The following is a 72,089-nucleotide window of genomic DNA, read 5'->3' as shown; positions in this document are numbered from 1 at the left end:
CAAGTCATGCTGGCTATATGACTGCTGCAGGCTTCAACTCTAAATCTTGCACTTTGATCAACACCAAGACATAAGGGTGCCAGGGAAGACCAAGGACCTGTAAAGGAACCCTTGGGGGCTTGACAAGACCTTCACTGGAAAGAAGTGTCCTCTGTGAATGCTCCGGCAAGTCTGAAATCATCATCCAGCAGCACGCAGTACATCCTCTGGGGCGTCGGCCTGGAGTATGGGGCTGGGCGTGGCACCGTGCTGCGGAGGATGAACTCTCTACCGGCGGGACGAGGGAAGTCTGGGACGGATGATGATGATCCGCCACTCATCTTGTCCTTGTCTGAGATGGACGGTGATGAGTAACTTTCACTATTGTCTTCCTGATGTAATGAGTCATCCGTTAGCATATGAGCAGACTGCAAAAAGAAATGTCAGTGAATTTATTACATTTTAAATGGATTAGGTAATCTTGCAAACCAAAGAGCTGAGTGGTTCTAATTACTATCAGTGATTGTAATACAGTCAAGTAATGACAAATCTACTGAAAAAAATTAGTATGCTGATTATGAAAGAGTATATAATGCATATCCAAGTACATCTTCATTAATGGCAGTAGTCATTCATAAATATCTTGATAGCATTTATTACAAAACCTGTATCAATCTACCCATCTGGGGCACGTAATACAAAGCTTAACAATCATCGTAGAGCATTTTTTTAAAGATTGATTGTACTGACTATAATGTAGAATTAATCGTGAAAATCAAAAGATGGATGATGTACTCATATTATAATCTATTGTTCAACATACATGATACTTGCCAAGACCAAATTACTTAAAGATCCAAGATACATGTATACTCAATATTCCATCATTTAATTGCCCCTACCACCACCCCCCCCCCAAAAAAAAAATTGTGTTACTTAAGAAAAGAGTACACAAATCTACAAAAGATTAATACCCATTAAAATATGGTTTTACAATAACATGTGACTAAATACAGTTGTAGAAAATGAAGAAAATTGTCTTACTATTATCATCAGGTATGTACAAACAAACACTTAGTATTTTATTATGTTAAGACATAGTAATTACTAATTGGTTTGATTGGCACTGCCCTACTAAAAAAATGATGTGTAACATGAATGGATCATTCATAATTCATCTTAACTATGAAAATATGATTGAACTAACCCGTTGGGCAGCACTGTAGAGTTTATGAATAATGCCTCCTACCACGCCCCTCCCAGCCTTGTGAACAAACACCTCCGGCTGCTCCTGTAGTTTGGTCACAAACTCCTCCAATTCATGCACACCTGCATGGCTTAGATGGTCTGTTCCACTATCAGGGGAGGGGAGAAACTTGGCTCGGAGGGACTGGTCTCTTGCAATGATGACTTCTACAAGCCCGACCTGCTTAACTATTTCCTGTATGACAAAAAGATGAAATAGGGGGACTATTCCATAAAGCAGTTTGTAATGTTACAATAAATTCTAGCAATGGTTGGAATGTATTAAGCCAAGAGGGTTACTCAATCATTTGTTATCATATTAACTAACAAGATATTCCATAAGATAATCAGCCTTTGTATGACCACCCTTTTTTTAATCAATTTTTACATTTTCTCAATTTTTACTTCAATGAATGTACTCAAGCTATATTTTGAGAATATTGCTTAGTAAATTTCACCATGACGAAAATACCATCACATGTTAGAAACACTTAGGCCCATATTATGAAGTCGGGTTTAACTTAAACTCAGGTTTAAAGTTGTGGTTTAAGTATGGACAGCCAATTGTTACATAAATCAGTAGAGATATCATATTTCAGCTCATTTGCTCTCAAATCATTCATAATTGTCTAGGAAGTATAAAAAAATGATTGTCTTCACCATCGATGAATCAGGAAAGAGCAGAGTAAACATAAGAAACATACAACTTAATACAAATTTTGACACCTTTGGCTTCCCATAATTTTAGCACAGAGTTAGACCATGGTCTAACTTAAGTTCAATTTGGCACTTCATATTTGGACTGTTTAGAAGGTTGTGCATAACTTAATAACTGTTCTTGTACAGCTTTATAGGCTTCCAAAATAGTAGGAAGAACAGAATGCTATGTGCTGCTAACTGAGATGAAATATATTTCTTTAATTCACAAGTAATTCAGTGCAATCTCCAAACTCAAAAAGTGTAACTTGGCACCTGCAACATACAGTAACAGATGCAATAAAACATATTTTTGTATTTATCTGATAATCTTTGGTTGAAAGAGTTGTAGAATGAGGCAAGGAAGGATAACAAGAGAAACAAGCATCAAACTCCACAGGAAGGAAAAAGACATTAAATAGAGAAAGAAAAAAATATTACGAAGATATAAATTCACAAAGAGGAGGTGGTAGATGAGGAAGTCTATTCAATGAATTGTTATTATAGCCAGAGGAGTACAGAGGTTGCAATCCCTCACCAATGACTTCCAATTCTTGAAAGGCAGATATACTTTGGTTTAATACTGACCTCGTATTTCTTGATATCTTGGACAGGTGCTCTGGTCATCCTGGATGCAGTGTTCAGAAGCTGAGGAAAATGAGGCTTCAGAGATGGTACTTTCTCTGCACCTAAACATGATAAAAAGAAGGTGAATGCAAAATAATCGGCCAAATATCCCGGGGAATTTGAGATGATCAGTTTCCCAATCACATTTATCTTCATAATCATAATCATCATACGTACCGCAACAGTACTTAATTTATAGCGCAGTAATTATGGCCCTATGCTCCCATGTTATAAGTGTGAGTGATCACTGTAATAAAAGCATTACCACTGTCCTAACAGACATCATTGTGATCAACGTAATAAGAAATTTGAGATATCCAGTATCATCAGCACCAGCATCACTTTAATCATTATTCACCATTATAATCATAATCATCATCATTATCACCATCATCAATATCATAATCACCATCATCGTCGTCGTTGTTGTCATCATCATCTAAACTTCACCACCACCATTATCGCAATTGCCATCACAAATAAAAAAAACTCAAATAACCATCACCATCCTACCTGCTTTTTCCAGTCTTTGCAGAGCGGCATGGACCAGGGCAGGTAAGAGGTGTAAGACTAGCTCGGAAGGTTTCAGAGATGCTAAGAAATGGAGGACCTTTTCTGCTTCCTTGGTATCATCAAACAATCTCTTCTGCCGATGACTAGGAACAGCTCTCGACTGACTCCAAACCTCCTGCCATGTGTTACCTGGCAACTGTTAACACAAACAAAATTAGACAAGACCATCATTTTTCAGATCTACTCATACCAAACTAAAAGATAGCAAGCTGAAAACCAAAGAAACAGATTGGGCATTTGCACCTCAACAATTGAACCAATAATGTATTTGCAGTCTTGTTTTCAAAAGAATTTCTTCCAAGAGTACTTTTACTCCTCTGGTTGCTTGCATACAAGCATTCATGCTTTCTTAGCGATCAGGTATCACACCAGCACCATCACCATTGGAAACTACTTCACTGCAGGTTAAAGAAGGAATTCCTCTTGACATCTTTTAAAGCTAAATGAACGTGGTTGCAGTAAAACACTGATTTCGCGAGAAAGTCTGTAAAACCAAGGTAAAGTATTGAAATATCATCATGGATCTAGATCTGGTACAGTAACAAAAACTGAACTTTGTGAAATCATAATATCTAGCTAAAAAACGATCACACTGAAGATCACCAACACAGAAAGGCACATGTGGGACAGTGTATTATTATTGCTGGAATAAAGACCCGACGGAAGTCACCAAATCCGCAATTATTTTGCTTATTTCTCTGCAATTACACAATTTCTTCCACAATCCTTTGGCACATAGTGACATATTTTTTATTCATACAAACAGACACTTTGGTGATCATTATATTAAATTCTGTAAAAATTAATTTGGAGATCGTTCCCACAACTGGAATTTATCTTTAATCCTCCAGTTTTTATATTTATGAATGATGAGGGAGCATGAATATTACTGTGACAAACTGCATGCAGTGAATCTGACAGACAAGATTCTTAAGAAATCTTAAGAATTTAAAATAAATTTTCATTTCATTTACCTGCATTCTCTGGCTGAGTTGACCTCTGACCCTGCCCTCTGACCCCTGTTCATCGGCCGGCATAAGAGGGTCATCCAGATCCACCCAATCCCGAGGGGAGTACCATCTTACGAAGTCTTCCAGAGTGCATCCTGGGTTGGCAGCCTAAGGGTCAAAGGTTTGACATGTAAGCTCATTAAAGTTTCGTTCTGATTATCAGATTTAATTGTCTTGAAATGATTGGAAAATACTGATTATAATGCACTGAAGAATTGCTGCATGATATTAAGAATTTGGAATAAAGGAACTTCAGGTACTGCACAAATGTGCATGAATGGGATGGGTCACGTATGTTTGGCAAGAATATCTTTGCTGTTTTGGTCCTATTTTGAACAACATTTAAAAACAATCCTTTCAGTTGGACTATTTTACCATAATTTTCTTTCTGAACTTAAGAACCTTGAATTCAATTTCAAAACTTCGCAATAATCATAAACTTTTCCCACATCTTCCCTTTATGATTTACAGATATATACAGTTGAGGTCAAAAGTTTACATACACCCATGGAATTCAGTGAAATTTGTTCGCTTGCCAAACATCATAAAATTTATTTTATCTTCAGAAATATAAATACTACCATGACGAATTTGGTATCAAATGAAAGAGCATATTAAGCTCTTTCACATGATTGGGATGCCGTTGGGATTAAAGTATATTTCAGGTGAAATTTTCTTTGAAGGAAAAAATTAATATTCATGCCAAACGTATTCTATTGTTTGTTATTATATTTTCAAACATCGTTTCACACAAATATATAAATTCATATCTATGATTTATATGACACTTTCTATCATGATATATCACCACTGAACAAAAAATTGTAATCTGAAATTTTTGTGTTAAGAAGTGACTAGCACAAATATGAAAAGTTTTGTCAAGTTTTTATTTTTAATTTGTCTAAAATATGAAGATTCTTGGGGGAAAATGGCACCTAAATATTTTTCAGCTCCTGATGACAAAGCAATGTGATGAAGGGGCATCACATACTCATTTCTTTGATATCAAATTCGTCATGATAGCACAAATATTTCAAAAACATACAGTAAATTTTATGATGTTTCGCAAGTGTCAACTTTTGTTCGAATTTCTTGGGTGTATGTAAACTTCTGGCCTCAACTGTATATATACATTGCAGAAACAAAAATGTGCTTTGCTAAGTGCCTATTAATCCACCAGAAATGGAGGTACTTGATCAAAAACAATGACTGCATTTCAATTAAAACTTTACCTTGAAAGACTCCATATCTGACAAAAGGCAAGCACTCTGCATCCTGGCTCTAAGTTCCATCCCTTCTGAGGAGGTTCCAAGTTGGGCTAAGACCTCAGCATGTTCCTCTAACATATCTTCTGTCATAGGTGCTGGATCCTATCAATAAGGATATCAAGATCAGGGTCAAAGCCAAATGTTTGGTCAAACACGCACTTCAAAAATCATCTGACATGCATCAATCAATCGATTGCAAAATTGCAAATGATGTTTGCTTTCAATTACAAATAAATATTTTGAAACACTCCATCAGTCAAAAAACTATATTTGATTCTAAGAGATTTGACTTGGCCTGACTGAAAATTCCAGTAATGCAACTCACCTGGGTAACTGGAATGTACAGAACTTCATTGGTGTGTAGTAATCTGAGTTCTCCGCATGGTTTTAATCTTCCTTCCGGTTTCATCCCTTCCTTTCCTTCGTCTTCTTTTCTTGAACCTTGATCCTTCTCATTTCCTACATCTTTACTTTCTGCATCTTCTAATGAGATGTCCATGTCTTCATGTTCTACACGCCATCAGAGGAAAGTAGGAGGTACACAAAAATTAAGCTACGATATATATATATATATATATATGCCACAACAGATGTACATTACATTCTGAGGTGAGGTAACATGACAGAATGGAATTGACAAGCAACTGAGTTATTCCTGTACTTAAGAATTCAGTAACTGGCATTCCTTCATAGTAGAGTACTCATAGAATATGCAACAGCAAAATTTGATATGTGTTAGCATGATTTCTAAATTCTGACATAACCATGAGCTTGGTGAAAACATGACCATGTTTTCACGAATGCGGCTTTCCTGTGGCATCAAAATTAAAAGTAAACGAAACATTCTTTATTATTCCTAAGACTGGAAATGAACATTAGCAAAACTTAGAACTACAGAATGAAATAATCTTCATTGATAAGACATTTCTACTGCATGATGACTATATTAAACTCAAAGGTATTTCTAGTAAATTGCTATTTTATGGATGGAAAATATTTTAATTTCTTTGTTTATGCAAGAATTGTATGTTTTACAACAAATCTGATTATCAGAATGACAACATCAAATTCTATGCCACCAATATTCTTCAGCTGAACTGCCATGATGCTTGCCCCAAACCATACTTAAGAATAGGCTAGACTTTGTTGGTGCACTTTGTATATTAATATGCCCTGCAGAAAGAATGTTAGAATGCAAAAAAAAGTGAAATAAAATGACAAGATACTACTCACCATCATTTTCTCTGCACACATTTCTTGAGTTGAGAGACTGTTCCTCCAATCCTCCTTCATCAGGCGGTGTCGCATCATCGCACTCAAAGAATTCCTCCTCGCTATCATCACTTTCCTTACTACGTGACGATGCAGCCCTCACGATCCGGGTGATTTGCTCGTTTGATGGAGCTCCTCCCTCTGCTGAGGATTCTCTTGAAGGGCTCCCTCTATCATCTGTTTGATCTGATGAGACACTACTGTTTGGTGGGTTTGAGTCTTTAGAGTATAGTCGTTTCCGCCTCTCTTCCCTATCCTTCTTACGGTCAATGCAACAATTAAGCATCTATATAAAAAGAATGAGAGAGATAAAAAGGGAATTTCAGGAACAATGAAAATGTATTTAAGAGGGTGTTGCAAGATATTTGTAATCAATAAAAAATCAATTTTAGGAGGTTAAATCAATTATAAGTCTCCAAATTAATTGTTGATAATTGCAACTTTGCAATTGATTCCTGGTTTGTTTCTTACAAACATAAAGTACTTATTAATTCAGCATAGTTTGCATTGATCTATCAGTTGCAGATTAGTACATGTAACTTACATTTGCAATTGATTGAAATGAGTTTCTTGCAACAATTTGCAAAGCCCCATTATATGAGGACATTTGAGTTGAGGTATCTCGACATGTATGAGAATCTATATTTGCATTTTGTATTGCTGTTCCTGCACGAGAGCTTTCAAGCATTCATTTATTTGCCATGATAGGATTTCTTAGGACACTGTACAAGGGAAAAGTTATCCTTAGATGAAATTAAAAGCATACATTCAAATTGTACCTGCCTCAACAGAGTAGTGTAATGTCATTAACAAAACAAAATCTCTTGCATTCCAGCGATACCAGAAATCAAGATTCTGGCAGAAATGTGTTTGAAAACACATCCCATCAAGGGTGTGTTTATGCTTCCACTGCGAGGACAGAATCAGCGTTTTCAAACGTCGATCCAAAACGCCGATCGTAAACGTGGTTCTGGGAGTGCTGTTTATGCTTAACTTTTCAGAGGCGAAATCACGATCTCCAGCTGGCTTCGCATTGTAATTTTCGTTGAGCAGGAAAGCGAGGTCAAATTGGGCGCGCCCTTTTTCGAAAGTTTTTTTGTTTGAGTGTTGTTATGGGGAAGGTACGTCGACTGTAATATAAACATCGAACAATTTCCGATATTTTAGTCATTGCATGGAGCTTCTTGATAAAGCCATATAATTTCCACCATGGTGAGGATATAGTAAAATAAAAGAAGAATATTAAGTATACACAATAATAAAATATCTATTTGTTTATGCTACAGGGGCATCTTGCGATGTCTCCTCATTATAACTCATGTTCCAGGTTATTTTTTGGTGTAAATCCCTCAACGTTCATCGTGATGACAAAATAGTACTAAAGCAAAACAAGGGAGATGAGAGGTAATTCCGTGGAGGTAACATGCGACCATGGAGCAATGCGACTGTATTTGCCCGCGGATTTTCATCTCACCGGAAGCATGTACCAAATGACGTCATTTAAACACGTTTACGATCATGGTTCTGTTTATACTTCCCCAGAAAGCCTGATTCTGGTCAAATGACGTTTACAAACGCACCTTTTTGTGAGTTCACGATCGGTGTTTTGAAACAGCGTTTAAATGAAAGTAAGCATGGACGCAACCGTGTTTTGGACTAATCACGTTTGGAAACGCTGATTCTGGCCTGAAAAGTGGAAGCATAAACACGGCCTAATATCAATATAATAATATGACAATTGCTTAAATCTAATATTTCCAATGAAATGTGTTTCAAAATCATGATTCTGGGGAAATTGACTCTTGAATGCAACCTAAAGACAAGACCAAATAGAAATCTGAACTGAAAGCTAAATAGATGTTACCTTGTTAAGTGGTGGTGATTGATACAAAATCACACAGTTATGCTTCATATATCATGGTATCATTTAGATATAAAACAACTTCATTTAAAATTAATCTTGCAATTTATCTTTTAATTCATTCTTTCATACACCAATCACCTCACTTACCTGTAACTTTTGATGAAGAAGACAGCATCCCATGTTAGGAGTTGTTGATCCAAGACTATATTAAACAAATTAAAAGCAATTTTTGTTTTAAAATGATACTTTATTTTGCTCACAATGGTGATAGTGTGCTACATCACACATGTCTACAAAAGCTAGTCCAAAGGCTAGGAAACTATCCCTAATGTGCATTGTACAAAACTGTTATTCTGGCATTCCAATTAATACACAAAAGCGCAGTGATTGTCAGATCACTTTTTTGTGACTGATTCTTTATGATGTTCAGATTCACGGCAGCACCCTGTTGGTAATGTTTTTATTTTTATGAATAAAAACCCTTTCGAAAAAAACATTTATCTTACAAAGTTAGCAATTGTATATTAGAATGCTCTATAGGTGTATATACATTTATACTGTATACTGAGATTTTGGACAGCTCTATGCTTGAGATTTGGTTTATAACAATAATTCTATAATAAATATTTTTATTGGTGAGCCAACTGTTTTTTAAGTTTTAACTTCAATATTTTAATAGTAATTTTATACATAAATATGAGATTCCATGCTGTACCACATGTTCTGCCACACAATATTATTTTTGTTAAATAAACTCCTTAATTTAATCTAATAATGAATTTCATACCAAGAAAATAGATTATGTTTATATAATATTGACAATAATAAGAATATAATAATATAGGTATATTTACCCAGGGAAGCCACTTCAGTTCTGAAAACTGTTCTCCCTGTGGGCCCTGCTATTATTATTACCCCTGCTTTAGCTGGGCTGCCTAGGCGCTCAAAGCATTCAAGGAATTTCTTCCTACCGGGTACCCATTCACCTCACCTGGGTTGAGTGCAGCACATATTGCATATTTACCATAACTTTAACATACAGGTATTTCAAAATGAATTGACTCTGTTCTTACCCTGGTATATTGTAATTATTTTCAAGTCGATACCTCATCTCTAAAACAAATTCATGCCAAAGGTGCGCAACGCCTTTGAGTCCTCCGTGACACTGGTTGACAACACACATACTTATAGCTAGCTTATAGGTCAAGCTGGATTCAGGAGCTGTCTTGAAGTGCCGATATCTCTCCTACAAAGAATGAGATTCAAGATATTTACTTATCCATCATCTCAGGCTGAGATATTTACTACCCTAAATAATCATAATATTTATGTTGAAATCAAATATATGAGTATGATAGTGTATATAACGTCTTGAAGTTTGGCAAAAGAATTATTTCTCCTTCTATTAAGATTTCAATTTTTGTCACTAACATTCCAATGGTTCATTTTTCTCATATACATGTATTGTCAAATTGCTGAATGATATTATAAGATTATACGTAACAAAGAGATTCAGTAACACATTATATAAGGACCATGGTATGGAGATCTTACTTTGGGCAATCTCTTGGCCTGACTTCAACTGTTGATTTCAACAGATAGTTAACTAAAAAAACTTTTATCTTGAGAACATGTGGCATACATCCTTATTTTATTTTTGGTCAAAAGGTATATAAAGATGCTTAATGAAAGTAATATGAATATGAACATTTTCTCATTCCACCTGGAAAAGCAACTAAAAAAACAAACTCTCAAAAACATGCTATTGACAGGTTGAAAATCATGTTGCAAATTATGGCAAATCTTTCTGCAAACATCCCCTGTACATCTGCAAGCATATTTCTAACATACTCTTCATATTATCTCATATAAAGTAGAAAACCAGTGTTTAACCATTTTGATTATCATTACAATAGTTTATTTCATCATCATACTTGTGATTTCAGATCGCAAGGTGAGTCTAAACCAAAATATCTTGAGACCACAGAAATCTACTTCACTTTGGAAAAAAATGACTTAAAACTGGTAAATATAACATACATAATCTGGATTAAAGAAAAAGCTTCATCAAGCATTAATCGACTTATTGACAGTCAACTAATGCAAATTTAAGTGTATTATGAGTAGGTATTGATGCAATATTTTTCAACCTATGCAGACTTATGTATTATTAATAGGTATTGATCTAGCATTTGTTACCTTTTTATCAAAATCTTTTTCAGTATCTTCATTAGGCGTAGATGCACTCTCACCAGCTGGGGTAGATACTGTACTCGCATCGGGAAACAAGAACTAAAGAAGGAAAAAGAGAATTATGGCATCTGAACTTTGTTGATGCAGTCAATTTTCACAGTTCTATATTTTGCTAAAGATGAAGACTATCGTTAATTACAGTTTGTGTACAAATGTAGCAAAATTGCACATCGGAACAATTTAATACAACAACTGTAATAAGAATTTTGCTCTTTCATCTTTGTCTTAAAAACCTTACAAACAAATAGTCCTCAATATCTTCAAAATAATCATTAGTTTTAATGGGTGTAACAAGGAAAGCTAAGGAACATTTAATGAAAAGACTTGTCAGATTTTCCCCCCTATTAATTATTTCATCCTGCAATTACAAAAGCAACAACCAGATACATGTGATTCTCAGCAAATCAAAAAGGAAAATTATCAAATCTGACAACTTGTCTTGTCATTAAAACACATTCAAGTCATACAGTCTAATAACTTTAACAATGAAGCAGTACAATGTTTCATTCACATGTATACAAGAGCAAAGAGCTATAGATGACCTGCAATATTTTTTTGTGATTAAAAAAACGAACAAGACCAAAAAAAAGAAACATAAGGGTCCATGAAAGAGTTCAAGAAAGATATTCTTACCACTAAGATGTCATTGAGGATGTTGACTGGTATAGGTGACTCTAATCTAGATGCCTGATTGCCCTGGGTTCGTCTCCTACGCTGTGCTGCTTGTGCTCTGCTCATCACCGAAGACAGCGTGGGAAATGGGACACGGGCTGGGTCTGTTAACCTATGAAGGGCTAAACTAACCTGCTCAGAGGTTTCTGAAAATAAAAAGATTAAGTGTATTTCATCACTATACAGAGATAATTATGAATGACTGAAGGTCAAAGATTGTAACTACTTTAAAGTTCTAAATGTTTGATTAAAGGAAGATTAATTTCATTATAATTGTAAATGAAAAGTGTTACTATAAAAGCAAGAAGAACTATAAACTATTCATTTAAAAAGCAAAGGTTATTCATTCTTTAATCAAATATATGATGAAGAAGTAATCTCCACTTTACGAATGTGACCTGAGGGCCATTTCATAAAGCTTAACTGCATGCAGGACTTCATAGAAGCATTCTCAATCCCCATTTTTTTGTCTTTGGATAAAGTGTAGGATTAAGTAGAATTTAAAGTGAAAAAAGTTGAGCATGATTCCTGCACAAAGTTGTTCACATTTTTTAAAAGGAATCTTAGAAAAGCATATAATATCAATACTCCACTATTAACATTACATCTATCGGTATTACTGTCATTCTTGTTCATACTGTTACCTACCATCATCATCATCTTCAAAAGCACCTCCACCTAGGAGTTGATCAATGGATTCTTTACTATGGGCAAGCTTGGCAAAACCTTTTAAGTAGTCAGCTGCAGGGCAAAACAAAGAAAATAAATCATTTTTTAATGACATCTTCCAGCTAATTGCCTGTGCAACTTCCTGCCTTGCTCATAAGAATTGAATTTTTTTGTCAAACTTCAGAAGTTTCATAAGTCCCATATATAGCTGCAACGTTATCATAATACCAGGTACAAGAAAGTGTGTGCTGAGGAATTGGTTTGGAAGGGCATACATTTTCAAACAGTTTTCTTAACATAAGCGTGAAGTCAAATAGAACAAGTTAAAAATTATGTTAGAAACAACCGATTTATCAAAATTGTACTATGACAAGATCATACTGACTGATTTCTCTCCTTGACTAAAGCTAGTGTGTTTAAGTCATATGAACTTAAACATTTTACATTAATATTTGTTCCAACTGGTCTAAGGAAATCACAGATGAAAGGAATACCAAACAAATTGTTACCACTTTCCTCTAAAAAATCATGCAAAAAGCAGTCTTTGATAAAATCCTGATATCAAAGGCTACATTGCTAATCTTAATGGTAACTTACCAAGTAGGCTACTAGGATTCTCTGTCATGTGCACTCTGGCTGACCACTGAGGGGCCTGAAGAGGATCAAGATCACTGGAAATAATAACAGAAAAAAGTTCATAAGGAGCTTTTATACCAACTTGATCACAGAATATACCTAATACTTTCTATTGAGGAATTCTAACCAGACCAAATAAAACCAAGATATGCTAGTGGAAAAGGACACCCCCCAAAAAAAAATGTTAGTAGGTAATTGTCAGAATCATAAGAACATTTTCATAGTAATTTCTCCATCTTATGACTCAATTCAACACTGTAAAATTACACTACCATATGTTCAGTCAACCAAATTCATTCATCTTAGTTTTTAGAATGATACAAGTCAACAAATTCCATATTCATTTTTGGGCACACAAACTATAAAATCTGTCTTAGTACAAAACTTATTGACAAAAGCAAACATCAGGGGTACAGCAGTGCAGACAAGGTTTGTCTATGTTATGACCACAGATTCACAGTGACATGGTGAAGGATCTCAAGACTACATGGACTGAACAAAATTAGCATGAACATACGAACTATTACAGAAGTACTTGGATATGCTCATCAGATTGAAATTAAATGTAGCACTACTTTGTATAATACATCCACAAATAACACATCTAAATATGAAGTGTACTCAGTCATGTTCATTTGGGAATCAAGTACAAGTATTGTTTCCTTACGAGAAAGCGTCGTTATCAACAATCATGTCCTCGGCAAAAGAGGGCCACGTGGCTGCTAGATGAAGCTCGCTAACGGGATCTTCTACAGCCCCGTACGGCAGATTGGTGAAACCAGGGTATCCTACATCATTATCATCTTCTAACATATCAAGATCTGTAAAGGAGAGATAGAGAAAGTGAGAGAAAGAGAAAGAACATGTGTCAAATATTGATCTCATAATGACTGGGGGGGGGGGGGTCAAGATAGAACGAGAGATAGAAACCATACACATGAAAATGAGAAGAAAGCTGAAAGGGAGGGGGAGAGACAGGGGAGAATGATAGAGAGTCACACATACAGAGGCAGACAGAAAGACAAAGTTGTGTCAAACAGATACAGTACGAGCTACATCATATGAAAAATTCATATGGAAAATAACAGACAAAAGTGGACTTTGTGAAATGAAAAGGTAGCCAAATGAACAGGAGAGAAAAAGCAAGGAAAAGAGAAATACAGGTGGTAAGGGAGGGAATGAGAGGGAGAGGAAGGGGGGTAACATTGACAGAGAAGGTAACAGATTACATATCACACCACTGGAAAGGGACACAGAATGATAAAAGAAAATTGCAAATTTTAAAGAAAGCAAAATTATCAATCTTCCCTCCATCCAATAGAAAATGGTGGTTTAAATCAAGTAGGATGCTATAATGGATCTGATTTTTTAAACTAATCTTTAACATGAAAGACACAACTCATTTCTTCTTAGTATATGATCACATACCTGGAGGGAGAAGGGGCCAGGAGAACTGAGTCCAGTCATGAAGTACATAGGTGAATCTTACTGCTACGTTGACTTCAGGGATTGGTGAAACAGGGGATGCCTGAATTGGAAGCATGTACATGTATATTTATAAGCATAATGACTATCACAAGTAATGCAAATTTCTATGAAGATACATGAAAGTTTAGTTAGCAGATAAATCTAATTAAAAAAGAATAATTAGGCAAGGAACTCAATACAAATAAATTCATAGTTGAATACATTAAAATTAAATGATGAAGTGACTCAATGAATAAATGGAAAGTGTGGTAAAAATAAGTTCCATAAATTATGGACAAATTTTTGTACCATCTAAAATGATTTTGCATACAGGACTAATAATTAAAAGCAATGTTTAGTTCAATAAAATAAAAAATTAGCAATTTCTTTCAGACAAAAAGGAAATTAAGCACAATATTATCAATAAGTTACTGAACTGCTTCAATTTCAAAAGGAGCCATGACAAAGACACATTTCCCAATTGGATATTTAAAAAAGTTCTGAAACAGACACGTGCAATTTTACCAGTTTTGATTTGAAGACATTGACAAGCCCTTCTAGGTGATTGTACTGATGAGGTATTCTTTTGAGATGGACAATGTCAAAGGTTGTTCGAACCCCAGGGGCTTCACATACACCTGTGTACATCCGCCTCCATTTCTGCTGTATCTGGGCAAACATCGGCACAGCACTAAAAACAAGAACACAAAAAAAGAGAAACAATGGACATTCCCAATCAAAGTAATTGATATGATGCCATAAGACAAAGACTTTATCAAGATTCTAATGACAAATAAAATCAACTGAAATTTAAAATTCATCTTAGTTTGCTTTAATTTGCAATTTCATGGAGAGGCACAACTCTCAAGAAAAAAAAGAAATTTTTCTATTTACATACAGTAGGATTATTTCATTTTGTCAAAGTTTTATAATTTTGACAATATATCCCATGATGCTGTATTTCTGTAAAACAATTTTTTTTCTCTTATTGTCGAACTGAAGCTTATAAGCTTATAGTAACTGCATAACTCATGTAGGTAATGGAATCTATTCACAATAGGACAGCTACAATAATTTAGACTCACCAGTTTGTATTGTTGACTGCTATTGTAAGAGAACTTAAAAGGAGATTGCACTTGCTCTCACTCAGAATAGCCTCAGAGTTTGCTGCGGGTGAGAGGACTACAAAATGCCTCAAACCATACCTAAAGAAACAGAGAAACAGGTAAAAAAAAAGTTGTGAAATGTCTTCTTGCTTTGGCTGCTTCCACAATAAATACTCATTTGAGTTACAGACTATCCTTTTCTATGATCTTTTCACAAACCAATGTAGCCAGGGAGATAATACCAGCTGTTTGACTCAGATATACTCAGTGCACATGAGAAATTACAACGCTTGTCACACTGCACCTTGATAGTGCACCTTGATCCCATTCATTAGATCAAATTCTTCCTTTCTTGAAAGAAAGTACTTCATGTTGGAATAGTTATCATCTAGATGATCCCCTGCTTTTGGGAATCTTTAGGCATTGGACAACTGTTATCATTCTAAGGGCATTATGAAGTTCAAGAGTTAATACAGGTTTTTTACAGATGTGTACTGTACTATAAAGCTTCTTCGGGCAGTCCTGCATAAACCTGAATGTCAGATGCTCATAACATTGACAACAGCACCATGAATCAAGCCTGACCAGGTATTCAAGCTCCCTTTGACTCGACCTTAAATTTTAAAAAACAGGTCAACCACAGAGGAACACTGTCTATTTCCTGAACAACTTTGGTATCAATGGGATATTTGCGCTATTACCCGAAGACAACTAGATATCAGAACGACCTGTTTAAGAACGATTTAAGAAACTATGCAACCGTGCAGTGATTTTGCAGATGTCATTCATGCTATACAAAATAAGTCATAATTGCCGACATGGATTAGCTTGAAAAGTAGTGCTTGTAACACCTCCATCTTGTGGAAGTGTGTGGGGTGGACTGATCCCCAATCAAAGCGTTGGGGCTAAAAGGTCTCTGATGTAATAGACACTCAAAGCATTGCATGAGAGTCCATTCTTCCTCACAATATCTTAAGGAATATTTAGGACTTGACTTTGTACCAAATGATAAAGGAGTGTAGTCTTCTGCAAAATGTCACCTGAACTACCATTGAATTTATAAGCAAACATTTTGTTTCCATATTTTGGCAATGTGCACTAGTGGTGATGGTTATCCCATCTCGGGTCAGGCAGCATTAACTTTCTCCTTCTCGCTTGACTTGCAACTCTAAGCTCAAGTAAATCAAATACTTCTCTCAAGAATGATGGTTCAAATGACATATTTGTAGCAGGATCTATAATAGAAGGTAGGGATACCTTTCTGCAAGGATTTGTACTCTGTAGCCCCACAATGGAATCTCAACCTGAGACTATGTCAGATGTTCCTGATACTCCAGATCATGACTTATCTACTTCTCTCCCTAAAGACTCTTATCTGATCAGGAGCAAACATCCTGGATGGCCACTTAAATTCTTGAAATCTCATTTTTCTTTTTGATGGTTTTACCAAGTTCTGATACTCTGCTTCACTCTTTTGTGCATGAATGGAAGGTTCATTTTTGTCTCGGCACATATTTTTTACAATAGCAAAGTATTAAAAGAAATAACTGCAATCGATCATAAAGCAACTTTACCTTTAGTCAAATTGACTGGACTCTCAAAAGGATTAAAAAGGATAAGGGTTTAAGAACAATCAAGAAGCATCATCAATAACAGAGATGCCAACTTTTGGAAATCAGAATTAGGGAGGATTTGCAACCGACACCAAATTATGTGCGCGTAGCTCACATCTCGAGCGCGGAGCGCTCGACCCTTGCGGCCGGGGTCGAGGGCCCGCCTTAGGGCCCTGGAAGCTCTGGGTTTCTAGATGCTCTCTGGTGCAATCTGACCCTTATTTTGGAGCATTTCACATGTTTTTAAAAAAAACATTGTTCCCACTTTTTTGACATAAAAATAAAAATATCAAATAGCCTATGCATTTTACATGTAAAAAAAGATGAGGGGACAATAGAAGAAAAGTACCTGTTCAACTATAATAATGAGGAATTATCCTCTTTATTATTATTAAAGCGCGGGTAACGTCTTCCTCCTCGCTTGGTGAAATAAGTCAACAGGGTACTACTACTAGTGGAGCTCGAAGATCTCGTCTTCGCAATGTCCGTATGCCGTTTGCTCCCTACGTGCTTCCGAATATCATCACGACCTCCGTGCTCAACTTTAATGTCCACGCTGCAAATTGTGCAAAATGCATGGTAGATTCCTCTTTCCGACTTCCGAATACACGGGTACTGGAGACTGTATTCAGTCTTATACTTCCGAGACCATTTCTTGGTCTTTTTTTGTTGATTTTCCGCCATTTCGTGTCAATATCAACCCATCAATACGCCGAAATCACACACCGATATTCCATCGCACGACTCAACAAATCCAGCGGCCGCGAGCGCACACGCCTCACGAAGCTAGCCGGGCCTACCGGCCTGGTGCACAGTGGATTCCCGTTGGGCATATCACATGCACCAGCTTTTCGCTGCTCCTTATTTGTCTGCCTTTCACACAGAATTTAGTAGCAGCGAAACGTAATGGAGTTACTACATGCTTAAGTCAGCAGACGATACATGTACTTCCAATCCAATTTGATCAATGCAAAAAAAATCGTAATTTCGGGAGGATAAGGATGGTAATCGTAAGGGCGGGAGTTGGGATGAATTTTCGGGAGCCTCCCGATGAAATCGGGAGGGTTGGCATCTCTGCAATAAGTGAATCAATTCATAGTACATCATTGATGCAAGAAAAGGTCTTCACAAGGACTGGCTTTGTGTTACTTTACTTCAGACTATTCTTCTTGTGACAAGAATAGTTAATCATATGCCAGTAGGTAGGACTATTGCCATGATAAAACTGGCTGCTGAAAGCCTATGTAAATTCTTCTCCAATACAATGCAATCACATGATATATAAAGTGCCAGAATCTATTGAAGGCAATGATGAGCTGCTAAATATGTTTCATCAAAGTGGGGTCTTCAAACTGAAAAAGAAGACAAGATGAATTTACAAAAGCATGATGTAATAATTCATCCCTCTGCCATTGTCATATCACGAATTGTAACACACCTGTTTTGTTTTTTTAATGAAGACCCATTTTGACCTTGAAAACCAGTGTGAGTGTGCCAAATTCAATCCGCAAGATTTGCAATGACCTGTCCCTCTAACCAATCACCACCTGTCTACCAACCTGCCTAACCATTTGCTAAATGTTTTTACCCCTTTCAAACTTTATTTGATGGGCATATAGCAAACAAACAAACAATAACAATAATTGATATTCCAATGGAATCTTTTAATGAGCACTGGCATCAAGTCTCAAATTACCATATAACTTTCTTGTCTTTAACCCAAGATGTTTGGATGCTTGGAATCATCTAGTTTTAGGAACCCTGTGGCCCGTAACACAAAGCTTAGCAATGATCGTAGAACATTTTTCTATGATTGATTCAATTGACTACAATGTACAATCAATAGTGAAAATAGAGCGTACGATTAATCGCTAACCTTTGTGTTACGGGCCCCTGATGTAATAGGTACACATAACATCTGATAAAACTTTAAGTAGATGAGCTTACCATCTACAAAGGCAGTGTGCTCTAGGAGGAAAATCATTGCCGGATGAAAGCATGTCTTCTATTGGCTGAGGAATCTTATCTGAAAGGAAAATTATACAATATAATGAGAAAAATCTATCAAACAGAAAGACTTTATCATCATTCGTGGTATATAATGTAATGCTAACAATGATTTTGATAAAGGGTAGTAATCAATAAATGGTTCTGGAGTCCTGGTTTATGAAGAATTTCTTATTAAGTGGGAAAAATGAAGGAAAAATCTAATCATAAATTAATTTCAACAAACCATGACATGGTCTCGATCCATAGCCTGCAGTGAATTTATCATACAACCTTCCTCAGTGCATGCACCGATTTAAACAAAGATAGAATAAACCAAGTTTCAATACCACCTTTATGACTTTCGCCCATTATGATTACAAGGCAGATTTACATCACTACAGTCCAGTGCAAATAACTCTCAGAATTATAGAGTTGATGTCTGATTACTGGTATGTTGGAGATTTCAAAGACTTCCAAAATAGACCAATTGCCAGGTGCAATCAGTTTGCGACATACAGATGTTCAGAGAGTGATATGAACTATAAAAGAACTGTATTATTATCATCATTATTTCTTCCACTATTCAAACTCACAAGTACATTTGGAATATATGTTTTCAAACATACCATCTTCTTCTTCCTGCTTGCTACCATCATCCTCTTGTTCAGATTCCTCCTCCTCATCCTCTTCCCCTTCCATCTTCAGCCGATGCTCGCTGATGAGGAAGTGGAAGTTTGCAAAGGAAATATTCTCGGATTTCTCCTCCCATTTGCCTGATGTGAATTCACCCTATGTGAAAAGAGTGACAGTCAGCAAGGTTTCCACTTTTCAGTCATTACATTTCAACTCCTAGATAATGTAACAATTTGATTGGCTCTAGCAGTGTCTCCTACATTACACAATTCAATATTGGAGCAGGGCTGACACTGTCATATGAATATCAAACACTATCTCTTTAACCCATTTCATTATAGGCCTATATTTCAAAACATGAAAACATGTATACTTGACACATACATGACATGTATTTATTCTGGAAATTAGAATACTGTATGAATAAATTTAATCATTTAATTTGGAAATTAGGATGAAATGACCTTTACATGTGACTGGTGGCCTGTTTTTGTGCTAGAAGGGATTTTTTCATTTATTTTATTTCATTATTTTTTTAATGTTTTAACATAGTGGGAGTAAATTTCCTCTTTAACACTTTAACAGTCAATATTGACAAATTATAAACTTTGTTTTCAGATCCCTGTTAACAAGAATTTCAATACATGTAGTACAATAATCTGATTTAAGTTCTTTTAAATAATAAAAATGGTTGAGAATCTGAATCACAACCCAAGTACATGTCTCTAGTCATGTTTAATGTTTTGTGATTTAATGAGCAGCAGGATGAAACATTCTAGAATTACATATTTCAGAAATGGAGATGTTAATATTTACCTTTTTAAGTGGGGGTCCTAACAGAGCAGATGTAAGCCTCCAGTCATGGATGACTTGCTCCAAACGAGATATGAATCTAATCAATCAAATCAACAAATGAGATAAAAATAATGTGTTCAATGGAGCTAAAAAATACCAAGTTTCTCATTGTTGAACGTTACGGACGCAGCGTCTGTAACATTAGCGATCAACAATGAGAAACAAGATGGCGGCGTAAACATTCGGGTAAGTCTCCCCCGTCTTTTCATAATATTTTTCTCATTTTTTAAATGAATTCTTGTTTAAAAATGAAATCGATATCGTAGAAATGTCGGAAATGAAGTTGTATCCCATTTACAATTACATACAATGTCAATGAATTAGGCCTTTTTATTAAATTTTAGGGCTAGATCTTTTAGGCCAAGTAAAAAAAGATAGTAGTTGATCGTCCAGGTTTTTTGAGAGCAGTGATGAGGGAGGGCCTTACTATTTGCTATCTTACTATTTTTTTTAAAACAAGGAGGCATTTTCTCAGCCCGTTTTTTACATCAGTGATGAGGGAGGTCCTTACTATTTACTATTTTTTTTGCTATTTTTTATTCAAATGATTGTCAGGCCATGTCAAGCTCGAATTATATTATATGATCGATGCATGCTCAATATTAATAATAAATGAGTAGAAATATATATATATATATATATGCATAATATATGCAATTGATTGGAAATCTATGGAAAAAGTATTATGCGATAAAAATCTATTGATGTATTACTGATGCATACCGGTACTGTATTGTTGTAAAACAAAATGTTCATGTCAAGTGAATGATTTAAACATTATTCTATATTAATATACATGTAAGGGTAAAAAATGCATTGGGGGGGGGGGGGGTCATTTTTATTACCATGGCATGGAGCCATGTTCAGTTTTCCAGAGCCAATCTCTTGTTTAGCTCTGGGCATGGTTTCGCATCGCAGTTTCCAGCTGCTTGTATATTCATTTACATAATGTTTAATACTGTTCAATTTTTATTCATTTTTTTGAATTGATATCAAATGTTAAATGATTATTGAATTAATTGTTAATTGTTCACATAATGTTTATTATTTCAATATTTGTAACTGTTAGTGTTAGATCTATTTACTAACTAATTTTTACAATTGTCCATCAAATTGAATAGCTCAAGGAAGAATTGGCACTTACTGGAATCCCATTAATGATTTTCAATCTTGATAATGAATAACCCACTAGAAATGATTTTTTGAATATTCAATGCATTGCCTGCTGACGTTAGAAAACTCGCCAGAAAATTCAATTCATTTCACAAATTGTCAAATTCACATGTCGCGCCAGCACAGTCATCATCCCAGCACACATGCATTCACCCAACAGAGTCACAAGCACAGTCAATCACCGTAACACACATCGGAGTACATGCGCTATCACTCACCAAAAAACCCCGCTGAAATACAAATTACGTCATTAAAAATTGATTTATCTGCACCATATTTCCAAAGCATGCGACGGATTAGTTCCGATTCAGGAAGCGGGGTCCCCGAAAATGCACTAACAAGGCAAACGCCAAGCGTTGTCTCACCTGCATATTGCAGTCATGAAGAGACTGCATGTCAAATCTGAAGGGTAACATTTAAGAAGCTTTGACAGCGTTTCTATTGTACCATTGGCAAATGTGTGTGAATATTATAAATGGTGCCAAGAACTATAGCTCATGAAATAAATAACAACAGTTTTTAAAGAATAAACAAGTAAAATACAAAATCTGGTTCAGGTATAGAGAGTACTGAGTTCTGAAGTAAAATGTTAGTGTAAAAAAGTTCATGTCACTAGAGGAACAAAGTAGTGTGAAAGTTCATTGACCTTTGACCTTAATCAAATTCAACTCACATTCGAACCTGACCTGCACCTTCAAGAGATGGACCTCTGTTATGAATTTGGCGATCTCACCTCGAAGCTATAGAAGTTATTGTGTGTACAACACAGCACAGTGCCAGTCATGGAAAGTTCATTGACCTTTGACCTTATTCACATTCGACTAATATTCGAACTTGACCTGTGCCTTCAGAAGATTGACCTCTGGTATGAATTTGGCGATCCCAACTCGAAGCTATAGAAAGTTATTTGTGTACAACACAGCACAGTGCCAGTCATGGAAAGTTCATTGACCTTTGACCTTATTCACATTTCGACTCATATTCGAACTTGACCTGTGCCTTCAGGAGATGGACCTCTGGTATGAATTTGGTGATCCCACCTCAAAGATATAGAAAGTTATTATGTGTACAACATAGCACAGTGCCAGTCATGGAAAGTTAATTGACCTTTGACCTTATTCAAATTCGACTCATATTCGAACTTGACCTGTGCCTTCAGGAGATGGACCTCTGGTATGAATTTGGCGATCCCAACTCGAAGCTATAGAAAGTTATTGTGTGTACAACACAGCACAGTGCCAGTCATGGAAAGTTCATTGACCTTTGACCTTATTCACATTTCGACTCATATTCGAACTTGACCTGTGCCTTCAGGAGATGGACCTCTGGTATGAATTTGGTGATCCCACCTCGAAGCTATAGAAAGTTATTGGGTGTACAACACAATTGTTGACGACGACGACGCCGGAAATAGTGATACCTATGTCTCGCTCCGCTACGCAGGCGAGACAAAAATGAAGAAATCCGTGATCTTTTCCGAGTTTGCAAACTTTATTTTCTTGCTAATTTATGATGGTATCTTCATAATTCCAATAAAAAACCAAATCAGATTTTTTTTCTTTCTTGCAGTCACGGCGATATCGGACTTTGCAATTGCTTTTGAAGTTGCGAGAGAGATCCCAGAGCAAATAAGAGCAAATCGCTCGCCAATCTTGTGAATTTTTTTCACTATTCAGCAGCCATAAAATTAGTAAATATCAAGAAAATTGATGTTGCAATCAAAAAGGGAAGCGGGCGAGGACGAGAAACTACTTTCTTTTTTTACTTGGCCTTAGGCTTAGCTTAGAAGGAAAGTAGAAATCTCAGGGGCGAAAGTTTGAGGTATTTTGGCGGTACAGATGAATGCAATGGAATCCCTGGCTCCGTGGAGAGTAAGCATACGTTAGTAAATGATTTTTACTCTCTAGGAGCCTCCTGGCTAGCTAGGCAGGGACCTAGCCAGGCGGCTTCTAGAGAGTAAAAATCATTTACTAACGTAAGGTCACTCTCATGAAGCCAGGGCTTCCGTCATATACTTTTGTGTGTACCACCAAAAAACCTGAAACTTTCGCCCCCGAGATTTCTACTTTCTTTCTAAAAGATCTAGCCCTAAATCATGTACATGGGATAAAACTTCATTTCCGACATTTTGCGTCTGTAACGTTGGCGAAGAACAATAGGAAACAAGATGGCGGCGTAAACATCGGGCAAGTCTCTTTCGTCTTTACACAATATTTCTCTCATTTTTTTAATGAATTCTTGTTCAAAAATAACAACGAGAGCGTAGAAATGTCGGAAATGAAGTTTTATCCCATGTACATGATTTAGGCCTTTATTCATGTTATTAGGGCTAGATCTTTTAGAAAGAAAGTAGAAATCTCGGGGGCGAAAGTTTCAGGTTTTTTGGTGGTACACACAAAAGTATATGACGGAAGCCCTGGCTTCATGAGAGTGACCTTACGTTAGTAAATGATTTTTACTCTCTAGAAGCCGCCTGGCTACAGGGACCCGGGCAGTTGCATGACGCAAAACTAAGTACATGGGACTGTAAAGTAAACATTTCTTACCTCTCCCATTCTGAAGCTGTCGTAAAATCTGTTATTTCAAAGACCTCGGATTCCTAAAGGGAAGAAAACAATGTTTAATATACATTAATAAATACCGATGAGCTAGATCTACAATTAAGTAAAGATTAGATCCATATGATTCTCCGGTAAATAACACTTACCTCAACGTCATCTGCCATGTTAATTTATTGTTTTTAATTGAGATTTCTGTATTTTTTCCACTGATCGTGTGTAGCTCCCTCTTTCGGATTAATTATTCTTGTGATGAAAAATGTAGAGTAGAAAAAGAGGACTCAGAAATCGAAGACAGACTGATCGAAGAAATAATTTAAGAGATGGAAGCATGCGCCAGTGTCACTTTTATGATTAGCTAACTATATACTCTATTTCAGGAGTCATCTTCTTCAAAGTATATTTACCGTACTTATAGCCTGATTAAATGTAAACACCACAACTTAATAGAGAAAACTCTCCGGAAAACACATTAGTCATGTAGAGGGATGCTCCGGGCTGAAAACTTTTATATCTAAATAACTAAGTAAATCCACAGAGCGAAATGCTGCCTTTCATCAAAATTTGATGACAAATAGCAAAGTTATTGAATTTCAAATTTTAGCAATATATTGTGAAACAGTTATATGCAAGTCGTCATGAATATTCATTAGATGGGCTGATGATGTCACATCTCCACACAGCAAAAACTGCGGTGTTAACCGGTGTACATAGATCGGGACCACACCAGTTATTTTACACCGGTGTTAAATTGACAGTGTTAGTTTAGCACCTATAGGTATTATTGCAACACCTTTGGTTGTTACATGTACACTCTTTGGTGTTATATTCAATCTCTAGGATGTAATTTTAACACCAGAGGGTGTGGTCCTCTATTAACACCCACTGGTGTCAGTTTTAACACCACAGTTTGCACTCACTTCCTTTTTCTTATGTTATTACATGAAATCATAATTGTTTCATTTTTTCATATATTGTGCGAATTATATGTCTCCCTTGTAATGAAATAAGTTGTAGCAGTGAATGTCTAATGCACTTAAATAGTTGTTATTCCAATATTTTTATGTTGATGAAGGAAACAATTTGAATAAATCTAATTTCATATAATATAATCAAATTAAAGAACAAGTGGGAATATGACATCATCAGTTTGCTCATTGAATATTCATGAAGATACGCCTAGAACTATTTCACCAGAATAACAGAAGTCTTTAGAATGCCATAAATTTGTTATTCCTTGTCCGATTTGATCAATATTTTTGTTTTGTTTGTCTTATTTTTCTTAATCTGTTCAAATCATATTATTTTCAGCCTGGAGTACCCCTGGAGCACGCAGGGGCAAGGTAGATTATAGAGCTTCGGCGAAGCAGAAAATAATGTTGATGAAGACAAAAGTAGGCTAATTGGAGGCTAATCCTCGGCCTATAAAGGGAATACCCCATTGAGAAACCCCCGTGAGTCATAAGGCCACTGCCATAAATAGATCATACACGAATGGATCACTTACATCTTGTTCAGTTAAATTAATAAAGGGACGAGAGGGAGGGGGCGAAACGAACCAAAACATGGCTGATAAGGGCTAGGGCTGGTAATCAGACAAAATAAAAGAAAACCATAATGAGGCAGCATGGAATTACTTTATCATGCTTTATTTCAGCCGTGTATGCCACCCTTATTTGACATTCCAAAATGACCCCCGAAAATGACCACTCAGATCATCATTGCTGCAAAGTCTATATTCAGCTGATATTCGATACACAATAATTGGCTTATAGAACCCCAGTTCGCTTAATTATTTCATTAATACACTTAGAACAATATCACTGGAAAAATAGAAATCGCCATGAAATTACACATTTCCGGGCCTGAGTCCTTCTTGAGTTTTGTATTAGGCCTATACTACCGGGCTATTCTAACGTAGCTCTTCCAGATATAGGCCTACATAATGTCTTCTAATTTTTCTCGAGAAATCCTATTTCTATATCCACGCCGTATAGGGCACTTTTCAGTGCTTCAAAAAGTGCGGGGGCACTGTGCCCCCCGTCCCCAGGATCGCCGCCCCTGGAGCCAGGTGACGTATCTGTGTTTATAATTGTCCTAGCTGCTCCTGTAGGTATAAAAGGAAAACTTTAATTAGAGGGTATTATCTCGTTAGACCAAATGTTCTTAAGATGTAGGCATATTTGTTAACTTTGATAATTATGAGAAATGTCACAAGGACTTGAAAAACCTCTCAAGGGCCATGGCCGTACGCAAAATGTTCGATGATACATATCTTGCTCAAGAGGCTGATATAGAGCTTAAAATATCAAGTTTTTAAGTCAATATACAAAACATATTTCAACTAGGACATCGAGCTTTCAAAATTTTGTTTGATTCACAAATTAATCTAAAAAAGTGCTTATGTGTTACAGTCTAAATATTAACATTTTCAGCTCGCGCTGCGCGCTCACAGTTCTTATAATATCTCCTTTTCAGGTCTGATTGTCAAAACGTATCAGCTAGTGCTGTGCTCTTGCATATTGATTGAGTTATGTATACCTTCCCTTTTCATGACAGTTTATCAATGAAAAATTTCGGCTCGTGATTTGCGCTCGCATCTATTATCAAAAATTTATTTACCCATGCATCCTATTCAATAAAAAAGTGCTTAAAATGTCCAGTTTTCAGGCCTTGATATCTACAAATTTTGCGCTCTTGTTAGGCTTGTTAAATTTGATAAATAAGATAATAACATTTTAAAGAATTCCTATAATAAAAGTGTTCCTTTTTCAGAATGGAATATCGAAATTTTTCATCTCGCGCTTAGGAAGAGGAATAGGATGATAGTCATCATTTTAATATGATTATGAATATTCTTAGAATTCACAATTTCCCTACACAGTGCTTGAAATAGTGCGTAAATTGACCACAGTTTTCAGATCGGAATATCAAACATTTTCAGCTCGCGCTTCACGCTCGCGTTATTGATTTTCATAATTAAAAATATATTTAGAATGCCAAGTTTCTAGGTCTAAATTATAAGCAAGCGTATGCATGTTTATTGAGATACGCAGCTTGTTCTTTAAAATAAAAAATTAAAGTTATCCAGTTTCAGATCAGAATATCAACAATTTTCTACTCGCGCACATAATGTATGTAGGAAGATACCCAATTGCCCAATTTTCATGATTTACAAAGCATGAATAGAGTGTCCCGTTTTTAGGTCAAAATCTCATTTTTTTTCAGCTCGCGCTTCGCGCTCGATTCAATTGTTTAGTATACCTATCCTGTTTATGATTACAAAAAGTGTTTAGAATTCAATTTTTTAGGTCAAAACGTCAAAAAGATTTTAAAAAGATTTTATTTGATTGTTGAAATATGTATTGTCTTCATGGCTAACTGCAAATTAGTCCGTAACAGGCCCCTTTTCGATCAGGCTAGAACGCATATTAAAACTATTTAGTTACATACGCATCTTGTTCAGGATCACAAAAATTGCCCAGAATGTTCAATTTTCAGGACAAAATAAATGTGAAATTTCCAAAAATTTTAGCTGCTCACGCTTCGCGCTCGCACTATTTAAACATGGCTAATGAGAGTATTATATATTTATGATGTGTTAAAAGAATAAAGCTATAAAGGACAAACCCTTCTAAGAAACAAACAATTATCAATTTCGAGTGGCTGATAGGGGAAAAATATGGGTGAAAAAAACTTTTTTGGCCCCCCCCCCCCTGTTGGCGAAAGTTGGATCCGCCCCTGACTGGGGGTGCCCCCTGGTTGACAAGCATTTTTTTACAACAACCCCTTGAACAAACCACAGCAACCTCTATTTAAAAATCATTCCCAGGGCCCTGGATTGTGCCCACATGTGCTCATAGGGGCATGTGTAGTTGTGTACTGTCTTTGTTCAGGTTTCCTTATGAGTATATGGATGCCTCGATCACTTTGTGCCAATTATTATTATAATAGTTTGGCTCTTAATTGATTGTGGTTAACTGTGTTTATTGGTGCACGTTGTTTCCTTCCCCCTTTGTTATTATTTTTCTAATGCAAATCTGTTATATTGTCATAACTTGTTATTTTACTGCCATGCCCCTTCTGGGACCGTCAAAGAAAACAAATCATTGTCATTGTCATTCATCGTCAGCGCGCACGCACCCGACATGCCCGATTGCCATTTTGCATTTTCATTTAAGATTGAAGGACACCATAATAGTACTTTTTTCTTTCCGAAAGGAACTCTAAAGAAAATGGGATTGTTCATTGCTATTTCCGCTATTGGAGGAATTTTTGCATTGTATACATCATGGCTATATGTCTTGTCCATCAACCTGCCATCCCATTCAATTGATTCCAGGTAAATATAGGCCTACTACTCGAGAATTGAGAATTTACGTAACGCACTAAAAGTAAAACGGTAAAGTGCAGGTCCAGTGACTAGTCCCACAAACTCATTATTTTGTACCGGTACCGTACCGGTATAGACCTTATCGTAAATTCACACAAATGCAAAGTCAAAGGATCATGGGATCGAAAAGGGAGCAATAGCGCCGCTATTGTCCGGATGCGACCATGCGAACGCAAGCAGCCGACAATAAAGTGTACGATTTCCATAGTGTATCAAAATACGATCGATGCCTGCAGCCAACTTTTTGCTTTCTTCAACTTATTGAGTTCAAATAACAAGTTCAAGTTCAAGTAAACGGCTCGTCATATCACTCATAAATCATATTTCATTTGTTTCAGAAACTAACATCACTTTTCTTCTTAATTATGGGTGGCGGAGATAGATGTGCTGTCTAAAGCTGCAAGAATTAGGCCTACCACAGATTTTATGAAGACAAGTGCAATTTTGTTTCATTTTCGCGCACTGTGCGTATTCTGAGCTGTGACTGCAAAGTGCGCTTGTATTCACGGACCTACTGTATGGCACGGACTGCAGGCACTCTCGGCGCGGCCCAGGGACAGTGTACGTCCATGAAGCAGTGGGCATGGTCCCGGCATTCCAAGGAATTAATAAAATGTTGATTAATAAAACAAACTCTGCATTAGATTTGATTACTTTATTCTAGTTATACATTTTAGTAAGATATGTATCAATCGATTGTCAAGAATATATGTTTCATAAATAATTACCTCAATCATGATTTTATTCAGATATTAACCAAGCTGAGTTTTCATTTTCTCTCCACAGATACATAGTATTATTGCATGTATAATTCAGGATCATGGCCGGACATTCTGAAGTTTTTTTAGTGGCCTGGTCCCAAGATTTTATAATACTGCAAAGACAAAATAATGAATTAAATAGAACAAAAAATGTGAGAATAGATGAAAGTATACCGGTAATGAGAGAAAAATAAGTAAAAAAAAGAAGAAATAAATGAAATGATGAAGGTGATCTGTGAGAGAAGTAATCTGCGATGAAATTAATTGAAGATGCAAATTTTTAAATAATATTTGTTTTCTTAAAACAAAGGAATATGAATTAAATATCCATCAGCTGCTTAATTTTCAGACAAAATAAAATTACAGAGAGGTTAGAGGGAGGCCGTGAAGAATACTAGGGCCTACATGTACATGTATACGGCATCAATAAAAAAGTTTTCAGGATTTATCTAATCTCATTTTATTCTGCATGTCATACATGTAGGCCTATGTATTTCTTAATATGTATATATATATATATATATATATATATATATATATATATATATATATACACACACTAGCTTATTTTTAATATACTTCATATTTGGTCTCTCCGCCGCTCGATCCTGGAGTCTCACCCCCCTTCTAACCTTATAGATCTTGTAAAGATAAAGCCCATTTGCAAAGGACTATTTCCCCCAAAATAACAAAAACTAGCTAAATTTACTAATTAATGGAGATAAAATATATATTATTACATTATGATTCTCATCCATATTCTTTAATGGAAAAATAGCCTCAGGCTCTCTTCGGATCACAGACGTGCTCTTTTCTAAAGTCGATCACCATGCTCACTTTTCCCACAAAATCTTCCCAAACTTAGCCCCAGAAAACTTGGAAAATACGGTGAGCATTGAGTTCATACTTTCACTGTGCAATCATGATACAAAGATTGTTTTATAAATCCACATTCAAGTATCCAAAATAATTTCAATACAAAGAAATCAGACTTTTAAAAAAGCCTGGATTTTGAGTGACACTACACAAAACATATGGCGTTGTATGGCTTCCCGAAAGCCGATTCGGCGTTTGCTCCCTTTTCATTCCCGTGATCCTTTGCGGTGACATACTCCCTCACGCGCAAACGCTATTTGCGATAAGGTGTATTAATGCATCTTCATTTCTTCTTGACTTGTCTCTCCATTCTAGTTTTAATTCTTCCACTCACACTTAGAGTAGACTAGAGTGTAGACTCTAGATCTATTGCGAGATTGATCTCTCGAATAACAGATGGCGAACGCAAATTGCTCATGACCCGGCCGTGCGCAATTCGCGTTTGCCATGATTCGGCAGTCCAGTCACTCCACACTCACACGTATTGCGAGGTTATTATTAGTATACTAACCTTGCACCATGAACCGCGTTTGGCAGTGGATTTCTAACTAGTGGGTGGCGCGTGCTGCAATCCCACTTCTGGTGTCCACAACACACGACTTCTATGGCTTGATTTTTCTCTGGGCGGGGGCATGTAATGAACTCTTGAGTGGTCACTCGAGTGACGTGTGGGTAACTGCAAATCGGCTTTCAATCACTGATTTTGAGACGTTTACAAGAAAGGGCAAGGTCAAGGAGTGAGTCTGTATTCGATTGAATGTTTAGTCACTGTAGTACGCTTAATGTCTTTTTTTTAACATGACGTGTTGCCTTTTTTACCAAAAAGTGTCACAGTTTGTCACTGGTTTTTTAATCAATAAGAGCGAGTATTCATCGCCCGATGGTTCGGCCTTCGGGTAGGTATAGCGGAGGGTAGCTGTAGTGAAGTGTAGCGGAGCCTACACAAACCAACTCCTATGGTATTAGAAGTCTACACATGAGATGCATAGCGGATACAGTAGGTATAAAGCGGGGTTGGTTATATGATAAAATTGACAATAGCCAAGCACCACTTAAAGTTCTTTAAGTTTAGGTGTGTAGAGAAATCCGAGTAGAAATCCTCCAATATTCAGAATGTTCCAATTATTGCACAATACTAATATTTGACACAATATAATAAATCTATACATAAAATCACCCCAAATATTAATCACAAAATTACTTGGCTTTTTCTCTTTGTGGGAATGCCAGAGGAAAGGGTAGCAGATCTATAGAAAACTTGAATTTCCTCCAGGTGAGGTGAAGGACAACATTTATGAAAAAGGCTTGAAATCCGGTTATGATGGAATGTTGAAGAAAAGAATGATGCTTGCTCCGGCTGATGTGATGGAACAAAATACATTTTATGACTTACCCAAAGCACATGTTGTCTTGATGAGATAAGTTGGAAGAGTGTGATGAAAATACCATTTCTCAAATGATGAAGGATAAACAAAGAAAGGTGTTGATTGAAAAGAAGAAAGGTCAGGAGGCTTGTGCTTGTGATGGCTTGTTGTTGACCATGATCATTAGAAGATTATCCGAGATACAAAATATGTTATTAGCTGCTATTTAGCAGAGTGATTGTTCCAACCTCTGGTAGGATATAGTGGGCTTAAAAATCCCTACCAGAGAGTCACAAAAGAAAGTAATTTCCTGAGATTCTATTGAAATGAGAATCTCTCATTACTATTGAAAAGGAGTAATTATAAGAGTGAAAAATGAAGAAAGGATGAAATGAGGGAAAAGACAACAGTTCTGATCATGACATTTAAATAGATTAGATCTAGGTTTGTAAATTTGTAAGCAAATCTAGAATGTCATGATCATTTGAAAATAATATCGTCAAGAGCTTTCTAAATTAGATCTAGAATCATGTAAAGAGTTGAACTCCTTTGTAATTCATAAATGTTTACCAATAATTGGAGAAAATAAGGGATTTGAATTTGGATTTGCAACATGATGTATGACCAAAGATTAGATATTTTTATGATGAAAATGTTTTTCAAAATCACTCAAAACTCTTAGTTTTAGTTTTGTGTTTAGTTTTAGACTGGAGTCTTGACACAGTTTGTGTGACTTAATAGGAAACAAGTTGGAGCCACCATTATTTGAAACAGCTCTGTTGGTTGCCTGCATCTAAATTCACCTAGCATGAGTAGATTGTATTGTGTCTTGCACTCCTTATTCCTTATTCATAGGAATGAGGATGAGCGATATCACTAACCTGACAGTCAGCCGCCAAATTTTAAGCGATTTCATGCATATAGGACGTACTGCACATCTATAGCTCAGTTGCGGCAGTTGGTGCAGTATAGACAAGACAAGAACAGACATAAACTATGAATATCATATTTCATATGAGATGTAGATCTCAAATCAGGTCTAGAATTCTGTAGTGAAATGGGAGGGAAAAGTTTTCAGTATAGGTGAGTGAAATTTTTTTTTTTTAAAACTTAAGGATGTGTTGAAGATGCAATTTCAAATGGCCCTTTAATGGAAACATGATAACTTGCATGGAAATTGCACACTCAGGTGATAATGGTGTCTGATTGGATTAATTGAATCCTTATTGTTTCTCCTTTCACAGGGAGCTGAATTTTCCAAGTAATCTTGAGCAGCTGAAAAGTGTGGTAGATATCCTTCAGGAGTATAAGACTGATAACATAGGATACATCCTTCTGCTGTTTAGTAGTGCATACATTTACAAGCAAACTTTTGCCATTCCCGGATCAGTCTTCATGGTAAGTTGGTGTTACTGATGATGATATAACTCACTTTCCTTGAATTGTGTCAATTCTACCAGTGATTACAGGACTACAAGATAAGTAGATGCACTGTGCTGGTTAAGGAGATGGTGGTGACGGTGACAAAGAGGATAGTAATGTTACTGATGATGTAATGATGATGATGAGGAGGAGGAGGAAGGAGATTACTATGAAGATGCCCATGATGATACTGAAGAATGATGGTGGTGGTGATGATGATGATGATGGTGGTGGTGGTGGTGGTGATGATGACGATGATGATGATGGTGATTGTGGTGGTGGTGGTGGTGGTGGTGATGGTGATGACATGATGATGATGATTATGAGATTGAAGGTAATGATGATGACTGGTGTCTTTCCACAACTTTCTTTTGATGTTATTTCTGTTAAAGATAAAATCTAAATCTCAATCAAATGTGCAGTCTTATAGTGAAGTAATAAAAGTATATCTGCTTTGAAGATATAAAGCAATGTTCGATTAGTGATGCCATTAAATAGTCCAATTATCTAACACAAAATATAGAAGGAGCAACATTATTTGCTGTTTTCATATTATTTTATATTTTCAATGTATTTGTTGATCGTTATTTTTCTTCATCAGAATCTTCTAGGAGGAGCTTTGTTTGGACCATGGTTAGCATTCCCTATGTGTTGTGTTTTATCAGCGTTTGGTGCAACCCTGTGTTATTTGCTCTCACATTTCTTTGGTAGAGCTCTAATCTTGAAGTATGCTGCCGAAAGGGTCAAACCTCTCCAGAAAATGGTAAGTATTACCATAAGCAGTAGAGCTAGTCAAATGAGGAAAGTAGTAGTAGTAGTAGTAGTAGGAGAAGTAGTAGTAGTAGTAGTAGATTGTATTCTTAGAAATAATGCAGCAGTTCAGTTGTAAAAGTAGTAGTAGTAGTAGTAGTAATAGTAGTAGTAGTAGTAGTAGTAGAAGTAGTAGTAGTACTTAGTAGTATGAGTAGTAGTATATAGCAGTAGTAGGAGGAGTAGTAATGTAGTAGTAGTAGTAGTGGTGATGGTGGTGGCGGCGACGGTGGTGGTAGTGGTGGCGGTGGAGGCTGTAGTAGTAGTGGTGGTGGTGGTGGTGGTGGTGGTGGTGGTGGTGGTGGTGGTGGTGGTGGTGGTGGTGGTGGTGGTGGTGGTGGTGGTGGTGGTGGTGGTGGTGGTGGTGGTGGTGGTGGTGGTGGTGGTAGTAGTAGTAGTAGTAGTAGTAGTAGTAGTAGTAGTAGTAGTAGTAGTAGTAGTAGTAGTAGTAGTAGTAGTAGTAGTAGTAGTAGTAGTAGTAGTAGTAGTAGTAGTAGTAGTAGTAGTAGTAGTAGTAGTAGTAGTAGTAGTAGTAGTAGTAGTAGTAGTAGTAGTAGATTGTTTTCTAAGAAATAATGCAGCAGTTCAGTTGTAGAAGTACTACTAGTATTACTACTAGTAGTAATGGTAGTAGTAATAGTAGTAGTAATAGTAGTAGTAGTAGTAGTAGTAGTAGTAGTAGTAGTAAATTGTATTCTAAGAAGTAATGTAGTGTCAGCCATGTAGTACTGTAGTAGCGGCAGTAGGAGTATACAAAGTCCAAAAATTTTGTTTCCTTTGAATTGAATTCCCCATTGAATGATATACATGAGGTACAGGAACCTGTCTATAAATGCCACTTTACGGGGGGATGTTTAATTGTTATGTACCATACTCTAGTTTTGCAGAGTGAGACTACGGGTGCTGCTTTTCAGATAGCGGCATCAGATAGCGGCATCAACATCAAATCTTAACTTAAGGTTAAGTTTTTGAAATGTCATCATAACTTAGAAAGTATATGGACCTTGTTCATGAAACTTAGTCATAAGGATAATCAAATATTACTGAACATCCCGCCCGAGTTTCAAGTCACATGACCAAGGTCAAAGGTCATTTAGGGTCAATGAACATTGGCCAAGTTGGGGTATTTGTTGAATTACCATGATAACTTTGAAAGTTTATGGATCTGATTCATAAAACTTGGACATAAGAGTAATCAATATCACTGAACATCCTGTGCAAGTTTCAAGTCACACGGCCAAAGTCAAATGTCATTTAAGGTCAATGAACTTTGGCCATTTTGGGGGTATTTGTTGAATTACCATCATAACTCTGAAATTGTATTGGTCTAGTTCATAAAACTTGGACATAATAGTAATCAAGTATCACTGAACATCCTGTGCGAGTTTCAGGTAACATGATCAAGGTCAAAGATCATTAATGTCAATGAACCTGGCAGTGCACGCCGACCAGATCGTTCCCGGCCCCGAGCGAGGGACCGCTCAGCTAGTCAACCCCGCGAGCCCGCCAATTTTGTCTTATTTGCATATTGCCGACTCGCGGTGTATTTGCATATACCTCCGGCTTATTTGCATATACGCCCGACCAATCACATAACGGATCAGTGCCCACCAATTGTTCCCGCGTTCGTGCGTACGGTCCTGGGGGTTGGTATAAATAGGCTACGTTGTCAGATAATTTTCGTCACTTGATAAAGAGTTCCAGCGGCTCTCGAAAGCTCGTGAACTTGTAAGCTAGTGAACACTTTTTGCGAGAGTGATCACGAATTTCCTAGAAAGCTAGTGAACACTTTTTGCGAGAGTGATCATGAATTTCCTTGTTGACCATAGTAGATTGCGAGACAAATGAATACCCTCTAGCGATTAACTTTGGCCATGTTGGAGGTAATTATTAAATTGCTGTCATAACTTTCAAAGTTTATGGATATTATAGTTTATGAATTGCGGACATAGGGGTAATCAAGTATCACTGTCTTTACTTACAAGTCTTAGGTCACATGATCAAGGTCAAATGTCATTTAGGGTCAATGAACGTAGTATTGTATCATTATATGAATAAGTCAGCACTTCTGCTATATTGAATCGCGTAATGCAGGTGAGACTGCCAGAGGCACTCCACTTGTCTTTGTACAGCTTCTCAGATACAGGTGTCTAAACAGTCTTCATGCATTTTTCATTATAAAACTGAAGAATCTTTTTAATTTTGTTGTCAATAAAAGGTTCAGACATGTACCTGAAATCCACATGAAAATGTATGATGTGTTATATTTAACAACAATTCATGAAATATAAACAACAAACCCAGACTGTGAAGATTTCCTATAGGATTATTACGAACACTTAACTTTTATGATAGCATGAATTAGTTCCATTACATTTTAGCCAAACTAACTGTTTGGTGTGCATTTTCAGAATTTGATTTTTAGTAATGATCTGACATTTCTTATTTCACCTTATTTTCCAGGTTCAAGATAATCTAGAGAGCCTATTCTTCTTTCTCCTCTTCCTGCGGTTATTTCCGATGTCACCAAACTGGTTTTTAAACATGGCCTCACCAATCCTAGATGTGCCTCTCATTCAGTTTTTCTTTTCAGTTTTTATAGGTAAGACTAACATGGTTGCATTATATAAAGGTGAATTAAAGCCAATATGCAACAGCCACATTTGTATTACATCAGCTTGAGTCATCGGCCCTGTGACATAAAGCTAAGCAATTGATCGTGAGGCTGATTTATACAATAAGCCAGTTCGTAGTTCCATTCTGCGCATGATCAGAAGGAGGTCATCTGTACTAAAGTGACATGGCGGTTCAATATTTAATGAGAAAAGCGCCAACTTTGGTATCTTGATTATTCATATATTCTTTTGCATTGGGTTTTTCATTGGATCCACAAAAAAACAAAAATGCGTCCATTAGGGACTGGTATTTCACAGTAGGCCAAGTACATTGATACAACAACATGCTAATGCATTCATAGTACAAATGCAACAAATACCTTCTTAGAGTGTTCATTGTGTGCTATTTTAATTACCTGGTCTATGCAATTTCTGCATCCTGCTATGTAAGGCATGCTTACATTATGTTTTGGTTTGAAATCTGCCTATCATAATGAAAGAAATGAAAGGTCACTTGACAAAAAATGCCCATGAGATAACTCTGAACTGGTGTATTGATCATGCACAATAATCAATGTAATCAATCATAAAAATCAGCTCCATGATCAGTTGCAAAGCTTTATGTTATGAGGCCCCAGAACAGCTGAAATACTTCCTGGATCCTTACCCATAATGCAACATTTCTCGAGGGCCCCACTGTATAACAGACATTCTTGGCTCCAAAAAGTCCTTTCTTTTGAGCTCCAGCTTTCAATTGCTTGCTCAATCTAAAACATCAAAAGGACTTATCTCATCATATGGACTTGAAGAGTTATGTCTTGAAAATGATTAAAAAAAATCCGGATTTTATGGAAATGTCATACATGTTTTCTTGAAGCAAAAACTTCAAGTGTCAGGAAATTTGTAAATTCCTATAGGAATATCAAGGAGACACATTTAATATAGATATTTGCGAGGTTAGCAAATTCACACTGAGGCCTGCCTGTCATGCATTCATTGCATTGCATTTGATCATCTTGAAATAAAATGTAAACCAGCGTTTTTACGATATAACTCATGATCAGTAAGCAGTAGGTCAGGGAACACATACAAATGTGCAAGAGTACAGTTTATAGACTCTTGATGTTGATGAAATCTTTCCTAAGTTGCTACGGAATTCACTAAAGTAAGAGAATATAATTTGCATTTTCAATTCATGTACATGTATGATTCCTTAAACTTTTGAACAAAAATCCTTGTTTATATCAGGTCTGATGCCTTATAACTTCATATGTGTGCAGACAGGTTCTCTGCTGTCTGAAATCACATCTGTTCGAGATGTCTTAACCACTACAACAATGCTCAAATTGGCAGCAATGGCTGTTGTCGCTCTAGTGCCTGGTATACTGTTCAGGAAACAGAAGAAGAGGATGGAAAAAAGACCTAAGTCAGAGAAGGGAGTTCTTTAAGACTTACAAATGGTGTTTTGTCATATAATATTAAGAAGTATGCAATTTTCTTATCTTTTTTAATGTGTTGCACTGTAGTGTTTGCACAATCGAAAGTGGTAAACAACAAACTTATTGTTTCTGCATTCCATATTATTACTCATCCCAAGAATGTGTATATGTATTACATATACCAACCTGTTAATGACAATGAATCATATTTAGCATTCTGTGATCACTTTTTATTAATCAAATCAGCAATATTTATGTTTTTCTTTATTTTGGAATTCTATATATTCTAAATAATAAAGAGATTAATATTAATTGTATATAACAAGTTAATGTTTTTGCTCAAATTTTGCATGTGAAAACAACAATTTCTTAGTTGAAATCCTGTTGCCAAATTATTGATTTAAGTGCTTATTTTCATTCAAAGTTACACTGTTATTAAATGAAATATATTGATGAATTGCAATGGGCCTCTAGTGATTAGTGGGGAGTAAACATAATTGAACAAACCACAAAATGTGGTTAATATTGAATGGGATGAAAAGAAATGTGGGAGGGGGGGGGGGAGTTCTAGTTATATCGTTATTAAAGTGCAATGTTATATCCTCAAAATTATATATTTGGTTTGCAATATTAAGCTCCAAATTGCAGAGATTTTAGACTCAGATTTTTAATGTTCAGTATATACCCTCCTATACAACATAATGTTGTTGATAAAGGGCTCTATATTCAATCAACATATTTTAAGGTGTTTTTTATTTATTTCAAGAATTTTGTGTCAGCTTTTGAAAATTATGGTACACTATAACCCTAAACCCTGTCACTAAACAAACTTCATTTTCAAGCATTTAAGTGTGAATGAAGAGATAATCCTACACTGCTCTTAAATTAAGAATTATATTGCCATCTGCCATTTCAATTTATTATAGAAATCAATCATAATCTGATGATTTTGTTAGAAAGTGTATTTATTTTTGATATATTTGAATTAAACTATTTGTAACATATATGTTTATTATAAAAAGAGCTTTGTACTTTTAAGTTTGTTTTTAAGTATAATATGTAATGGATTTTGGATAGCACTCCAAGGTAATTCATTCCATTGACTATATCTATGCAATATATTTATTCCACACTGATGGTTGTTAGAATTTGATGAATTTATCATGTTTTAGATTAAGATTATGACAAAATAAGAGGAGGAGGCAAGAATATAGGAAAAGTAGAAAGGTTGGGAGCAATCACAGTCAGTCTTTCCTGATTGAACAGAGAAATGTATACTTTTACATATATTCACAGCCACTCAATCAGGAAGATACATTTATGATGAGGAGTCCTATACAATCAGAACATGTCAGGTGTTTTGCCAGTGGCTAGATTGAAAGCAAAGTACACCTACCTTACGAAACAAAGTAATGTACGTATGTAAAGAAAATGAATAGTATCAAAGTGCAAGGAGGGACTTATACCTTTATATTAAAAAAAATGTTTTTTTTTCTACCTCATGAACTGAAAATATGTAGTCTTTCTTTAGGAATGTCTCAAAACCTGGGATATATATTTTATAACTTGTTATCATTATAATATTTTGTCAAGAGATGCTCCTTTTTGATATCATGTATTCAATCATGACATTGGCAAGTGTTACAAGACATCATGTTCACACTACCCTTCCAACACATATAACAGAATAAGAGGAAAACTGCAACCCAAATTGAAATAACCCACTTTTCTATCATTTGCAAATAGTTAGTGTATTTGAGTCTTTCCATAGTGTTTGTCTCTATCAGAAACAAGGTATACATAGTATTGACCAAATTGAATATGTGAAAAATACATGTAAGTGCAGTCATGCTAATAAAATCAACATCAATATTTGTTCTTATTTAAGATGCTCTTGTATGTATATATGCACCCAGTCATGATTTTAGAATTCTCTTATTTTATTTTGTGTTTCAAGTAAGATATAAACGTGGCCAACGATATGGCTAGTTTTATTTTCGAATGTTTAACAAGTACATGTATGTGGAATGGCTAGTTATAAACTTTGAGCAGTACTACTTATTACTCAAATCTGCCTTTGTAACTAATTGTCTACTACCATTCAGATATGAACAGGTATGAATGATGTAAATAACAAATATGAAAATTCCTGTCTAGTGATAAGCATCCACTTCTTCTCTTGTGGATGACTTTTCCCCCTTGCTATTCATGCGCTTTATATTCTTGTGTGATTGTAAAGCTATTCACAACCTAGAATTAATTTTAAGAGCAGGCTTTCTTCCACTCTTCAAAATTTTCTTGAGCCAAGTGATGAGTCACACACATTTTCTCAGTGCTGCCTAGGTTGGGAGATGCTGTAATCATTTTAATCATTACAACATAGATTTTCTGGCCCTTATTCTGAACTCTGGTATAAATTAAAACCTGGTTTGAAGTTTTAGTTTAACTATGGAGAGCCAAATGCGGCACAAATCTCTATTACATGTTCGATTTATTAACTCTTATGACCCTCAAATCATTTATAACTGTCTCAGAATGATAACTGAAATATTTTCTTCATTATGAAAGCAAAATTAAACAAAATAGTAAATTTCAGAAATATACAAATTAAGCAGAACTTTTGAGTTTTTGGCTCCCCATAATTTAAGCACCAAGTTAGACCACAGTCGAAGTTAAACCTAACTTCAGAATACAGCTCTGTGTGTTTTATGTTATTGTTTAACATATATGCAGAGGACTTTAAGTTATTCAAGTGGTAAATTGGCTCAATGTAATATCATGTAATTTTGCAGTACATGTAATTAAGTATTATCAAAATTTACAGGTCTGTATCGAGTTCTATTTTAAGGCCTCTTGGATTTCTATGCAGCTTCTGCATGGAATATACATTCTCTGTATTATTTGTGTGCAGAGGCTAAGGAGAACCCAGGGTTGCTGCACAATCTCTTTTATACAATCTTAGCACAGCCTCTGTATGACCAGGCCCCGTCTTACAAAGAGTTACGATTGATCCAATCAATCGTAATTCTATGGAAATCCATCAGTGTCATAATTTTTTCTACAGAAAATTTGTACGATGTCCTTTGTAAACAAAGAGAAGCAGTGAATTTTCAATAAAACAAAGAATGCATGAATATACATCATAGTTAAAAATATTTTGAACAAACATGTATAATAGATGTTGACGTTGCTGGCCGTCCATAGTTGTGGTTGATCAGATCAATCGTAACTCTATGGAAAACCATCAGTGTCATTTACAGGAAATTTGCAAAATGTCCTTTGTAAAAAAAGGAGAACACACCAAATTGTCAAGAAACCAATGAATTTATGGATATACATTCATATCTAGAATTTTTTTTGAACAAACGTGCATTTAATATGTTGACTTTGCTGGCTTTCCATAGTTGCGATTGATCGGATCAATCGCAACTCTTTGTAAGACGGGCCCTTGTTTTCCTTGGGTCCATGCAAGATCTCATATGATGCAGATAACTTGAACATAAATGTAGACCAAAGGCAAAGCCATTGGCAATGCCCCAGATATTGTACATATGAGCTTTGTGTTACAAATCTCAGAAGTCCAGTGAATTACTACCATAACAAACCTGCATGTACAGATTTATGTTGAGCCTTAATAACCGAGTTGAGTACGATTATATTTTGCAATACTATCCAAATGTTTGTGATGGTGATAAAGAGTTGAATCTGAACAAGTTTACCTTCCAGAGAGTCAAATTTTTGCCTGACTCGAAGCAAATTTTCATAATGGATGAGTTACGTCTTTTAAGTCGATATATGCTCAAGTGATCCACCTGATCACATTGTAGGGAATGTTTATTTCACCAGTTGTATGAAACAAGGATCACAAACATATCAAGTTTTGGATTGTAATTTTATCATAACATAACCCATTAATAAAATATATATCAGTATGTAATTATTTAGTGACTGGAGTGTTTCTTCATTAATACATGAAGGTGTGCACTATGAACTTCTGTATTTAATTTAACCCTAAGAAGACTGGGGGGGGGGCTGATTCAGCCCCCCCTCAACATTTTTCGCAATAAATCCGTCGTTTGAAATTTTTTGACCGCGTCGCTCACTGACTTCTTACTTTCAAGTCTCGTGCAACTTTTGAGACCAAAATTGTGACCCCCGATACGCGGTTCCGAAATTACGCAATATTTCGTAAGTGCATGCAGACCCAAAATTACTCAAAAACGTGAATTTGTGTACAAATCTAATGCAATTCATAAATGTATCATTATTTTTCCTTTTACTACTTTAAATCAATTAATTTTATCTTTTTTATGGTTAAACTAAAGTACCCGACAATTTCCATTGAAAAAAACAATTTAAAAAAAAAGTCGAAAAACAAAGAAATACATAAGAAATTTAGAAAACAATAAAATACATAAGAAAATAAATGTGATCAGATGCCTATCTAGAGTTTGTGAAACAAAAATAAGCATTTTAGGGGCATTATTTTATTAATTAGAGCAAACTTATGATTTTACGTATAAATTAGCATAATTAATGAGCAATGAGATTTTTTGCAGAATTTGATATAAAAGTTTTGTAGATAATGCCATGGGTAACGCGCGTGCCAATTTTCGTCGCGACCGCACGATCGACGGCCGAGATCATAAGGGGGGGCTGAATCAGCCCCCCCAGTCTTCTTAGGCGTTGAAAAAGCCCAGTCTATTTAGGGTTAAAGGCTAATGTTACACTAGAGCTAGAACAAACATGTGAAAAACAATACACACCTAGGAGACAATTGAGCAATTTTCACCACATATAGTTTATTATATAGTTCCAACAAGCATTTTACTAGACAAAAAAGAAGTCAAATAAACATTCAATCAGGCAGCAGGTTTATAACATTTTACCCGTATCGTCTTAGTTCACTGCCTCCACCCAATATGACATCTACATCACCATAGGGGGACCAGTGACATAGCTGACCACAAAAGACAAAACATTGTATACATGACATTCACATTGTTGACAACCACAAAATACAGGCTATATACATAATCTTATATCCAACGGTTCTTACAAAGACTTTGGCCGACATAGATACCCTTTTCTTCACATTGTAACATCAATGACCAATAATTTTATTTTATATATTATATACAAAATGAGGTATATCTTTCTTTTAAACAATATATTACACACCAGTATTGGGTATAGAAAGCAACAAAAAGAATATCCAGGATATCAAGAGTAAAATATTTTTGTATTAATCATCTGGGGCCCGTTTCATAAAGGAATTACAACTTTGCCATAATGGCAACTACCATGGTAACAGGGCTCAGCAGCCAATCAGAATCAAGGTTACCATGGTAGTTGCCATAATGGCAAAGTTACAAAAGTTGCAAGTTCCCTTATGAAACGGGCCCCAGGACTCTCAATGACCAAGATCTTCTGCCACCAACTTGTACAAGGTGAAGAAGCATCAAGGAACGAACAAGAATCTTTCTCAACTATCAAAGAAGTCTAGATGTCTAAAATTGTTCATGATTCTGAATTCACTATGTACCTTCATTAATCAAAATTGGCATTGGCATTGTTTCATCTGGATAGATAAAAGATAAATAACAAAACCCTAAAATGCTAAACTATCCCGTTTTTCTCTCAAGAGGCAAAATCGGGGCCTTGTATAATGACCATAAGCATCAACATGGAGGTTACAATAAATCCTTTCCTCAAACAATTCTTAAAAAAAAAAAATCATGTTTTCATCATTAATGGTACTGTCGCACCAAATGAACTGACTCCAAACTGACAGATAACGTAATATATTTGGTTGGTCTGGGCCCCCTCTTACACAGAGTTACGATTGATCCAATCAATCATAACTCTATCAAAATCCATCAGTGTCATAATTTTTTCTACAGGAAATTTGCAAAATGTCCTTTGTAAACAATGGAGAACACACCAAATTGTCAAGAAATTAATGAATTTATGGATACACATTCATAACTAGAATTTTTTTTAAACAAACATGCATTTTATATGTTGACTTTGCTGGCTTTCCATAGTTGCCGGTTTCTCCCAAATAAAGATGTAATTTAAGGGGGGAAATGAATAAATCATATACAGCATGCACCGACCTGGACAGAAATAGATGCATAATAAGCTTCAAATAATATTTTGAAAACAAGTATGAAGAAGCAATGATGAACATATAACAGACAAAAAGCATGACAGTGTCTATACAGTCCTCGCTATCACATGTCTAGTAAACTCTTACACCAGACATACACTGTATACCGTATCTTTACATAGCACACATACTAAATTTCTTTCTTTGGTGTGCAAATGCACAAAGCATTGCATTCGGTCAGAATCATAACACACTCTTAATATTTTATCTTTGCAGCTGCATGTGTTTAAATACACAAAAAATTCATACTCAAATAACAAACATACATTTTCATAATAGTGAGCAAGATTAGATGAAAACACATTAGGATAATAGATATACATATCTTGTAATTAATTATGAAAATGCTATTGACAAATTTTGATACCATATTAAATCAAATGTTACAAAACTGTAGGCTTTCTTATGTGAAAAACTTGCAGAACAAGAAATCAAGGATTTCTTCCAATTATTGGTATGATAAATCTCAAAATAATTTACAGAACTATTATTTTGTTTACATTCTTAAGCATAATATGGGTTTGAATTGTTTTACAAGAAAAAAAACAACATTTCCTTTGATAGAGAACAAGAAAGAAAGAAAGAAAGAAGGAGAAAGGGGACAGTGTGGGCAGAGAAAGGGGAGGAAGTGGAATGGAAGGGAAAGGGAGACAAGGGGGTGGGATGGGAAGACGGAAGGAAAGGGATGGTTGGGGGAGAGAAACAGATGGATTTTATATCAGCAAAGCTCAATATAATTACTTTACAATAAAATCGCTTCACTATTAAACTATTTTAATTTCAAGACAAACATGTTTAGCACACACTTTTGAAAATCCACCATTTTCCCCATGAAACATTATTTTCAGCTGCTAAACGGTTCTTTGGGATCACACATCTTATACTTAAGACTCATAAAACACTAATGTTCATACAAGGCATTAACTACATGAAAACCCTGTGGAATCTTCAATCAACTACATGCCTTTAACATTTTGTATTTAAGCCGAATGGGGGGCATATTAAGAGTAAAATAGATTTTAAAAAAATATTTAACCTACATGTAGTAACCAGAATATATCCATGTCAGTCTTCAAATACTTTTAATATAACATTTTGTTTTAGTTTGCTAATATCTATTGCATAATATATATTCATGCTATATTTAGATGCTACTGTTGCTGCAACTCATTCAGTAGAAAATATATAGAGATCCCTTAAAAGCAATGTATACCCACAAATGCATGCCAAGACACTAGAGTATAAAAATGATTTGAGAATACTGAATACATGATGATGATGTTCACACACAAGCACTAAGGCTTTGGTATACCCTGTCATTCACAGTGAAATAATAGCTCAATGTACATAAAGACCAAGTCCCTCTAACCACAAATTTATTTGAAAATATAAGAGAAAAATCAAGCAAGCATAATACTAAAAGTGTCATCATAATTGAACATAAAATGAGGATATGGCATTTGATTTTTTGGCTTTATTTTACTCACACTAAGTTATAGGTACATCACTGACAGGATGAATATGAGGGAATCAATGATGTTGTGCACTCGCTGCTTATCTCATTATACAAGATAATGAGTTATTTCGTTTTTTCTCATTTAATGCAAGACATAGTTTGACTGCACAGTAAAACTATAACAATAAATCATTTTCAATGTAAGTTATGATACAATTAGAGAGATTCTTACTAAAAATAGAATAACTTTATATTCAATATTTAATAGAGTAATATCCAAATGATAGTGTGTTAGGTCATAGACTCATTTGCATATCATCCATTTTGTGTATATAACTTTAAATGTCAGAGCTTTGTTTGATATTTTTCTTTATATACTCAAATCAATTATTGGTAGGATGGTAGGACTTGACCTACAATAATATACACATTTGGTCAATTTACATTCTTCAATGGCAAAAAAACTTTTACAGTGATAATCTTTACAATATGATTGCTTTTTAACATGTATATACACACAAACTACCAATATTCAATATATTATACTGTATATGTTAACTTGGCCCAAAACAATTATGCAAACATCCTATCTGAACAATTACAATCTTAGACTGTAAAATGAACATGCACTAGTGAATGTATCCAACATAGAATTTGTAAAGGCCCAACTACCCCCGATATCTGCATAACACTCTAATGCAAGAGCTAATTAAAGTGCATGTAAAGGTACCAAACCCCTGGCAGATTATGAATCATTAAACAGGCCTCTCTACCAAGTATTAATAGGCTTAGTCATTAATTAAACCACATAATTATAACAAGGAAAATTGATGTCCCTTAAAAACCACATTATCAAGAAATGCATGGAACTGTAGATGACTACTTTCTCTGCACATATCTGAATTAATTACCACTGAATGTAATAATTATGAATGTGATCACTATTTCCTTTTTACTGATCTATCCACTGTGATTGTACACAGACTTATAACTTGTAGTTTTTAAAAGATATAACAAAATACACGTACTATCAAAGCAAGAATGTAGGGTATAAAACTCCCCCAATGATGTAGAGAATAAACGAACCCCATTTCTACAAAGAATGAGGCACAGCCAACATGAGGTATAGCAGAATAAGAACTTACAGAACTTATGAGGTAGATCATGGAACGTTTTTAACAAAAAAAAAACCCTTTCTGATAAGATTAGAATAACTATTACTACAATGAAACATACAATCTTATGATATTCATAAATATTTTTTTTGCTATAGATTAGGTTAATTAATATACAATTAATCATTAGCTGACTCACATCACATATCCTTTGATTATTTTTTTCTTTTGTTCATCCTAGAATATATTTCTGATTTATTTTATGACAGAATTTATCTCTGTGTTCCAATTTCATATCATTCAAATATCTGAAAAAGGACAAAATTGACCAGAAATAAAAGTAAACCTACTTTAAACATAGAAAATCATTGGAAATACAGATCAGGTAGAAAATATGAGTAATTCCATTGAAAGCCAAATAAGAATTTCTTATAAAATGGGGAAGGGGCAAATGATCTATAAGCCACCTAAATTCTCTTGAAGTTGTTATCTTTAAAATTAATTATTTATTTAGAAAAAATGCTTATGTTGCCCAATAGAAACTATTTAATAAGGTTTTTAATAGTTCAATGCCAAAGATAATATAAAGAAATTTGATATACCGGTACATGTTCAAAGAATTGTTTTAGTTCAAATGAGTTTTTTTTTCTGAGAAGAATATCTTCACATAAAAAGGACATAATGCTTCTATACAATAATACAACAGAACTTAATGATATCATTCCCTGATAATTCTTTAATGAATGGTTTTCATATCTCTTGTGTAAAAAACACCAAGATTCTATAATATATATTCAACAAACTATGCACACACAACACACTGGAAGTTTATTCTTCATTTGTACGAGCGAAAACACCCACGAAGATACATATAATAATATATAATTATTAAAACACTCTAAATATTTACACAAATGTTTGACACTTTCCCAATTAAGAACATGCTTCATGTTACTGATGAATAAATTGTTTGCCTGTAAATGGCAAGAAAATAATTTCATGTCACCTCCATTCTTAACTATCACCTATTAAAGCAGATTCCAGATTTTGAAAGCATTATTCTCTACCCTTCATCACTGGAACCTTGTTATGTGATCGGTCAGAGAGTGGTTGAGTGAGAACAATTGTTGAGCCTAAATAAACCCGGCATTTCACATGAAATCTAGATGTGGGACAATCTTTTTTACAAATAATACCACCCCCCAAAAAAATAAATGAAATAAATAAATCAATAAGAAAATAAACTAAATGAAATAAAATAAATAAATTATAAAAGAAATATAATAAAATGAAAAAAATAAGTAACTTAAATTAATTAAAAATAAATAAATAACAGAATAAAAAATAAGAAATGAACAATTAATAAATAAGACACACACTCAAAAAAGAAAATCCCTATATGATGTAAACTCTTCAATGGATCCCATGGCATTTGATCCATTAAAGATGTCTCTCGTTTTAACCAAATATAAACTCTAATTCTAGGCCTACGCCTACCCCATTCCTTGTCCTCAAATTATTCTGACCTAAAAACCCTACCACCACCCTAACACAAACCTATAATTCCTGACAGATTAAGACAGGAACAATCACACTGGAAGCTAATGTCAGTTGACCCTTCAACTTAATCTTTGGTAACATTAAAACTTGCCGATTGAAACTCAAAATGATGCATTTGGGTTTACATGGCAAGATTGTTTACACAGTAGTTCCAAATTGACAATAAATGTTACCCATACTGTAGACATATATTCATGGTTATATTTTGAGAAAATGTACATCAACAAATTACTGTAACTAGATAAACCATGAGAATGTTATATTAATTCTATACATACGATCTTCCTAGCATACACACTCCCCCAGCAAAGAGTCTGAAAGCAATTAACTAAAAGGACCTGGGTCCCGCAACACAAAGGTTAGCGATTGCTCGTATGCTTGATTTTCACGATTGATTGTACATTGTAGTCAATGGAATTAATTTTAGAAAATTGTTCTACGATCATTGCTAAGTTTTGTGTTACGGGCCCCTGAATTAATGCTCTTCTGCTTCTAAACACAGAGCATTATCAGAAATCGATTCGCTATTCCCTGAGAGGTACTGGTTACTATGGAAACAAACAATCTACTAACCTGATACAAATCAAAATATTTCCTGAGAAACTTCTTTCAGCAAATCCTAACCATGCCAGAGAGTGATTCAAACTCAATCTTCTAAACTTGACGTTTTGCAATGAAAAGGAAAGAAAATGTTATTAAATACGTTTTCTGCATGGACTATTCTTACCATCAGTGAATTTGGAAATGTCTGTGAATTGAGCATTAAGTGTATCTGGCATGGACTGGATTGCTGACATACATGTAAGTCATTCGTGTCAAAAAAGATATGAAGATAACAAGGAACTGTCATATAGTTTTCACACATGTCTTTTGTAAAAAACGAAATGAACGATATGAGGTATTTCACGTTTTGATATGAGTATTCTACTTAAAACACATTGTAATACTTAACATTCCTGAGAGTAAGATGGTTACAGAGCTAATTAACCTGCCCTCCTATAGGGAAAACATTAATAATCAGGATTTTTTTTCTCTCTATGGGAACTGGTGGAAACTCTACTTTTCCTATGGGAATTTCAGAATCCAGTTTAAAATTTAAATCATAGGTAGTAAACCTAGATTGGAGAGCAACAGTAACATGGGAGGGCAGTCAATAGTAGGAAGAGACATCTTCAACTTTTGAAGACTACCGTGATGTTTCAATACTGCAATTTAACCTGTAAGAATAACCCCTGTAGGATAAACAACTGAATGTGACTAGTCGACTCTTCAATTTGGATGCCATCTATTAAAGCCATGTTGGTTTTTTACTCAATCAATCCATCGAGGCTGAATGCTTCAAGCTAGGTTATCTCTGTTGATTATCACCACAAGTTTGGAGAATGTGCAGGAACAATATAACCGTAGATGTTCATTGCAAGGATGGCAGGTTTCTTCATACTTGTGATGGGTTTGGTGAACTATTTCAAGCATTGAATGTGAGGTAGGCTGGGGACTCAGACCAGACCGTTATCATCAAACATCTCCAAGAATATCTGAGGTATTTCATTAGGTCGGTCCAACTTGATGCACATGATGCGTTCAGCATGCCTGGCACTGATGGTCCTCAAGTCGGTGATCTGAAACATGAAACAGTTTTTATCTTTTAATTCATATCACGTATAACTTTCTTTCAACAACCATCAAATAATTTGTAAAAGCGAATACTAGTATCTTCTAGTCTGAAAAAGATAATAAAAGAACATCCTAACAGGAGTTGAAACTTCCAAGAATAGCCATAACAAGGTGGTTCATTAAACACGAGTCTTGCCTGATTTTGCAATCAATAAAATATGTAAATGATCTTTGGACCCCTACATGACCTTTGACCTAATGATCCTCATGAACCCAAGTGTACTATTATATAATGATTTGTACCAAAAGCAAACAACTTGAAATAAAGAAATGACAGCAAGTTGAACAAAAACTCCAAAACAGGATGGACATGACCTCATATCAACCCCTAGATGACCTTTGACCCCATCATCCTCATGAACACACATGTGGTATTACCCAAGCCTGGATCCATTTAATTGATGCAGAAATAAAGAAATAAAGAGCAAATTGAACAAAAACTTTAAACATTTTTGTAACAGACTATTAACAGGGAAAGTGATCACGAGGTCTCTGCCAACTTCGTACAGGCAAGACAAAAACAATGCTATATCTTTAAATTATTTTGTCCAGCATACAGAAATTTAAAATATACTTCTAAAATTACCTTCATGAGTATCTTGGCCCAGTGCACAGGGGTCTTTGGCCTGGATTCATTGATAAAATGCTGGAAGGCTGTTAACAGACTGTCTTGTAACGTCTCAACAAGCTTAGCCTCCTTCAAACCTGGTCGGTCTGTAAAAAGAAATCAAGATCAAAAATTCACAAGAATAAACCTTATTCATAAATTTCAACTGAAAAGAAAAAAAAATACATCCTTAGAATATGACCATGGCTAACATGAATGTATGACACAAGTTCTTGTTATACACAATGTTGTCTTCCAAATAATTAATGAAGGTGCATACATTTTTTATGTGCAATTAATTTATGCAATAAAATGGATGCATTCGATTGAAAAATTGTGAATATGGTAAAATGAAACAAGGGCAAAATGACAATTATGTCTAATTTTAGTCCATCAACTTTCCTTCCTGATGATCAAGGGCCTTTATAGTCCAAGAGGGTTCTCTTACTACCCTTCCAATATGGCTAAATAAACCGAACACCCTGAGAAAGTTTAGTACTTGAAATCATTGTTGATGTGTTATTATTCTGCACTCTATCACTCCAGATAGCAACCATGCATAGCTGAGATATGGTGGCAGCGGTGGGATCGAAATGAAGACTGAGATAACTCACCTCCTGCTATCAGCAACACTGCAGCTAAGAGAGCATTCTCTGTTTCTGTGAGTTGTAATCTGGACATACTGACAGCAAAGTCAAAGATGGGTTCAATTAGCTCACTGAGGACACCGTGATCCATGTCGGATTTGCCGACCCGAAGACCGTTGGAGAGGACCAACTTCTGACTGTCCGGGTCAAACTTCTGAGCTATTCTCAAGCACATGATCTCCATGCAGCAGGTCTTCAGAAGTAAAATTTGATCATCATGATGAAGCTACGAAAGATGAATTTAAAACAAATAATAGTGACTGTTAAAAAAAATCATAATTCAAGAATACGCATTATGTAAGCCGAATTTCCCCTTTTGTTTTATTTTGATGACTTTAGTATTAAAGTAGGCTGTAACTGAAATCTCTATTTTACATGAAGCAATGTGTAGCCAATGTGTAGCCAATTGTGTTAACACTTTCCTGTAAAATCGAGAGCATAGCTATCAGATCATATAATAGTCTTTAAAACACATTTTCTCAATAGATTTTTTCAAAAGAAGTTTTGCTGTCTAAATAACAACATCATACATGTACTTTGAATAAAGGTGATCTACTGAAAACTAAAATACAAAATGCCATTCATGGTTGATATTTTTCAAATAGCTATTTTTACACTAAAATAATAGTCACATAAAATGTTGAAAGGATAATCACTTCCCAAAACATGTAATTCATGGCTTGAGACAATAATTTATGTCTTAATTATTGAATACTTATCTTCTCATTCCAAGTAAACCAGGGGTTAACAACAATGTACCATTTTTCATCATGTAGAGGCTACTCACATTTGTAAATCCTGGTATTCTCTTGGCAAATTCCACTACTTTGACTATAGAAGGCGTCATGATCTCAGCTAAGGGTTTTTCATCCTCCATCTTCAGTTTCTTGCTATCAGGTTCACTCTAAAAATACAATAGATATTAATGATGACAAAATAAGTCTTACAACTATGGTACCTTTGCCATATTAAAATATATTGTAACTACCATTGAAACATTTATTATGATTACAAAAGTATTCCACATAGTTCGAACTCTTTATGAACAGGGCCCCAGGTATGTCCAGAAAAGCTGAGTGCAGTGGAAATCCATCTATGTCAAATGAAAACTTTTGAAAAAAGCATATTTCAAAAATAGGATAAAAATAAGTTACAAAAACTCAAAAATTCTCTTTTCCAGGATTGAGCTTTTCTGAAATTATTTTTAGATATACTTCAAGGTTTTTTCATCATTTATTGTTAATTTATGTGAAAGACGTTTATTTCTTATCTTTACCCCACTCCTGAAAAGTGAATAGTTTCCCACAACTCTGTGGGTGTATAGCAAATGCTGATTTTGACAAATATTCAGGAGAGGTCACTAAATACCTTAAACTTTCAAGAAAGTTAATTTCAACGTGGGGTGGGACGTCAACAAAATAAATTCAACTGTTACACTTGCAGTACCTTTGAAATGCCATGGTCAGGTCGCTTTACTGCATAACCCCCACATAGCTAAATACAATGTTTAAATAGCATGCTTTAAGATGACATAAATATTCTCAACATCAAATGAGCATGTGTGGTTTAACCTTGGCCTGAACTGACAATACAGACAGTCTCTTGGGTCACTTATGAACTAAAATGTGGCCCAAGATGACAAGTATACCACTACAATCAGTCTTTAGGGTAATGTTATTCTGTGAACTGATGAAAACACTCATTTACCATGGCAACAGCTGTGGGATTGCAGGGGAAGATTGATAGATTTGAATTGAAAAGGAAGAATATTGTAATCAACATAATTTAAGTTCTCCTGATATACTGTATGATAGCATTTAGGATGTTCAGGATTTTTTTTTATCCATTAAGTGTCAAATATAACCAAAATGCATGTAAATTGCATTTAGGTCCATTAAAACATATTTTTAATGAACATTAGAAGGAAAATCACCCCTTTTCTCTCTGTCTCACAGTATATAATTCATTAAAAAATGCACTTGCTGAAATGTATGAAAATGGGTCTGATATGCTGACAAATATAGAAATTAAAACATATTCTATGATTCATGGTGACAAAAGATTATGTGAAAATCTACTTAAAACAAGGAATATTTTGACATGGAAATTATGCAAGACAACTGGTAGAAACTTAATTTCCATCTCTAATCTGGGCCTATGGGAAAGAATAATTTTGGAGTACCAGTAGTGTACGCAGGGGGTGGTTACAGGGGTTCAAACCCCCCTTAAATTTTTGTTTATAACAAACCCCCCCCCCCTAAAATTTTTTCAAAGACCTTTTTTTTTTGCTTGTCGATTTTTCTTGAGGTACGAAACAACGTAAAGTTTGTGGTGATTTTTTTTTTTTTTTTTTTTTTTTTTGGGGGGGGGGAGAGGGTTTTCAACATTTCATTCAGCTTGAAACCCCCCCCCCTTTAAAAATCCTGTGTATGCTACTGTAGAGTTCACTGTAAGATGTTGTTCAAAATCCAAATAAAAAGGTTGATAAGAGAAGTTTCAACCCTTATGCAGGAAATAATGCAAACATATTTTGTTGAGTCAAAGACACTATGTAGTATGTGCATAGTTCACAGCCGATTTTTCACATCCATTACTGTTATGTCTCAATGAATATGAGAATTATAGATGAAAAGATGCTTGCTGGATTCCTGTATGAAAGAATTTTTCGACAAGGCTCTGACTTTTGATAAGGTGCCTAACAATATGAAGGCTGGATTTACAAGGAAAAGTTTATACAATTGATACTTTATATTTGAGGTTTAAACCCCCTCCCCATCCTTTTAAAAAATCTTGAAAAAGTGTAACATTGAAAGCACAAATTACCAAGGTAAACAATTAAAGAAAAGAGGATTAAATCAGATTCATTATGTGTGCGTACTTGAAAAAGCCAGAGGGGAGTCTAAACCATGAGAGGGTTTATATCTCCTCTATGAACTTTGTAAAGTAATGGATGTATTAATACAAACCTCATCCCCGGAACTTGATTCCCTCCTGTACATATGACTGGTTTGTTTATGAGCTACCAGAATAGCTCTAATCAACGACTCTTCATGATTTGTCAGCTGGTTAGTAGAGATTAGACCGGTCTGTCTCAGCATCTCTTCTCTGCTACGCTTCTCACGATTCTCCTGTATCAGCGCCCTCTTTGCCTTACGCTGACTCTCGTTCAGTACCACTAAAAAGACCAAGATTAAGACCAGAAAAGGGTTACACTTAAATCGTATCTACTGCCGCAGGTGTTTAAAAACATTAGTGAAATATATTTCTTCTTTATTTGTCAATGTCAATTTGTCAAATATGAATATCTTCTTGTATTCTTACACATGTCAAATTTGTATACTCAATCTCTAGAACCCATTTAATATGCCCTTATTTAGCACTAAGCCAGACCATTATTGGAGCAAAAGTACCGAGATATGTTCTGACAAAGTCTTAAAAATCTTTATCAAATAATCACCACATTCACTAGCACAGGCCAAATATCATAGTTTGAATGAATACATATTACAGTGAATCCTTGCTCTAGTGCCATACTATTGTGATAGTGACAATAACAACATTAACAACAATGACGAATATAATAATAAGATGATAACCTGGATAGAAATAACTGGAGCAATAAAACTTCCCAACACATTGAAATAAATATGGAGAGAATATATTAAAGAAATTGGAAGGGGGCTGGACGATATTTATCCTTCATAAAAGGTTTGGTAAATAATCTGCTAGTTGACCTTATGTCTAATCCCTTAAAGGAGAATGAAACCCTTGAAACCAGCTGAATCCATATCAAAGAGAAAAATCAAAGAAACATATTGTTGAAAGTTTGAGGAAGATTGAATGAATAATAAGAAAGTTATGATCATTTTAATGTCGAGATCACTAATGCCATGTAGATCCTTCCCATTGGCAATGCGACCAAGATCTGTGATGTCACACATGTACAACTCCCTCATTACTTTAGTACTTATTTCACTTATATTCCCACTTTTATAGAGTCTATCACAAGGTGAGGTGTTCTCTTTATGAGAGGACAAGTACAGAGGTTTCACAACATTATATCATTGATAAATTGTTTGTCATATGATTAGAATGAGCAAAAAGAGATGTTTTGGGGTATATCTTCAGTGTCCAAAAGGGGAGAGTTGTTCATCTGTGACATCAAAGATCTAGGTCGCATTGCCAATGGGAAGATCTCCATAGCATTAGTGATCTCGACATTCAAATGCTCATAACTCTTCTATTGCTAGTCCTATTTTACTTAAACTTTTGTTGATCTTATTCTTTGATTTTTCTGCTTTCACAAAAGCTAACTTGCTCCAAGAGTTTCATTCTCCTTTAAGGACATCTCATTGACTGTTTTCAGTTTATGGATTAAATGTTAAACATGAATGAAGATGACAAGAAAGAAGAAAGCAAGAGGGGATGATTTGGAAGAGGAGTAAGAGTAAGAAGAGAACGAATTAGAAAGAAATTATACAATGAAAGATTATATGAAAATGAATATAAAACTAAGAGAAGAAAAGATGGAAAAGTTGTGGCAAAGTTCTAGATCATTCAAAGATGGTGGATAGGAGCTGGTAGAATAAAGTTGAAGAAAAAATGAAAATACAGGAAGAAAATGGATTTGGCAATACAAGTAGGCACTAGGCACTCACTGATTTTTAAAGGATTAAAAAAATACAAAATATTGGTGAAAATTTGAGGAAAAAAAAACATCAAAGATAAAAAATTATTAGAATTGTATTTGTCTGATTTGTGACTTCATATGTGAGCAGCGCAGCTTCCCCAAATATTGTTTATAAATCAATGAAATGTCATATTCTAGAAAACAATGACAATCTTCTTATCCTTCTTCTTTCTCCTCCACCTCATCTTTTTTTTCTTCTTCTTCCTCTTCTTCTTATTCTCTTCCCCTACTCTTCCTTTTTCTTTTTCTTCTCCTTCTCCCTCCTCCTCCTTCTTTTTCTACTTCTTCTTCCTCTAGTTCTCTTTCTGATCAATATACCCCTGATAGAGATAGATGGTCATTATAAGAGGAAAGTAGAACTTACATAATAATTGTCACCAGGCATTTAACAGTTGGAAGGAAATGTCATTGAAATTGAAGGGATGTATTCTCATCTTTAGAAATTGCAAAACAAGCTGTCCCTCATCTTTTTTTGTCCTTTTAACTTTCTGTTTGTCCATTTATTCCTTCTCTTTCCTTTTAATCTAAAGCTCTTGTCCTTATGTGGCCTTCTTTAGGACACTTCATGACCTCGATTCACACAAAAGAGACCCAAGAAGACACCTTGCTCTGGGATCTTCAAAAGGAATACCGATGACAAATAGATCACGTAACCTCACATCACCTCAAACATCCTTTCAAAATTATTGATTAGAAAATAACATTCACATCGTTTCTTAAGCTCAATGCACACAGCAGGAAAGATGGGATGAGGTTACTTTGCACATGCGCTCTGCACATGCAAGGGCTCAAGACGTGACAATTTCTTCATGTTTATATATTTCCCTTGTAATGTTTCTGATGGCTGTCTTGGCGTTGCTATGTTCCCAAGGATTGCTAGGCAGGGAGGTTCTTAAGATAAAGGTTACCCATTGTTGTGTATTAAAAACTTAAAGACCTCACAAATGAACAACTCTCAATCATCAACAAGTCAAATAATTTTTGTAGCAACAATAAGTGACAAATATATAATCATCCTTACGCGAAAGTCATGTAGTGGAACGAGCGATAAGAAAAATTGCGATTTCATCATTTTTAAAAATTATTTCGAAAAAATATTGTGCTCAAGATTTCACATAACATGGCCTAAAGCCAATGATTGTTCCTTAGATGCTGTCAATTCAAAATATGACAAAAAACAAAATAAAAGCAGTTGAAATAGAATAGGCCTACACTGTCGTTCTTTACATTTCCTTGTCATGCTTATGTGTGCAGTAAATATAATTTTGGTGATTACAAAAATAAAAATGTATATATCATTAGGCCTACTTTATGTGCAACATTTCCCTACCACTTGGAGAAGGTTTCTTTAAAAAAAAATTTCCACAATCTAATCCGATGACACTAAACTTTATAATGTTAAAGGGGAAGTTCACCCTGACAAAAGTATATTGTAAAAACAGCAGAAAAATAATAGAATAATATTACTTTGAGGTAAATCCAAAGATTAAAGTTATCAGATTTTTTTTCATTGAGACGTCATAGGCAAGCAGTTTTCCATAAAAAATATAAAATATGCTATTTTTTGTCAAAAAATTGAAAACTGTTTTTATTGTACCTTCAGTTTTTCAATGGACAAATAATCTCAAACCTGCTCCTGAAAGAAAAAAGTCATCATGAACCATTGAAAAATAGAAATATATATGAGGTAGCTGCTTGTTGGAGGTCACAAATCAAAATGTCAAAATTCTAATAACTTTTGTAATCTTTGATGGATTTTCCTCATTCTTTCACCAATATTTTTCATTATTTCTTTTGACCAGTATCTTTGCAACACACATTTCTTCAGGATGAACTTTCCCTTTAAGGAAAATCTTGGTACAAGGGTCTAGTTTCCACTCATAGTTCTAAACCACCCTATTTTTGTATCAGGACATAAAGCAAATAAAAAACCCTGAGACATTCATTCATCATTGTCACCTATCCAAAGCAAGGCAGCAATAAGGACATTCTTTCAAAAGAAAAGATACAAAATCCAGGAAAAATGACCAACTAATCCATTGATTTGACAAACAAGCAGAGTAAAAGTAGTACTACCTTCAACCAAGCATTCATAATCCATCAACAAAGAAGAGAAACATTTTATGCGGCTTGCCTCTCAATGGTATTGGCTTATCACCATAATTATTCCACAACATTGGAAAGTCTGCATCTCGTCCTATGAGACATCTATTACCTCAACAAGGCTGCAAAACATGACACAAATTATTACAACAACTCCAAAATAGGCCGAGCTAACAGTGTATTTATAAAGTTATAAGCAGGTATTTGCTAAAAATAAGCAGGACAAAAGTAACCCCTTTCCCTTCTAGTTCTATTGCATGACTTCATTAGTTTTTAGCATAATTGGAGATAAAAATACAGTTACCATTTGAAAGGGGCATACTTCTCATGAACATTTTCACATTAACTACTGATATTGTAACTTTTCAGGGTTTTTTTCATAACGCTTTGAGAATTTTCCCCTGAACCAGCCTAAATGTAACAAAAACGAGGACTACATATTATAGAGCCTACATGTACCGCTACAAGTACAAAATTCGAAAGTCCCCCTGAACTACATTACTGTAATCACATGCAACTACAGGTTTCAGAAAAGATCATCCTTACATATGATGGGGTGACCATAATTTGCGCGCATTTTAACAATTACCATGAGGTTGATTTGCAATCAAAAATTTCTCACAGTTCACACAAAATTAATCAAAATCATAAATATCAGACGGAAGGCAAGATCCCAAAGTCATATTCGCTTGACGGTATTTTAAATTAGGTCAAGGGTTTCGCTGGTATTGCGATTTCAAAATTCCATGGCGATCGACTAGTGCCCACTCGGCTGAAAAGTGTCATAAAAAAGTGTGACCTCAATTTGCGCACGATCATTTAGCGAAGCTTTAGAAACAAAATCAAGCAGATAAAGGTAAGATAATGGTATCAGATGGGGGTTAAAATGCCATAAATTCGGTTGGTAACATATTTTACTTACAATGTTCCACTTTGGAGACATTCTTTCAAAAGAAAAGATACAAAATCCAGGAAAAATGACCAACTAATCCATTGATTTGACAAACAAGAAGAGTAAAAGTAGTACTACCTTCAACCAAGCATTCATAATCCATCAACAAAGAAGAGAAACATTTTATGCGGCTTGCCTCTCAATGGTATTGGCTTATCACCATAATTATTCCACAACATTGGAAAGTCTGCATCTCGTCCTATGAGACATCTATTACCTCAACAAGGCTGCAAAACATGACACAAATTATTACAACAACTCCAAAATAGGCCGAGCTAACAGTGTATTTATAAAGTTATAAGCAGGTATTTGCTAAAAATAAGCAGGACAAAAGTAACCCCTTTCCCTTCTAGTTCTATTGCATGACTTCATTAGTTTTTAGCATAATTGGAGATAAAAATACAGTTACCATTTGAAAGGGGCATACTTCTCATGAACATTTTCACATTAACTACTGATATTGTAACTTTTCAGGGTTTTTTTCATAACGCTTTGAGAATTTTCCCCTGAACCAGCCTAAATGTAACAAAAACGAGGACTACATATTATAGAGCCTACATGTACCGCTACAAGTACAAAATTCGAAAGTCCCCCTGAACTACATTACTGTAATCACATGCAACTACAGGTTTCAGAAAAGATCATCCTTACATATGATGGGGTGACCATAATTTGCGCGCATTTTAACAATTACCATGAGGTTGATTTGCAATCAAAAATTTCTCACAGTTCACACAAAATTAATCAAAATCATAAATATCAGACGGAAGGCAAGATCCCAAAGTCATATTCGCTTGACGGTATTTTAAATTAGGTCAAGGGTTTCGCTGGTATTGCGATTTCAAAATTCCATGGCGATCGACTAGTGCCCACTCGGCTGAAAAGTGTCATAAAAAAGTGTGACCTCAATTTGCGCACGATCATTTAGCGAAGCTTTAGAAACAAAATCAAGCAGATAAAGGTAAGATAATGGTATCAGATGGGGGTTAAAATGCCATAAATTCGGTTGGTAACATATTTTACTTACAATGTTCCACTTTGGAGACCTATGCTTGCAAACTGGCAATTTCTTGATGCTCATTGAGAAGTTCAGATTTTCTCAGAGCAGACGCAAAAGGTATCAAAATTTGCCGATGTTCTGCCAATATTTTCACAAATTGAGACCTTACCTTCGAGTTTTGGGCCGCTTTTTCTGTTGGTGATATCAGTTTTTCAAGACATTAAAAATTAGATGCAGAGATATATTAGGTAATGCGCGAATTAAGGTCACACTAACTACTCCATGTTCGCATAATAAATCCCTTTTTCATGTCTATTTCGATTATAAACAAGAAAATTTTGAAAAGGAGAATTGAATTTAATAATTATTTTACTACATGATTGGAGATAAGCCTGATGTAAAACCATACATTTGGGCACGGCTGCATATAAGTTATTACAAACTTTCATCAACTCCTTCATGCCATTGGTGTTTGTGAATGATTTATCATGGAAATTACCAATGGATTGCACAATTGCTATAATAGTAAGTATCATTGTCCTCCTTATCCCCTGTATATCATCATAAAATCCAAACCATAATAATACATGCAGCATTGCATGCACTGACTAGAATTCTTAGTCTTATTGTAATTGTATGAAAGTGTATTCCTTTTCAGAAGCATATGACCTTACCAAGAGAGGTCACGCGCTATCTTGTCCTCAGAACCAAAACTTTTTTTCGATATTGTCCAAACTTTTTTTTTTTTTAGTTCGATTGTAGATCCATGACATGAGAACTGTCAAGAGACTGGTCCCCTCTGACAGAAAGGACTTTCCATCCTTTGAACAAATTCAACAAAGGCTAATGCCAGGCGCTTTGAGTAATGTGACCTCATGAATCAATATATTTGAATGGTCTAATAATCCCATCATTGAAAGCAATTCTGCACAACACATGAGCATAAACACTTCCAAACATCCCCAACGACCCTCCTTGCCCCTTCCCTTTGTAATCAAGTCTATTTGCTGTTTTCTTGACCTCACTTAAGGGTCTATAATTGTCTCAATAGAAATAAAAGACCTTTATGTCACCCAGACAGATAAAGAAACACTTCCTTAAAAAAGGATGAATTTGGCTGATATGTTGACCACTGAAGCCAGAGAAAAGATCTTTGCCTGGCCTGAAGGTCAGAATTATAGGTGCATCAAACATTGTGGGGAGAATGACAAGGTAACAGGACAGACTAAAATAAAATCACAGAGGGAAACAATTCTGATTTTATTTCTTATAAACATGGGGATGAGACATTTTACCTTCAAATTAGCAGAAGCCTCTATTAACCAAGACACGCAAGTAAAATATCAAAGACTCAGTGTTGAGCCAGCATGCGCAATAAATATTCCATACTTTTTCAATGAATGAAAAGCAGAAACTCCGCAAGAAAATTCCTTTCAAACCTTGTGGCCAAGAGAACTGAAAAGAGGGATTACACATCAATGTCCTTAATTATCAAATTAATTCATTTCAACCTCATGAGGTCCATGAAATTCTATAGGAGTAAAATCTTTTCCTGCTTTTGGATGCACATGTCATACAACGTATTATTAACTGTACAGTATAATGATACGATCACAAAATATTCAGATGCCATGGATTGGTATATGATACCGGTATCTTATGGAAAATTTCAGATGAAAACAAACTGATTTTGTAAAAGCGTTAAGACATGAAAACACAGTTATATTATCCAGACCTCATATATCCACTCCTTGTATGAATTCTCTCAGACTTGTCTCAAAGCAAGGAATGCCCTTGAGAGTTGGTATGCATTGATTTTATACACTGTACTGTGTTGAGACAGAACAGAGAAAAAATCTAAGTCACTAATTATTGCAGGATAACATGCACTTCAGAAAAGCTCAAAGGTTAAACTGAAGCCCGCCAAAATGGCAGATTAATAGAAAGCACGTCAATGTAAGTGTTGAAAAATCAATAAAAAAATAAAGTGATGAAAACTTACAATCTGGTGCCATGCCAACAGTGAGACACTTCTTATAACGACATTGCTGACATTGATTTCTTGTTGTTTTGTCTATGATACATTCTTCATTCCATTTACAGTAATAACTCAACTTCTTCTGAATCGTCCTTCGAAAGAATCCCTGCATCAAGAAGGGGTAAAAGAAAAATTTTCTTCATCTTGATTGAAAATGAGTAATGTAAGAAAATGAAACACTTCGCAAGTCAAATGCTAATTAATTAAATAAGGAAATATGCTTGTATGCATACCATCCATGCAAGTAGAAAAACTCAAGTCTTTACCTTTGCAATCTTTATTGTAACAAAAATAATCACTTCATGAAGAATTTATACACAACTATATGTTCAAATACATGTTTGTAATTGATAGATTTCAATTAATCCGTGTTCATGGAATTTAGCTTGCATGTACTAGTATGTGGCTTATTCTGAGAGTTGAAAGTTCACATAACTGTTCCTGTTTGTCCCCTTTTTAAATATGAATCTAAGTTTCTACTCTAATAATTAGACACATTGATAATTTTCATCTCATTTTAATGGTCCATTATTCTCAACACCTAGGCCAATATAGTACAAAGATCAGAACCAAAAACCTAGTACAACATTCAGAAAGAAATGATTATTCTGTTAAGACCTAATACATCAAGATCTTCATTAGATCTTCGCTGTTCATGTGTAGTCTCCAATAACATACCCTATTTTCACAAAAACACAACACTGGATATAATAACCTAACAACTTTGTGTAATGGTAGCAGCTCTAGGTAAAAATACAAAGAGGTGATTTCTTCCCTAAAATTGTTCTGGATAAAGAAATTATAATATAAACTAGACAATATTAAGACCTATTTAACTCTTTTAATAGTTATTATAATAATATGAAGGTTTTTATCTTCTTTAACATGAATATAAACTTAATTGAAGTTATATATTCATATAAAAGTAATTCATGCATTGAATTAAAGAAAAAAGGGTCCTGGGAATGACACTCTAGTTAGTGGAATTTTAATTTAATTTCTTTCTTTTTCTTCATTTCACCTCATTTCACTTATTTCTTTCTATTTAATGGTACTATTTTTTGTCTGTGTGTTTGTTGTCTGAGGGGATATGACAGAGTTCAGACTCTTATTTCATCTAGCTGTAAAGATGTAACTGATAGCAAGTCGGATAATTTTGTTTAAACAAAAATTAAGCTGGAGCAGTTTCTCTATTATTAAAGTCATCTTTAATAATAGGGGGAGGGGGGGGGCCACTTCCATTGACGAGTGGATACCATGTGCGACCATGGGGTCTCGAAAAGCACCCTAAACACATGTTTTCCATATTCTGAAAATGCACCCCTTAACAAGTATTGGCGTGTGAAACCCTACCCTTATTAAACAAGTATTGGAAACAAAACGATACTCTTGGCAAGTACTCCCTGAATTAAAACCCTAAACAAGTAAAGCGATATTTTTATTGTCACGGACGTTGGTCGTCGGTTTTACCTTTACCTACATCATTGGATTAAATACAACCCCACCTCCCACACCTCGCGCAAATCGTACTCTAAACACGTAGTGTTGACTCTTGGGGCAAAAAGTATATACATCCTTTATAAAACATTTTAGTCTTAATTTTTTAGACCCTCGCAAATTTGACCCTAAACACGTAGCTTTTCTAGCGAAATAGATACCCTTTTTTCAATATTTTAGTGTTTTTGACACCCTTATTACGTTATGTACATATAACGTGCCATATCTTGAAAAAAGACATCCTTTTTACGTGTTTTTTGGTCGCACATGGTATCCACTCGTCAATGTAAGTGCCCCCCCCCCCCCCCCCGGGTCACAATAAGTTGTTTTGTTTGTTTGTAATCTTTTATGCTATGAATGTTGTGGGATCTGCCCTACTATATGCCCTCTGGGCCTTATTATATGCAGTTCCCAATTTCATTTTTACCTTTGCAGAGTGACACTGGTAGATAACTTAGTATGTTTCATCTTCCATATCTATTAAAACCAAGAATGTAATAAATGTATATTGAATTGAACTAGCTGTATAAAGAACCCACCTTACATCCTTCACAGGTCATACACCTGTAATGATATCCTGTAGCAGCATCTCCACATACGACACATGGCTCTGGGCCATTGCTAAGATCCATGTAGCTTGGTATGTATGGTGACTCTATGATAAAAGACAATACAAAACAGGAAAACTACTCATTAACTTTATTCAATAAAAATACATGGATAGAGTGTGGATATTCATCATTATTACCTATACAAGGCATTTTAGAAGATAAATAAGTCATATTTCGCTCGCTACTTTAAATCCGAGACCAACGAGGTAAACATTTGCCATGTTGCCCTCCCCGGGCTTAGCCCATAGAAATCCTGTACAAAATAGAGGGCAATATTGGCCATATTTCTGCTAGTGCACTTGTGCAGTAGGAGCCGATTTCGATCGCTAATTTCAGCATTTCAGAAATCTGGCTGGAACCAGTTTATGAACCAACGCATGCGCGGCGCGGCCAGTGCATACACAAACGTAACCAAGCGTAAGATTTCTACGCATGGAGTGTATGTGCGCGTCATGCATGATGCGCGACTGCAAGGTAACAATTACGGCACAATTGCTTATTAAGGATTACTTCGCTAAGGTCGTAAGTAACATGAAATCAGAAGTAGTGATAAGCATACAGGCATATAAATTGTTCCAAATAGTAGCTTGAATTACACATTGTACAGCCTTACATGTAGGTAATAATAATAATATTGCTCTTCTTTCGGGAAACATCAAATATGTCGCCCTTAAAAGAACCATATTGCCCTCGTCTAAAGATTCGGGCAAATATGATTCTGTTGCGGGTGACATATTTGATGTTCCCCTCAAGGCCAGTCAATATAATACAAATGAAGTTGCATTTCAGACGCCCTCGAAATGCACCTCGAGCGGGCTTGTCAGGATAACGTGCAGAACAGGGCAGGAGTGGTGGTCTTGCACGATTTCGTAAGATCTTCTCTTTCCTCTCTTTCCTTTACTTTTCTAACTGATATAGATTCAACAAAGAAATTATTATGTTTTTGGAAAAAAAGGAAAGCAAATTAACAAGGCAACAATAGTCAAAACTGACTAGTTTGCCTATTCAAAATAACAACAGTCAAAATCTGGGGTTTAGGGATGTGGAAGTGTCATAGTGTGTTGATCAGATGGTTGTGGGTTTGAATCCTACTTCAGGTGCTTGAAACCACCTTCAGCAAGAAATTTATCCAAACTGGCTGCACTCGACCCAGGTGAGTTGAATGAGTACCCGCTAGGATTTAGCTCCAACAGTATAATGGTGGCTCAGCTCCAGCTGGGGTAATGATATGATACCATTTGTAGTAGGGTCCAAGATGGTACCAGGTAATTACATGCAGCACGGCAGCAGAATGCATTTTGTAAATTTTGTAAATTTTGTAAATTCCAAGTACGTAGGAATTCCAAACTGTTCTCTGAAAAGGAGCATTTCTAAGGTTTGATTAGAGTTTGATTCAGGGACTATTTTCTTATTAGTTTAATATATGTTTTAAAAAATTTGTTACCAAATCTTATGCACCTACATCCTAAAAAAAAATTATATATGCCTATGAAGAACTTGATTGCATGATGTTAGACAAGGGGTGTTTGGATTTTTTCTCATCGAGCAGGGGTCTTTTTGTTTAAATCAAATCTGTGAAAAAGAAATTCTTGTATGATTTCTTGTAAACTTTAATAACCATTGTATTTCTGATTTTTCCTGCTTTCACAGGATTACTAAATTGGAATCAAATGCTTCCCCTTTAAACGAATGAGGAAGTTCAAGGTGGAAGTTGGCAGATACTGAACATGTGTCAATCCATGGAGGAACCATTATGCCCTCTGATTTCAAATTAAAACATTCTCTTATTCCAGAACTGGAACAATATTCACTGCAAGTACCAGGCTATCATGAAAAAATAATTACATAACAACTGACCCAATTCCATATCAAAGGAAAGAATCTATCAGGATATGATGAGAACACAGTTCAGGCCAATTCCAGACCTTTTGTTTGACTAGTATCCAGCCTATAGATATCAGTACCATTTTACCAATGAAATACGTATATTTGGAAGACAAGAATAAAAGATGGAGGATGGAATTAATGCATGTATATAAGCTTGAAGCACTTTCATAGCATTTTCAGAGAAGTGTGGACAGCATCCATAATAATAATAATAGTCAGTTCTTGTATAGCGCATAACAGTACACATTATAAATAACTTCTCTATCCCGGGGGGGCCACTTCCATTAACGAGTGGATACCATGCGCGACCATGGGGTCTCGAAAAGCACCCTAAACACGTATTTTCCATATTCTGAAAATGCACCCCTTAACAAGTATTGGCGTCTGAAACCCTACCCTTAACAAGTATTGGAAACAAAACGATACTCTTAGCAAGTATATTCCCTGAAATGAACCCCTAAACAAGTACAGCGATTTTTTATTGTTATGTCACGGGTCCGTCGGTCGTCGGTTTTACCTTTACACACCATTTGGTTGAGTACGGCCCCACCTTCCACACCTCGCGCAAATCGAACCCTAAACACGTAGTGTTGGGGCAAAAAGGACATCCTTTTTAAAACATTTTAATTTTGTTTTATCATCTCCGCAAATTTGACCCTTAACACGTAGCTTTCCTAGCGAAATAGATACCCTTTTTTCATTATTTTTGTGTTTTAGACACCCTTATCACGTTACATACGTAACGTGCCCTATCTTGAAAAAGACATCCTTTTTACGTGTTTTTTTGGTCGCGCATGGTATCCACTCGTCAACGTAAGTGCCCCCCCCCCCCCGGGTCTCTATGCGCTTCCAAAGGACTTGGATATTATTACCCTGGCTTTAGCCCCGCAGCCTTTTACAGCGCTGTGGCATTTCAAGGAATAAATTCCTGCCAGGTACCCAATCACCTCACCTGGCTTGAGTGCAGCACAATGTGGATAAATTTCTTGCTGAAGGAAACTACGCCATGGCTGGGATTTGAACCCACGACCCTCTGTTTCAAAGTCCGGAGACTAATCCACTGGGCCACAACGCTCCACGAGAAGCGTCTTGAAAAAAGCACCCTAAACAAGGATTCCTGCGCAGGCTGTTAGTAAGGACATCCCAAATTTTAAGCAGATGTCCCATATTTGAACAGCTTTAACAGGGATTTCATTAATTATTTGTAGGCCTACATACCCTAGACCAGGTTGTTCCTGTGAATGGATGTGCTGTGAATAAATAAAATAGTATTGGGCATTTGAGTTGGGTATGAGATGCAGGGTTAGGGATTCCACTTCTAAACGTGATTTTTTTTATTGGGCTTTTTATCGAAGTGGCGTACAATTTCTGTTCTTTGTAAGCTTAAAGATAAATTCCAGTTTTGGTAACGATCTCAAAATGACTTTTTACAGAATCTAATATAATGACCACCCAAGTGTCTGTTTGTATGAATAAAAAATATGTGCCAAAGGATTCTGGAAGAAATTGTGTAATTGCTGAGAAATAAGCAAAATAAGCGTGGATTCGGTCACTTCCGTCGGGTCTTTATTCCAGTAATAATAATACACTGTCCCACGTGTGCCTATCTGTGTTGGTGATCCTCAGTGTGAACATTTTTCAGCGTAGATTTCAAGATTTCACAAAGTTCAGTTTATGTAACTGCACCAGATCTAGATCCTCGATGATATACTGACAATTAAGCCTGGTTTTACAGACTTTCTCATGAAATCGGTGTTTACTGCAACTACTGGCATTTCTCTTTAAGGTAATTGGCCCTGTTACAATGAATAGGTCATGCAGTTGGTGCAAATTCCATTGGAGCCTACCCTTTTCGCGTTTTACATAAACGTGATTTGGGGGGGGGCTCTTTTCTTTTTTTGTTGCGTTTTTTACCCATGTCTGCGACCTTTGACCTTGTGACCCCCAAAATCTCATCAGCCAATGCATAAACCATGGACTTATAATGCATAAACCTAGTTTGAAGCTGATCCTGACACAGCTCTTCAGTCAGAGTAGTAGGTCCATGGTTACAGCTAGCTAACTAACGAGATATTTCCCGGGGGGGGGGGGGGGTCACTCTCCACATGGCCTGTTACGCACCCGCGTCCAGAAAAAGCGGTGAAAAGGGTCCCATTTCAGGCACTCGGGTGGTGTCGACGTCTTTGGCAAAAAGGGTTGCATTTGAGCACCATTCGCTGGTAAATCGCCTTTAAAGGTCCTATGACACAAAAACCATCTTATTTTGGATATATATCTATTCTTGGGTATAGTAGTTTTACTTGAAAAATATGAATTTGCCATCAGTTTCTGTGTACGATGAACCGGTGTTGAGTTATTCCATGGAAATGAACTTCAACGGGAATGCCCACTAAAATTTTCGAAAAAGTCGGCCGATCGACCTGTCAATCATCGTGACGTCATCGAAAGAAAGCTTTCTCAGCTGTGCAGCCGGACCCCTAGTTATTGCACATGTTTCTCATGTAGTTGCTGTTTTGACCGAGCCCATCCTTAACAGATTTTAAAGATTTTAATGAGGTTTTGATCATGGCTGCAGCATCGTCATCAGCTGCGTCTGATTCTTCAGACTTTGAAGATTCAGGTTCTGAATATTATTCCAGCAATTCAATTTATTTACTTTGAATCCACACGTGCAACCACAATAGGCACTTCACGCTCCAAACGTCAGCAACACTCAGCAGATTCTTCCCCTGACGTCATAATTGTCACGTGATATACGAAACCAAATCGGGCTGATTTTTTTTGTGGGCGTGGCGAATTTGGCTCAATTTTCAATATAAAACTGCCTTTGAACCTGATGTGGGATGTTTTTCGGGTAAAATTTTGATGGAATCGTAATTAGTAACCACTACATGTAAGCTAACAAATAAATCAGCATCTTTGCTGTATTTCATAGGACCTTTAAGGGGAGCCTTTTCTTTCTCTCTTCACGCCATTTAGGGTTGCTAATTTGGTTATGAATATTACGCCATTTAGGGGTGCAAATTTGGGCAAATTTGAGGAGACCCGGGAGCAGACCTAAGCCATGAACATACCTGAAGGGCGATTTTAAGGGATACAAAATAATCCTCGCACACGCCGGCGCGCCCAGTGCAGCACTTGATTTACCCCCGTACAGTCCTATTAGTCTCTTACACTGGGTTCTTTACTAGGCAGCACGCGTTACCCAAATGCCCACAGGTATAACATCGATTACGATGTTTACGCCACTTAGGGTATCAAATTAGGGGATTTCCCTGTTCATGCCACTTAGGGTGGCTTTTCTCATGGGTTACGCCATTTAGGGTTGCAAATTTACTTAATGTCACTACGCCATTTAGGGTGCATTTTTTTGGGAGAGAGGGGTCCAACAAGCACGGCACTTGGGATTTTATCAAAATGGGATGTAAGGTGGGAAAGTTAATGACATTTTAAAGTCTCTCTCAAAGTTGTAACCTTGAGCAGTTCCTATACTTATCATGAGAACAAGATATTTAGGGGTATAAAAGGATGCTAAGACCTTTGACCTTTGGCTATTGACCTTGATACCCCAAAAGGCCAAAACTACCAAATTTTATTGTCTTTCCCATATACATGTATGCATACTTGGACCAACTTTGAATCTCATCTGTCAGGTAGTTCTTTAGTTATGGCAAGTACAATTCCTGAAAATATAATACTTCCGGCAACCACATACAGTGAGTGGAGGAATAAAAAGGGCATTATTTTCTCAATCATCAAGAAAGGGCCAACATCTTCTCACCAGCACATTTTTTAAAAACATTATTTTAAGTAAAAAACACCAAACCCCCAAATCTGATACTCCAAAATGTGAAATAAGGGAATAGCTTGAATTGTAATGGACTATCATTTCTTCTATTGAAATTCAATTAATATTATCATCAGCATTCTGTCAGTATCATCATTACTGTATAATACAATAATAATCATCATCACAATCATTGATTTCATTTGGTTTTTAATTCTTGATACCACTTTGACAGATAGACAACGATTTACAATAAAATCACTGACCACATTAAAGACCAGAAATTTGCCCAATTCACCCAACAAAACATTGAAAAATTTAAAAATGTAAAAAAAAATCAATGACCTTTACCTTAGTTGGAGAAGAGGAAAGAGAGAGTTACATAACATCGGAAATGACTGTTTGGACTTAGGGTGCGTTTATCCGCCACTTTTTTACCCTATAATCATGATTCCAATCATGATTCAAATCACGATTCTGCAGAATCACGATTGCGTTTAGTCGAAATTGAATATAATCATGATTAGAATCACAAACATGAACTACGAAAAAAAGGGCGTTTGGAAAGACGTTTCTGCAGAATCACGTACGAAAATGTTCGGATAAACGATATCGTGATTTGAATCATGATTATATGACGTCATTGTGTCGAGCTATTTCCGGTTCTTGCCAAGGCGCGCGCCCCACGTTGTCACATCACATGTACGTCGCCGACCTCCAATTAAGTGTCCAACGTTGACCTATACTTCCTGGGTCAAACTGCGCACTGTGATGCGCACTGGATCGGTCCGAATCCGAGGAGAAACAGCGTTGGAACGAAGGTCGTCTAAACCCTGATTCTGTAGTAATTGTGATTCATGTTTGTGATTTGAATCATGATTCCAATCATGATTCAAATCACGATTCTGGCTTGAGGTCGGATAAACGCAGCCTAAGTTGCAGGCATGCAAGCTTGAATAGTTTCTTTAATTCTCCTTAGCTGAGAAGTGGAATGGATTTATTCAGAGGTACTGGTTGGTGACTAAGATTTGAAAGTAAATGTAATGGTGGTATTATTTGGATAACTTAAAAAACAAGTGGTATGCCTCTCGCAGTCTCGCCTGCATTACGCGATTTGATATACAGTCAGACCGCAGGTCCCTATGCTAATGAGCAAAAAGGCCAGATTCATCCAAATCATCTCGTGGCTGAATCCTCCTCCTTGCAAAATCTCGTGATTCGTGAGATTTTCTTTCTCTAAGAATTTACCTGTTTTAACCTCAAGTTAAATGAAGTATTATTGCACCATCAGAAAGAGTAAAGGTTACTCTTTCATATTGGTCATTTATTTTGTTTACAATATTTTGTTAAATAAGTAAATTTCTGGCCTGAAAATGTCTCTCAAAACTGAATTTTCTTCCTCTGTTTTCTTTTGCAAATTGTGCAAAACTTTTTATTTTGAGCCTCAATGATATCTATATCACCATAAAGCTGAACTTCTGTACTTTCTCACAATGCCACTCTTGATATGCGGCACCTTTTAATCGGGTCAAGATCACACTTTTCCCGCCAAGGTACAAGACGAGATTTCTGAAATTTTGTACTTGCATGAAAACCAGAGTTCTGATTGGCTGGATAAGGTTCACAGAACAACAGGCGCGGGGTATTTGAGGAGATTACCACATGGGAAGTGTGACCTTCCCACGAACCCAGGCACTGGAACCGTTGGAATTTGCCAGTGTATGGTCCCTTTGACCAATCAGAATGCAGTATTCTTGACCCGATTAAGCCAATTCTTATTTTGAAACCTATATCATTTTAAAGCATACATATTCAGCTTTATCATGATCTAAAAATCATTTGGGCTCAAACAAAAATAACGTGTGAAAATAGCAGCTTTTGTCAGGTGAAAATAATTATTTTGTAGCATATTTTAGATCAAAATTTTAACCTATATAACAAAATCTTTGAATAAATTCAAACACATGACCTGAAAGAATGATTCTTCTTCTTTACAATGATACCAAATTCATGAAATTCGATGCACAGTTAGAGCAGCAATGACCGAATGAAAAGAGGTGTTTTGGTCCGCATCAAGCTCATTAAATATGCAAAACATCTCAAGTCATGAATATCACTTGGATGAAAGAAGCCACTTTCTTGGGACCTGCCGTCTGACTATATAGCAGCAGTGCTGACTTTGAAATCAAGTAAATTATTCACAGTAGAAAACAATCATATGATAATAGAATACTATGTCAATTGACCCAAAATTACCTTTGATCTTGATCATGTGCCTCAAGACTTTTGCAAAATAATCATTCATACTTGATTACCCTTAAATGTCTATGTTTCATGAACTTGATCTATAAACTTTCTAAGTTTATAGATCTAGTTAATGATGCCAATTCAACAAATTCCCCCAACATTACCAAAGTTTGTTGACCCTAAATGACGTTTGACCTTGGTCATGCGA

At 35.6% G+C, this 72,089-nt stretch overlaps 3 protein-coding genes across 4 annotated transcripts in view; 1 reads left to right on the top strand and 2 right to left on the bottom strand.

Moving 5' to 3' along the window:
- LOC129258635 (rab3 GTPase-activating protein catalytic subunit-like) overlaps positions 1-24,388 on the bottom strand; it is a 27,730-nt gene extending 3,342 nt beyond the window's left edge. The window contains exons 1-23 of one of the 2 annotated variants that reach the window (XM_054896877.2): positions 24,308-24,388; positions 24,147-24,199; positions 20,389-20,464; positions 19,566-19,728; positions 18,898-18,976; positions 15,317-15,436; positions 14,757-14,922; positions 14,193-14,292; positions 13,432-13,585; positions 12,726-12,799; positions 12,108-12,200; positions 11,421-11,605; positions 10,734-10,826; positions 9,608-9,780; positions 8,682-8,736; positions 6,632-6,956; positions 5,724-5,908; positions 5,363-5,500; positions 4,095-4,238; positions 3,061-3,256; positions 2,509-2,609; positions 1,187-1,420; positions 1-407 (exon numbers count right to left, since the gene is read on the bottom strand). The exon at positions 1-407 is cut by the window's left edge and continues 3,342 nt beyond it. In XM_054896877.2, coding sequence (XP_054752852.2) covers positions 132-407; positions 1,187-1,420; positions 2,509-2,609; positions 3,061-3,256; positions 4,095-4,238; positions 5,363-5,500; positions 5,724-5,908; positions 6,632-6,956; positions 8,682-8,736; positions 9,608-9,780; positions 10,734-10,826; positions 11,421-11,605; positions 12,108-12,200; positions 12,726-12,799; positions 13,432-13,585; positions 14,193-14,292; positions 14,757-14,922; positions 15,317-15,436; positions 18,898-18,976; positions 19,566-19,728; positions 20,389-20,464; positions 24,147-24,199; positions 24,308-24,325 — 3,201 coding nt within the window. In that variant the 5' untranslated portion in view covers positions 24,326-24,388 and the 3' untranslated portion in view covers positions 1-131. The remainder of the gene's footprint in view (positions 408-1,186; positions 1,421-2,508; positions 2,610-3,060; positions 3,257-4,094; positions 4,239-5,362; positions 5,501-5,723; positions 5,909-6,631; positions 6,957-8,681; positions 8,737-9,607; positions 9,781-10,733; positions 10,827-11,420; positions 11,606-12,107; positions 12,201-12,725; positions 12,800-13,431; positions 13,586-14,192; positions 14,293-14,756; positions 14,923-15,316; positions 15,437-18,897; positions 18,977-19,565; positions 19,729-20,388; positions 20,465-24,146; positions 24,200-24,307) is intronic. The other variant, XM_064097461.1, reaches the window with a different exon arrangement.
- Positions 24,389-28,217: 3,829 nt separating this feature from the next.
- On the top strand, positions 28,218-41,778 carry LOC129258626 (transmembrane protein 41A-like). Its single transcript, XM_054896871.2, has 5 exons — positions 28,218-28,500; positions 32,797-32,950; positions 33,576-33,737; positions 36,248-36,386; positions 37,648-41,778. The coding sequence occupies exons 1-5, from the start codon at positions 28,307-28,309 to the stop codon at positions 37,845-37,847; spliced, it is 849 nt and encodes a 282-aa protein (XP_054752846.2). The 5' UTR covers positions 28,218-28,306; the 3' UTR covers positions 37,848-41,778.
- Positions 41,779-47,880: 6,102 nt separating this feature from the next.
- LOC129264202 (thyroid hormone receptor alpha-like) lies at positions 47,881-65,293 on the bottom strand. The gene is made up of 7 exons (XM_054902061.2): positions 63,889-65,293; positions 61,817-61,958; positions 54,036-54,244; positions 51,857-51,973; positions 51,037-51,295; positions 50,402-50,529; positions 47,881-49,760 (listed from the first exon to the last, which is right to left on the bottom strand). The coding sequence occupies exons 1-7, from the start codon at positions 63,979-63,981 to the stop codon at positions 49,638-49,640; spliced, it is 1,071 nt and encodes a 356-aa protein (XP_054758036.2). The 5' UTR covers positions 63,982-65,293; the 3' UTR covers positions 47,881-49,637.
- Positions 65,294-72,089: the final 6,796 nt, after the last annotated feature.

The sequence above is a fragment of the Lytechinus pictus genome, chromosome 1 (assembly GCF_037042905.1).
Source record: "Lytechinus pictus isolate F3 Inbred chromosome 1, Lp3.0, whole genome shotgun sequence".
Lineage (NCBI taxonomy): Eukaryota > Metazoa > Echinodermata > Echinoidea > Temnopleuroida > Toxopneustidae > Lytechinus > Lytechinus pictus.
Note: the sequence above shows the minus strand (reverse complement) of the source record. Positions and strands in the feature narration are given on the sequence as shown.

Bases quoted from the DNA above. Each gene is read 5' to 3' on its own strand.
- LOC129258626 (XM_054896871.2), top strand. From the start codon at position 28,307: ATGCCCGATTGCCATTTTGCATTTTCATTTAAGATTGAAGGACACCAT. The intron at 33,738-36,247 runs GTAAGTATTACC...CTTATTTTCCAG, and splicing joins TCAAACCTCTCCAGAAAATG to GTTCAAGATAATCTAGAGAG. The intron at 36,387-37,647 runs GTAAGACTAACA...TGTTTATATCAG, and splicing joins TTTCTTTTCAGTTTTTATAG to GTCTGATGCCTTATAACTTC.
- LOC129264202 (XM_054902061.2), bottom strand. From the start codon at position 63,981: ATGGATCTTAGCAATGGCCCAGAGCCATGTGTCGTATGTGGAGATGCT. The intron at 54,245-61,816 runs GTAAGTTTTCAT...TGGTCTTTTTAG, and splicing joins TGTTGGCATGGCACCAGATT to TGGTACTGAACGAGAGTCAG. The intron at 51,296-51,856 runs GTGAGTAGCCTC...CATCTTTCGTAG, and splicing joins GAATACCAGGATTTACAAAT to CTTCATCATGATGATCAAAT.